This window comes from Rhinatrema bivittatum, chromosome 2 (genome assembly GCF_901001135.1).
Source record: "Rhinatrema bivittatum chromosome 2, aRhiBiv1.1, whole genome shotgun sequence".
In the NCBI taxonomy this organism is placed as follows: domain Eukaryota; kingdom Metazoa; phylum Chordata; class Amphibia; order Gymnophiona; family Rhinatrematidae; genus Rhinatrema; species Rhinatrema bivittatum.
This window is the reverse complement of record NC_042616.1, coordinates 228,991,916-229,064,004: the sequence shown is the minus strand read 5'-3', so window position 1 is coordinate 229,064,004 and position 72,089 is coordinate 228,991,916.

Here is a 72,089-nt window from a genome sequence, read left to right as displayed (position 1 = left end):
TATTGTTATTTTATGATGCATAGGGACCCTGTAGATCCCCACTCTTTTCCTTGTCTCTAGCTTAGGAGTTAGGTAGGAGTAGTTTGCAGACCTCCTGTGAGGCTGCCTGGATTGGTCAGCAGCCTGCATGAAAGAAGCAGGTAGCGCACGAGGAGCAGGGCAGCAATTTTTGCTGGAGTTTGGAGAAGCAGAAGAGTGGTGCACTGGTCCTCAATTAGGTCCAACAGTCTGATCCAGGAGAAGAGATATCTTCCTTTGCCATTACCTCCTAGGTCTAGAAGGGAATGTTTTATGTTGGAGTCAAGAAGAGCTTTTAATTTTTTAAGAATTTTCTTTTTTGAGGAGAGTTTTGAAGCCTGGTCCTAACCTAGAGGATTGTCACCCCTGCCTGTGGGAGGTCAGGGTAAAGTGCTGTGATTCTGTCCATCCAGCTATGGAGAGACAACAGTGACTTGACAGAGAAGAAGAGAGAATCAGTGTGGGAGTTTTGTTCCTGTTGTTTTGGGAGGGATCTTCTGCCACCAGTCTCTGCCTTCTGAGAAGAAGGGACGATTTTGGCTTTTGCAATTGTTTGGGGCTTTCTAGCACGAGAGAACCAGTGTTAACGTCATAGAGAGATAAAGAGATCCAAGATCCCGTCAGAAGCCTGCATGGGTTTGTGCCTAGTGCCTCCCATTTAAGGGACCCTGTCTCTCAGCTGTTAAAACTGAGGAAAGAGACACCTTTGCATTGTTTCATTTTTGTGAGAAGATCAACTGGAGAGAGTTTGTTGCTAATTGGACTTGAGATATTTTGTCCACCGTCTTTTGTAGGAGTCAGAGGTGTCCTAAGGCAAGGACAGTGAGTACAGCTGTGAGAGAAACAGCAGAGGGACTGAGATAATATAGGTTGATGCCTGTGCCTGTGAGCCTAGGGCCCCAGAGGTTGAATTGTCCTCCTCGTCAGAAAGAATCCTGGGGCAAATGGACTGTGTAGACTGGGAGAGAAAGACTGAATTGAGAGAAAATGGCTTCTGGGATAACAGTGGGACCCTGTGTTCTGGAAGGACCTAGAAATGGTGTGTTACAGATGTGTGTATATATATATATATATATATATATATATATATATATATATATATATATATGATGTATTGATTTTATTATTTTGATTGATTTGTTTCTTCCTTCCTGTAATAGTTTGCTCTGTAAGGTGTGTAATCAAATTTAGATAAATCAATAAGATAAAGACAGACTAACATTTGGACAATCCCTAGGATAAATACTTAGGGAGAAATTGTCAAGGCCATTTGTGCACATAAAACCCAGTTTGTGAGTCATCCCTGGAAGGGTATTCAGCTGCTTTGCTCCTAAATTCTGGAATGAGATACTGCTACTGGAAGATACTGCTTTTCGGAAGAAAGCACAGCCGCTCAATCAGGCCTTCCAAAATTCTTCAAATGAGAAGAAATAAGAAACAGTGTTTCCCAAGCTTTTCATGCCCAAGACACACCTACATTAATAAAAATGTTGTGGGACACATCAGCCTCTATGGAGCAGGCAGCACAGTCGGACAAGAAGAGGACTCATTCAACCAAAAGAAAAGCTAGGGAAGAACTTAAAGTCCCACTAGTCTCTTCCAAATTTTAAAACAAAGAAAGAGAAGAGGCAATGACACAAATGAATCTGCCACAATGCACCAGCTCCCACAAAAGAAGGGAAATTTTGGTTTGGTGTGGGCAATTGGCTCAGTTAGTTACCTTCACTGTCACATGTGGGTGCCAGAGCTCCCGCACTGCTGCTGATCCCAACACTGAAAGTGCGTCACATCCAGTGCTCAGTTAACCCCCTCCCTGCTTCACCCAGCCTGGGGATAAAACAGAAGCCTGAAGGACTCAAAGTAGGGAAGATCAGGAGGTGCTGCATACATTGGGTGTGCTGTACAAAATTGGTCCCAGCTACCTGTGCCTTGCATCTTGCCCATTAATTACCACACTCCAGGAATCATGTTATAGCTAGGAAGAAGAGGCAGGCATGATTACACATGTTCCCAGAAAGGAGTTTCAGTTTAGGAGCCATCGCTGGTGTCTCTTGTTGCTGTAAGATGTTGAGAGCAGAGCCCAGATGCTGGCCTGGATCTGAACATCATGAAGGGGTGACTTTTCTGTGGCACACCAGATCAAGTCTGAGGGAACTTTATCTCCAGACTCAAGGCCCTTTTGTGCTGTTTTCTCCCAAGCCTCTCATTCAGATCTCCCAACATAGGCAGCAGCAATATTCACATTGGAGACTGTGCAGGTTCCAACTCAATTTTACTGAAATGGTTGTAAAAGTGAACTGATGATTCTTAACAGCTCAAATTGAAAAAGTAATAGTCCAATTATCACAAGGTGAAATTTAATAAATTTGTGACATACTTTTTTTTTTAACAGCAGTTCTCCAATTACTTCAGTCAATTCTTTGTGTAATTTGACTCCTTACTTCTCTTTGCTTTGCAAGTTACTCTCCAGATCATCCCATAAATGTAAAAGTTTATCCCAGTTTATTTCCAGCATATAAGAAAATCCCATTTCTCATACCTTGCCTTTTTTATATACTATTCTCCACTGACCATTGTGTGGCACCTAATGGGCACCTTTTCACAACTCTCTTCTCTGATGTTTCTCCCTGAAGTCCATAAGAAACTCTTGCACTATATCTCAGACTTCTCCTGGAAATGGATACAAGTCCATCCCTCTTTGCAGGGACCATTTCTTCTTCCGTACCTTTTAGAAGAAAGGCACTGTTGACTCCGAAATAGCAGCATCTGAGCTCCTGGGCCCTAGGGTGCTCAGTAACACAAAAAGGAAAAACATCTTACTGAAAAAGGCAGCTAAAGAAGAGGCAGGAAGGCTGGAAAGAACTGTTTCTCTAGCAACTAAACCAGCCACCAAAACATGGACAAAAACTACAGGGATAAGGATATCTATCCCCTTACTTGCCCCAGTGTCTTAGCCCAGGAAAATAATGAATTAGGAACAAACTAGGACATGCTGCCCTTTTGGAAGGTTAATTCAGGAAATATAACTCAAAAATCCACGCTCTGAAATGGTAGCAGGGGTTTATAAAGGCTATGAGCACATCATCTGCTTCTCCTACATGGGAGAGCAAAACCAGACTTCTAGCTGACTAATCTCTCTGAATCTTCCCAGCATGTTGGTTCAATCCTTTTGGTGTGGAATCCTTGAGGTTCCTTACAGTCATAGATGCCCTTGTTCCTAGTAGTGACCCCTCTAGATTATTTGGTTTGACTCTCTATGGGGTGCATTCTGTATCTGGACTGTCTGCTGAGTACACTCTGTGCTTGATCCATTAGTTCAAGCACTGACACTTCTTTCCATTTTCTGTTCTATGCCTTCTTTTTTGCTTTTCAAATGATTCCTAGGGAAAATAAAAATAGTGGTTGTACCTAAGTTGATGGAGCTTTCTATTTGTTTGACAGCACATCTTTCAGTGTTAATGATGTACAGTTAATGTTTGTGACCTTTACTGCTATCAATTGCTTTCTAATTAAAGCAACTTAATTTGTATTTTCACATCTCATCTGTTTTTAAATTTTAGGGTTGCAGTGGGGGTTCCTTACATTACTACACATTCTTTCCAACAATAGTTAACATTTGTAACATTAGGCAAATCTACTGTTATGACTTAGTTTGTTAGCACCAAACTATGACTATAAAGAAAAACTGTTACAGCAAGCCAAAAGAAATCAACATTCACACTCAGTAATTCATCATGGAATAGCTGCTTCTGAAGGAGAGAAATAGACAGGAAACAAGCAGTGTTCTGTAAATAAAGAAGATACAATTTTAAAAACCTGTTCACACTTTTCTTCCTGGATTCTTTGTGTACAGATTCATGCAATTTGTGTTGTGACACTTGCAGAAGAAGTAATTCACAATCAGTTGTGCATGGATCCTGACTATTTCTAACTGTAATTCCCCTGAAGCCACAATAGGGGCACTGGGAACCTGGCTCAAGATTAGAATTAAAGTCAACTAGAACATGATACCTAACTGGAGAAGACAGCAGCCAAGCATTATGTAGTAGACCAAGGTCAAGTTAGGCCTTTCCTGCCCTTTCAAGAAGCTTCGTGTCTTGGACTTGGACCCTGTCTGGTACCTGCTCCTCGGGGGCCAGTGTACGCATTGGGGTCTTGCTCTCCTCGCCTACCCCACTCCTCGGGCTGACTCTGCGTCTCCTGGGTTCTACCTGCAAGGCCTCCCGTTCCTCGGGACTACCTCTGGGACACCTCAGCTATCCATGAGTTCTACAGTGGGACTCCCCTGCTCCTCGGGGTTGCACCCGCAGCTTGAACTAGACTGTCCGTGCCTCCCGCTCCTCGGGACCGCACTTCTATGTTACTTAGTGACTGCTGGAGCTTCCTCGCTCCTCGGGGTAGGGTATTCCGGCTTCTCTGGGACTATGTACACTTCCCCGCTCCTCGGGGTCGCATCTATGTACTATATCGAGACTGCCAGCACTTTCCCGCTCCTTGGGGCTGTGCTTCGTCATCGATGGAGGCTCAGCTCAAGCTTCACTGTCCTGTGGGTTGGCCTACGGCATTACCTCATCATCTCCTATGCCGTGCAGCTCCTCCCCTCGGGGTTGCCCTCCGAGTCCCTCCTGATTGGCCAGCCTCACACTCCTCGCTCTGCGGCCTGTCTGGCACTTCTCTCATCGGGGTCCCTGCCCAGGTATTTCCTCCAGCCCACTCTCTACGGGGGTTCCTCTCCTGGCTCCTCGGACCTCTCCACTTTCTCACCCAGAGCTCCCTGCTATCTCTGACCTCGCCTCCTGACGGTGCGGATCTGTAGGGCTCCTCCCCACAGGTATCAACAATTCTCATCTCGGGTCAAGGGCCTACATACCCACTAATCATAAAAGTTGGGGCCAGGCTAGTCCTGTTAAACCAACAAAACAGCAGCAGATTTAAATCTATCCTGGAGGCTTTTATTTTTTAGGCTGGCTTCTTGGTCTGCTTTCTGGACCTCAAGCAGCTTCTTCTGCCTGGTACCTCTAAGTGGGAAGGCAGCTCCCTAGAGGCCAAGTGCCAAGTGCCATGAAACCAAGAACCAGATCCGCTAGTTGGGAATATATGGTTCCTCACATTCTATTCTTTCCAAATCCATACATGATGACAGAGTGAGTAGATTTTTGTGTCTCATTATAATTCCCATCTGTTGGCATCCTGGGAAAGGTACAGGAGAGGGTAAACCGCACCTAACTGTGATGTTGCACAGGAGGTGGACACTTGGGCCAAGGTGGGGTTGATGCTACCTGCAGGGCATGCCCTACGGGTGAAAGGGTAACTGGAGCCGCTGCTATTAGTGTAGTCAATGCTCTTGAATAACTGCATCCGAAAACGATTGTGCATGGCATTCTGCATCCTCTCTCTCGGGCTAATCAGCTCCGAGTGGCGGCGTTGTTTTCAGCGTTTTGAAAGTGCTTTCAAAACGCTGAAAACAACGCCGCCACTCGGAGCTGATTAGCCCGAGAGAGAGGACGCAGAATGCCATGCAGCGTTCAGTAATTTGAATGGAGAAAGCCATGGATCGAAATCCAAATATTTGAAGAGAACAAGAGGAAGAACGGACATGCTCCCCTGACGAAGGAAGAACAGTTTTTCGAAACACGGCTGTGTCGGGAGATAAGTTTCAAATTATTTAATTTGGTAGTGGCATTTAAAGAACAAGACATTGGCGTTCATATGATCTTCTCCTCAATGGAGATTTAAAACAAATGGCGTTCACATGAAATTCTCCAGCATGGAGATTCAAAAGATAATTTTTCCCCAAGCATTAGGATAAAGAGTTTGTTTACTCAATATAAGTCTTTAAAGTTTTGGTGTAAAACATTGAATTATCCTATTAAGCATGGCGGAGAATATAAATGATTTTTAAAGAAAATTCATTTACAAAAATATTTCAAAAAATTTTTGTCTTACAAATAAAATAAATAAAAGGAGGAAGGAGGCAAGTTAATGATTATATTATAAGAAAGACGCAAGGGCATGGAGGCATGCATCCATAATATGAAACTTACCTCATCTCCTTTCAAATTATTTTTCCATAGTTTAAAATAAAGTAGTTAGTTCATAAGAACTTTATTGTAGGTGAGATCACAATTGTTTTGGGATATATTTATATTTCTCATCTCAAGCGGAGATAGACATTAGCAATTAGCTTGAATAACTGCAGACATGCCAGAAGTGTGGAAACAAAGTTGATCTTACTTTCATTTACAAGAAAAAAATGATTTACAAGTTGTTCCACATGAACAATTGAGTTTACACAGTTCATAGAAAGCTGTGCTGAGCTTTCACATTCAGATTCATAGACTCAACATGCAAAGTTCGGATTTCAGTCCTCTCCCAATTCAAGCTCATACTTTCATAATAAAGCTTAAGGATTTACAAGTGGTTTGCTTCCCCCTGATTTTATGAAGCTATTGATCTCACCAGTTCTTTCTCCTTTTAGGGGTTATCCCATTCTTGGCTTTTCTTGGAGCATTAGGATCTCAGATCTCAATCAAGTGGAAAAATCACTTGTTATCTTACTTCAGATTCAGATAAATTATTGTAAGGGAGCCCCAAATGTATCCCTCACTGTGTGCATCAGTGTCTTTACAGGCACTGGGTGATGAGGTAGTAGAGGGTGTCATGATTGCCAGACACTCTAATAGAAGATGTCTTGCAGGGAGAGCTGTTCTATAAAACTAAGGAGCCCATTTTAGCTTCCCGTTCTTCTCTTTCAGTCTTCTGTCAGAGGAAGGTAGCTGGGACTCAAGGATGGAGTTCCCAAGCCTCCAGAATTTGGGAGTCTTCTTGAATTCCAAGAGGATCCAAAAGGTGAATGAACAAGAAGGTGGTCTTGCATGAGAGGGGAATTAGCTCCATACTCCTCATCTGCACTAGGAGAATCCTTCAATTGATTGGAAGAGTGGATTTCAACTGCTGGAGTCAAAGGGAAGGTTGCCAGGAATCTGAAACTACTATAGAGTTTCAAAGATAGTTTGTAGGATCTTATCTATATCTTGTTTTGGAGAATTTTCCAGTTCCATGCATTGCACCCTGCCCCAAGCTTTGAAGGAAATAGGCTATAAAGCATTTAAATAAATAAATAACTAAATAAATAAATAAATAAATAAAGCACATATTGGTGTGGTTCTCTTCTTCCTCATGGCAAGAGGAAACCACTGTATCAAAAACAAAAAAGCTACCATGGGAATATTTATTACATATTTGATCATTTGCATAAAAATTAACACAAGTTGTGTCAGCTCATCCTAATATAGATCATGCATACTGATAATTCCTTAGTACCTGCTGAAAAACTAATATTGCCTATCAAGGCAACTTAATACATGATAAAGATGTTATTGCGGCTTGGTACATGCTTGTACCCCTAGATAGATGCCCAGGAAACATGTGTTACATGGCATGAGCAAAAATATTTTTCCTGGCAAATCTTTGTTGTGCTAGCTCCCGAGTAAATCGATTCCACAATGATCACGTGAGGAAGACCAGCAGACCTGTGAACACAAAGATGTTTTGGCCAGGCCATAATTCTGATATTTGTTTTCCACTTTAGTCTAATGCCGATATGTATACTCCTTCTTTATAATAAAAAAAAAGTCAGGGAGATTTAAAAAGAACTGCTCCCCTGGGAATAAAGCTTCTTGGCCCCCCTATCTGAGCATTTTATATATTTATTTCCCTTTTTTCCTTACAGTGTATGCTGCTTTCTGCACTGGATTTGCTGCACTATCATTTCCCTTAGCAAGATACAGTATTGCTATAGTGTGTGACTGGAGGATGAGCATCGCACAGGAAAAACAAACAGATAAAACAACGGGATACTGTGCCAAATAACCAAATACGTCAGCAACATTCAAGCACCGGATTACAGTGGGATCCTGTTAGAAATGGAACCTGCTAACGGCTCAGAGGTATTTTTAACCTCTCTGCGCTTCAACCCAGTAACCAGAAATTAAAATGACTAGCAGTGCAAGGAGGAGCCAGGAAATATATATATATATACCACCCTGATCCTAAGATGGGAGGGCGGGTACCTAAAACAGGACTCTGTCCGGTTCTTTGCCGTGCGCGATATGGAATGGTTGTGCCCTCTCCAGAGGGAGCCCCCTTCTTGGGGATCCCAGCAGCCTCTTCTCACCACATGTGGAAAGAAATCCTGCAGTCAGTTCTGGAGACAAATCTGGAACTTGTCGTACCTAATGACTTGTAACAACTAGGCAAGCACATAGATTCTTCGTCCATCCCTATTGGTGGGGGCGACGGGAGGTGGGGGCATGGTTCAGTCTTTTGGATTTTCTTTTTAAATCATTATTATTATTCTTTAGCTTAACACACTGCATCAAATCTACCAGCCAATATTGTTAAACTGCCAGAGGTCTCAGCTGTCTCTGAATATTATCAACACAAATATGTACCACTACGTTGCAAATAATATATATATAATTTAGTATTAATAGAGTTACAGTCCTGAAAATATACAGAAACTTTAGCTTGAGATGCTCATCTCCCTGCTTTTCGGAAATAAAAGGACAAAATTGGCCATTCAGGCTGATTTAATGCTTATGCTTGTGCAGGCACTAGGCTGGATCCCAAATCTGCTCAGCATTCAGAGGGAGAGAGGTTTAAAAATCCCTGTGAAAAGGCATATTTCCACATTAATGGCATTGCCCAAATGCCTTGGCTCCTTGCAGCTCACCAGGAAGGTTTATTATTTCCTGGTAAAAATGTTGCTTGAATGGGGAGTGGTAGTCGGTGATGCATCAGAGCTGCTCTTTGAAGACATTAAAAGCTGAATGCACAACAAAGAACAGATGTTCCAGCATGCTTTATTTATGCACCCATCAGCAATCTTCCAATGACCACAAAACACGCTCCCCCCCCCCAACCTCCACAATATTATTTGCTGATAATCTCACACTATATATATTTTTCTCCAGCTGAAAGCTTATAAGTTATTTTGTGTGTGTGTGTGTGTGTGTGTGTGTGCGTGCACATGCGGATGTGAGTGTGTGTCTGTTCCCTTTTTTTTGGTTATAAAATCTGCCTTCATCAAAAGCATGATTCTATTGAACCATAGAACAGGTGTGGATTCTGCAATTAGATCACATTTCAGAAAGAGACACGGAGGGTGGCAAGAATGGCAGTGAATTTTTCACAGTAGAATGTAGCAACACAGCAAGCAGGAACACAGAAAAATAAAAAGGTATTAGTATTAACGCGATTATTTTTAGTTGGTCTCACTTGATTGAATCCTGCCATAAGGCACTTTTACCCTGCACACACTGCTTGTCAGCTGTAAACAAAACTTGTTTTACTGGCACTTATCTGAAATTCTCATCTTAGCCACCCCCTCTATGCTCACAATTGGAATGAAAGCAGCGATTAGGTTGTGAGATATAATGCAGATTAAATGTAATGGGGGAACAAGATCCTGATAGGTTAGGTTATTTAAACTCATTTGCATTTTCAATTTTTTAAAGGCATAGCATTTCCAATTCACAACCTGATGAGCCTTTCCTTTGGATAAGAGAAGAGGGGAAGAAATTTTTGGTTTTCATAAGGAGATTGGTTTATAAATTCAGGGACAAAAGGGAAGCTCAAATACAGTGATAACTAGCAAAATATAAATATAGCAGTACATTAAGAGGGCAATAATGGAAACCCTTTCTGGAGGTAAAAATGCTGTCTTATCCACAGAAATGAACTTTTTGATTACTGCCCACCCTACATGGCAGGTAAAAATACCCAGATATGTCAGCAACATGGGCACCTTTATCTGGGTATCTTCAGAGGGGTTCCCAGGTTGGGGAGAGGCACTTATATAGATAGCTTGGAATAAATGGCCTTTAAAAAGTACCCACAAAACAAGCAGGCACAAACTTGTGTGGCTAGTTTCATGGCGTATTCATCAAAGCTAAACTTCCTGCATAGTTTTGCTTTGACTATTTCCGCAAACCCTTCAGGTAAAAACCACCTGTAAGGATGCTTCAGTGAGTGGTTCACTAATGCTTTTCTCCTGTTCTGTTTCCATGGGAAAAATTCTTAGTGAGCCTGGCCATCTTCATGCAGAAAGATATCTCAGGCACTAAATAAATAATTTCACTTTGGCTGTAGAAAGACATTTTGTCTATGCATCTCTACAGCAGTCTGCCAATATTGGTCTATAAAAAGGCAAGAACTCCTAATTACAGCTGGAAAATTTCATTGGGGCAAAATTATTTTATGACTCCCAGAATAAAGTGATCCTTAGCCTTCTGAGTCAAAGCTCTACTGACTTTGAGGTCAATTCATCCTTGGACATTTGGGCTTCTAGTTGGCATAAAGCGGCTGAATATTGGATTCTCCTGGTTTGGAAAAGTCAGGAAGTTATTTGGATGGGCAAAAAAAGAAAAGAAAAGATATTTGACGTGTACAAGAGGCAGAACCTGTCTAGACTTTTCATTACTGCAGGGCTTCCCAGTTGGGTTGTCAGGATATCCACAATGAGTATGCATGAGATAAATTTGCATGCTCTGGAAACCAAATGTATGCTAATTTATCTCATGCATATTTATTGTGGATGTCCTGACAACCCAACTAGTGGCTGGATTCCCAGGACAGGTTTGGGAATCCCTGCATCACTGGGCTTCACTCCATTTCTGGGTCTGTCCGCAAAAAGTTATTTGCCTACTTAGATAGGCAGCCTCTACCCCAAATAAATATACTCCTACTCAGAGGTCCAGGTAGCCCCCCAGGGGAAAGTCATGGGAATGAAACAGGGGAAAAAAATTGCCGAGAAAAAAAGTTTTGAAAATGTCCTGTTTCAGAGCTGCTCCTCGCCCCTTTTAAAGAGACAGTATTGCAGCTGTCACAGCACAGTCCATTTTTTGCAAGACTCTACCTATTGCACAAGAATCGCAACACATAATTCATTTATTCCTCTTTCACCCCCATCTAATTCATACTTTTTTCTCATAATCTTTTTCATAAATATGCAGGATCTAGAGTTATACTATATGCTTGCACTCACACCCATCATTTATACACTGGAACAACCACTAAAGACACCACATGTACAAAAAATTAAGAATTTTTTTTTTTACCGGTAGCAGAGTTTCAGAGACCTGTTGCCTATTGGGAGAGGATTAAGAGTCCTACCTCTGCCCCCATGGGTCCTGTTCCTCTTTCACCTGGGAGTAACCGAGTAGCTAGAGTAATGGACTGTGTGCACCAGGGTTCAAATCCCACTTCTCCTCCCACTGGCATGCCTTGTGACTTTAGGCAAGTTTCTTTATCTCCTGTTGCCTCAGGTTACCCACTTAAATTGTAAGCCCTTTGGGGGAAGAAATGTTATTGTAACATACCTCTAGGAACTAGGGCAGAGAAATGTTGAATCATCATTGTGACATGAAAAGACTGACAATAGAGTGCTGTCTCTTTAAGAGCTGGGGGGGGGGGAAGGAGATTCAAAATTGGATTGTCTGAGCATGTGCAAACAGATCACTGCTCAGCTTGAACAGAGTTCCTGCCCTGCTCTGAATTAATAAATATTATCTGTACTGATTAAGGTTCTCTTTTCTGGAACCCTGCTGTGGACGACTTGGGAGTAGTTGAACTGTGCCCTGTCAGGATTTGAAGCTCTTCTTTCGGATAGAGGCTGCTGTATTGTGGATTTGGCAGTTGAAGCAAAGAGCAGTACTGACGCCCTCTTCAGCTCTAAATTCAAATGGACACACAGTAGGATACAATCTGGGACTTTGCTTGTTCAGAGACTGCTTAAGGTCGGGTGCTATATCACATGCTGATTCTGGTTGAAATACTTAACATGAGTTTATGACAAAGTTGAGTTTTCTCTTGTACTATATACATGTGTTTATATGACAAATGCAGATGCTTAGGAAGTGAACAGATTTATTTCAGTCATTCATTCCAGTAAAGATAAAACTGTTACTCACTAAAGAGCGTGTGGATTCATTTCTGATACTGGGTTGGGAATCAAAGTGCAGGTTTCAGACACAAGGAGTCATAAAGAAAATTGAACTTCAAGGGTTACAACAAATTCTGGCGCATCAACGTGGGGCAGTGGTTTTTTTTTTTTCTTCTCTCTGTCTGACCTGCTACTGAGCGACCCAGCATCATTAGTGAAGTGAGCACAGTATTCTCTTTGTTTCTTTCTCATACAAAATGGAGTATTGCAAGTACTATGATTGTATTCCTGATAGATCTGTTATTCTGAGTTCTGTAAATCCTGAAATATCTTTAGCAAGTGTAGAAGATGCATTAAGCCCAGTGGGTGTAGTTACAAAATTGAAACGTTTAAGAACTGAGTCATCTGATCAAGTTTTGTGTGAGTTTGAAGAACCGCTTTCTATAATTATTTTAGAAAGAATGAGCTTAAAAGGGGAACTGGACAGTCAGTGGATAATTTTACCTGTCTTAGATGAGACAGTATCAGAACAGAATGTTGAGTCGATGTCCCCTGAAGCATGCACTGACCCACTAGTGAGTGACATACTTTTAGATATGACAGATCGACTTCAAGAAGAATTAGCATATATAGCTGACAGTCATAAAATCAATATTCAAGATCTGAGGAAAAGAACATCTGCTCTCATGATTGAGAGTTTGGGGTCACAAGAAAAAGAAACACGAGATATGGATCAATCACCCCAGAGTATATTGCAGACTCCAGTTAAAAGCCAAAAAAAAGTTCCCAAGTGGCAGGATGCTATGCTGACCCAACATTCTGTGGCAGTCAATTCTTCTCAATATTCCATTCCACCAATTTCTATTCCTGCGGATGTTTCAAAGGTTATAGTGGAGCATGTGATCAAAACTCCTAAGGAAAAGGGTGCAGAGTTGAATCATACGTACTACAAAATTAAAGTTTTCTCTGGAAATGTCCCTAAACCTAGTAATGAAGGAGACTATGAAACTTGGCATATTCAAATTAAGCAATTACTGCAGGATCCAGATCTCACCGCAGGTGCAAAAAAAAGGAAATTAATTGAAAGTCTCCTTCCTCCAGCTTTAAATATTGTCTCTTACATAGATAAAAGCGCCACAGCAGAGCAGTGTTTAGAGGAACTGGAGAAGGCGTATGGCAGTGTAACTAATGGAGAGGAATTATTTTTTCAATTTATTGAAACTTTCCAGAATGGCAAAGAAAAATCTTCAGACTATTTGAGAAGGCTTCAGGTCCTGTTACAGAAAGTCGTGGAGCGGGGAATTTTCTTTGGGCTCAGGCAGTTACTACAACAGTTTGTACGTGGGTGCTGGGAGGAGACCCTGATTACCCGACTGCAATTGAGGGACTTATTAGAGAGCCAGTCGAAGAAACTGCCACAGTACTCGGAGCTGCTATTTAAAATTAGAACGATTGAGGAAGAAAGAAACATGAAAGAATCTAGGAGGATACGTCAATTGGGAGTTACCCAGATTAAACCTGTAAGCAGGACTTACCTAGCAAATGACATAAGCATTGCTCAACATATGACACCAGAGGCAAGTGAGTTTAAGGTGGGATCTGAGTTGGGAACATTTTCAGGAGAAGATAATGTTTTGCTCGCCCCATTGATCACTCATTGTAGAGCTGCCAATTCAGAAATAGTAAATAGCCCTGCTGCAAACAGCATGATGCGAAGAAACTCTTGGGTAGAGAAGATGCCTCAAAAAGAGAGGCATCATCCCAAGATACTTTCATTTTGCTATAACTGTGGAGAGAATGGACACATGATGGGAGAATGCATCAATCCTGTAAATGCTGCTCTAGTCCAACAGAAATTGCGGGAAAAATTTGAAAAAAAAAAAATACCCAGCATTAGGCAGGTTTCAAATACTCCTTTAAACTAAAAAGGTGCTTTTGTGAGGGGCAGACAAAGGCACCAAATGCAATTCAGATAAGTCCCAAAAGAAAAATATCCAGTGATCATATCCCACCATGTCCTCTACCAGATGATGTTTTGAAACGCCTCGTGGGAAAGGTTTGTTCTGCAACCGCTTATTTGGATGGTGTGCAGTGCCCTTGCTTAGTGGACACTGGCTCTCAAGTGACGTGCATAACACAAACCTTCTATGAAGACTATTTATCACATCGGAAGCTATACCCGCTAGAAGACTTACTTTGTGTTACGGGTGCAGGAGGTCAACCTGTTCCTTATCTGGGGTATATTGAAGTTGAAGTACAGTTTCCCAAGGAGGCCTGTGGAAGTGGGAACAAATATTCTGTCCTTGCTCTAGTCTGTCCCAATCAAAAGAACAAACCCCTGCCTTTAATAGTGGGAACGAATATTCTCAGACATCTAATACATGACTGTAAAGAACTGGCTGGCCCAAATTACCTTAAGGAGTTAGCCATGGACAAAAATTGGGTAACTACATATCAGACCTATGTTTCTCATCAAAGTTCCAATCAAAGAGTTACTAGGCCAATGATGGCTAGATTGACCAGCACCAGACCAATAGTGTTCGAAAGGGATGAAGCGAAGGAAGTGGAATGCATTCTGAGAATGCCCAGACATGGTCAGAGTTTGTCCATATTGCTTGAGGCTTCAGAAAATTATCCTCTACCCGGAGGCTTACTAGTACAACCTCAACTCATCCGAACTGGCAGTAAGTCGCACACAAAGGCTAGGGTGCTAATGAAGAATATATCGGATTGTAGCATCAGTTTGCCTCCTAGAAGGACACTGGGTGTAGGTGAGCCAGTCGATATAGTGAGGACCATGAACGTTACAGGCTCGACCTATAAGGATGGTGCTAAACTAGAATCTATTGGAGAGGGTAACATGGAGTCTGAGAAGGTGTCGCTAGACTTCGGAGATTCTCCAATATCTGAAGAGTTTAAACAGCATATAGAAAAGAGAATTAATCAAGAGGCAAAAGGAGCATTTTCCTGTCATGACCTTGATATTGGATGTATTCCAGGAATAATGCATAAAATCACCCTGTTGGATCCAACTCCATTTAAAGAGCGCACACGTCATGTATCCCCAGCTGACTTTGAGGATCTCAGGCAGCACCTGAAGGAGCTATTAGCCACAGGAGTGATTGAGGAGTCTGATAGCCCTTATGCTTCACCTGTGGTATTGGTTAGAAAGAAGAATGGTACCTTGAGGATGGTTGTTGATTATCGTAAATTGAACAACATAACCAGAAAAGACTCCTATCCATTGCCTCGAATTGAGGAGACATTCACTCTCCTATCAGGTAGCAAGTGGTTCTCAGTACTAGATCTCAAGAGTGGGTACTATCAGATTGAGGTAGAAGAAATGGATAGGCCTAAAACTGCATTCACCACGCCCTTTGGAAACTGGCAATTTAAGAGAATGGCTCAAGGACTGACAAATGCTCCAGCAAGTTTTCAAAGAATGATAGAGAAAGTAATGACTGATATTAATCTACATGAAGTTGTGGCCTTCTTGGATGATCTTATAATATTCTCGGACACACTGGAAGAGCATGAGGACCGATTGATGAGGGTGTTACAACGACTGTTGAAATGCGGATTGAAGCTCTCTCCATCTAAATGTAAATTCTTTCAGAAGTCAGTGAAATATTTGGGTCATCATATCTCAGAGAAGGGGGTGCTCCCCGATGAAGAGAAAATTTCAGCCATTACTAAGTGGCCACAACCTAAAAACATTAGAGAGCTGCGATCTTTTCTAGGATTTGCGGGCTATTACCGAAGATTCGTGAATCAATACTCACGCTTGGTGAAGCCGCTCAGTAATCTGTTGGTGGGACTAACAAACAGTCAAAAGGATAGGAAAGAAGCCCGGATTCAAAGTCAGCAGCTATTGGGTACGCGGTGGACCTCAGAATGTCAGAAAGCATTCGAAATTATAAAGGAAAAACTCACGGTTGCCCCTGTGTTGGCTTTCGCAAATTGGAAGCTACCTTATGTATTACACACTGATGCCAGCACTACAGGGCTAGGCGCTGCACTTTACCAAATTCAAGAAGGAAAACTGCGAGTGATTTCATATGCCAGTCGTGGGCTCACTAAAAGTGAACGGAATTACCCTATCCACAAATTGGAATTTTTAGCCCTTAAATGGGCAGTTTGTGAAAAATTTCATGATTATCTATATGGTGCAGAGTTTAAAGTAGTGACAGATAATAACCCTCTGACGTACGTCCTGACGACTGCTAAACTGGACGCCACAGGTCATCGATGGTTAGCATCCCTCTCCCTGTACAACTTTGACATCGGATACAAATCTGGTAAAGCCAATATAGATGCTGACGGGTTGTCTAGGAGACCACATGATCCTGAAGAAGATGATGAAGAATTTTTGAAATATGAGGAGAGGGTTGCCAAGATGCTATCTCGTGTGAAGACAGATCAAGAAGGAATGGACACTCTATCTAAGGTAATATGTAAGGCGGCATTCCAGAAGCATGATGTCTCTATTTTGACACATATTTCAGAAGATTCGGGAGACTACGACACTCCCATTACACCTCATTCTACTTCCAAGTTTGAGTGCAGCCCTGGTGCCTTGGTGGAAATCTTACCTGCAGGAGGAGATGCTGTTCCAGATGATTTTGATGACCCGGACCTGTGGCCTGGACAACCCACCCTACCTGGGTTTACCTTGGGTGACTGGAGAGTGTTCCAGAGGGAAGACCCATGTTTATCCCAAGTCATAATGATGCTGGAGAGAGGTGAGAAATTTGAAGATCGAGACAGGAATCGGGAGCATCCAGAATTGCGATTATTCTTCAGAGAATGGCAAAAACTATGTCTTCAAGAGGGAGTACTTTTCAGAAAAGTGATGAGGAGTGGAGGACCACACCAACAACTTGTGATTCCAAGAAAATATCGTCAGAGAGCTCTGGAGGGGGTACATGATGAAACTGGCCATCTGGGTTGTGAACGGACCTTGGACTTAGCACGTGCACGTTTTTATTGGCCGAGAATGGCACATGGGGTAGAGCAATGGGTGAAGACATGCGAAAGATGTGTGCGGAGAAAAGCTAGAGCAGAAAAAGCAGCCCCCTTGGTAAATATAAAAGCTTACGCCCCCATGGAGCTAGTTTGCATTGACTTCCTTACCTTAGAGCCTGACGACAAGGATACACGAAATGTTTTGGTAGTCACGGATCACTTTACTAAGTATGCTCAGGCATATCCCACTAGAGATCAGACTGCAAGAACTGTTGCTGTTACCCTGTGGGAGAATTTCATCTGCCACTATGGATTTCCAAAACGAATCCATAGTGACCAAGGAGCCAATTTTGAATCTGAACTCATTTCAGAGCTATGTAGAATAGCAGGCACTAAATCCAGAACCACTCCATATCACCCTCGAGGAAATCCAGTAGAACGCTTCAATAGAACCTTAATAGAAATGTTGGGTACATTAGAGGATAAGCGTAAGGAACATTGGAGAAAATATGTTCGGCCACTAGTACATGCCTATAATTGTACTCGGAGTGACAGTACTGGAATTTCTCCGTTTTTTCTCATGTTTGGAAGAGAACCTCGACTTCCAATAGACTTATGCTTCGGCATCAGTCCAGTGGGTCATAACGCTAAAACTCATCACCAATATGTACGAGAGTTACGTCAGAGGTTGAAGTATGCATACGAGCTGGCTACTCAGGAAGCTGAGAAACATCAACTAGCCAACAAACGCAGATGGGATGCGAAAGTAATGCCATCCTCAGTGGAAGAGGGTGATAGAGTATTGGTCAAGAATGTGAAGTTGAGGGGCAAGCACAAATTGGCTGATCGGTGGGAGTCTTCAGTGTATATTGTGGTAAAACAAATTGAAGGTATACCAGTCTATGTGGTGAAGCCAGAAACAGGGGATGGACCCGAAAGGACGTTACACAGGGATCTACTGCGCCCCTGTGGATTTATTTCTGGAAGAGAAGAGGCTGATATTCACTGTGAACCATTCAATAGTACCAAGCAATTGAGGAAAAAGCAGAAGGAGGACGCTGAGGATAGTATGGATGGCTCTATTATGGAGAGCGGAAGTTCAGATCCAGCTGAACTGGAAGAGAGTCCAATTACTGGTGAAATTCAGTCAAATGGAACATTAAATCCTAATGCGGAGGAGTTTCATCCAGAGTCATGGGAAGAGGATCCTGTGGAAGTTAGTATACCAGTAAATCATAACAATTCATGCGATTTGAACAGCTCAGTCAATGAAGAACAGCGTGCATCCTCCTTGGGGAAGAAGAAAACTCTTGATGAATCAATGACCAAAATAGGACTTCTACCGTTACCTCAAAGATCGCAGAGACCAAGGAGACTGCCTAGTAGATTCGATGACTTTGAAGTGCAATTGCCCAAGGGGTTGCACAGCCACAACATATTGAGACAGTCATATTCAAGGAATCCATTAGAGGCGTGTATATCCATGCAGCAACTAAGTAGTATGATGCAAGAGATATTGAGCAAACAAACAGAGTTAATATATAAGCTGTGGACATAAATACCTGCCGGGGACGTCAGGTTTTAGGAGGGGACCATGTAACATACCTCTAGGAAATAGGGCAGAGAAATGTTGAATCATCATTGTGACATGAAAAGACTGACAATAGAGTGCTGTCTCTTTAAGAGCTGGGGGGGGGGGGGGGGGAAGGAGATTCAAAATTGGATTGTCTGAGCATGTGCAAACAGATCACTGCTCAGCTTGAACAGAGTTCCTGCCCTGCTCTGAATTAATAAATATTATCTGTACTGATTAAGGTTCTCTTTTCTGGAACCCTGCTGTGGACGACTTGGGAGTAGTTGAACTGTGCCCTGTCAGGATTTGAAGCTCTTCTTTCGGATAGAGGCTGCTGTATTGTGGATTTGGCAGTTGAAGCAAAGAGCAGTACTGATGCCCTCTTCAGCTCTAAATTCAAATGGACACACAGTAGGATACAATCTGGGACTTTGCTTGTTCAGAGACTGCTTAAGGTCGGGTGCTATATCACATGCTGATTCTGGTTGAAATACTTAACATGAGTTTATGACAAAGTTGAGTTTTCTCTTGTACTATATACATGTGTTTATATGACAAATGCAGATGCTTAGGAAGTGAACAGATTTATTTCAGTCATTCATTCCAGTAAAGATAAAACTGTTACTCACTAAAGAGCGTGTGGATTCATTTCTGATACTGGGTTGGGAATCAAAGTGCAGGTTTCAGACACAAGGAGTCATAAAGAAAATTGAACTTCAAGGGTTACATTATCATATCTGAATACTTATCACCATTGCTCAGCATTGTGTCTGCCCAGTAGCTCTGTAAAAATGCAAAGAATTGCTGCCACGTTACATTTTTTATCTTATTTTATCTTTTCATTTTCTTTTTTTGTTTATCTGTTTAAAATGAAACAACAAATGAAAAATAAAAACAAAGAGAAAAATGTTGAGTCCATCCCCCACCCACTTCCCCTCTGCTGTCTCCAACCCCTGCCACTGCTGCTAGCAGCACCCTCTGGACTTTTCCAGAACCCCCCTCAATCCCTTACCCCATCTGTGGGTCTAAGGAGCAGGAAGTAAGTGGCTAGGCAGGGCAATGGGGGAGGTTGCCATCTTTTGAAAACAAAACATGATACTTCATTTGAAATCTTTACTTTCATTTTAAATGAAAGCACACGACTAGTTATGACTTTTCCTGATAGAGAAGGAACATATCGGAGCAAAGCTGAAAGAAAGAAAAAAGGGCAGTCACTCAGGGTACAATAGCAGGTGAAAACAGAAAAGCAGTCAGCACATATAATTATTACACTTTCACTAGAGGCATCTCTTTCCCCCAGGGAATCTATGCACGCACTGGTGGCATGCCTGAGCTGTAAGACCCTGGGAGAGGCTGCTGAATGATCTGGGCAATCAGAAGAAAGAGCCAGGACCGTCTTTAGGCCAGTGGGAATGCTGCGACCACGGCAGGCCCTGCAGCTGGAGGGACCCTTGCAATGGTCGCACCCCTGCAGACCGATGGACTGGCCCTGGGAGCAGGGGCAGCTGGGTTTATTTTATTAGATTTATATAAACTGCCTTTCAAATGCGATCTCTCAAGGCGAAGGTGATGTGCAGCGTAAATAAAAAAGTACAGCAAAAAAATAAACATTCCATAATATACACAATAATTAAAATACAGAAATTAAACAACATCCATCTCCCACGCAGGCCATCAGTGGAAGGAGACACTGGGGCACAGCTGGTTCCTGAAAAGAGCCAGCAGGCAGGAGGAGGACACAAGGGTTCCCCCAAAGCACGCTTACACCTCTCATCAGGGAAAGCAGCAGGATCACAAAGCAACTGTGGGAGTTGAAGAAAAATGCACTTCTGAACTGCTGCTTTTCCCTCCCTCTTATGTCTGATTGGTTCATGCTCTTCATGTGAAGGTATCTACTGGAGGAGGTGGGAGAAGAAGCAACTTGCATGGCAGTCCCTCACCCCCTCGCCCATGGCTGCTTCAATGCTACTCAGAAAAGTAAGAACGGGGGGGGGGGGGGGGGGGGGAATGGGGGGAGTGTGAGAGTGGTGAGTGCATTGGACAAGTTAGAGTAGTGGTGAGGAGGGTCGTGAGACACATGAGAGCAAGGAAGAATGAAGAAGGTGAGAAAGATGATTGTGAAGGGGTGAGGCAAGTGAGAACAAAGAGAAAAGTGAGATAAGGAGGTGAGGGAGGTAACAGAATAGAGGGATGGGATGCGAGAGGTAAGAGTAAGGGTATATGAGAGGAGTGAGAGGCTGAGAGCAAAGGTGGGTGAGAGAGGTGACAAAAAAGGAGAGGCAAAATGAAACCAAGAAGATGAGATAGGTGAGACCAAGAGGTGTGTGAGAGAGAAGTGAGTGCAAAATGGGGGGATGGGGGGGGTTGGGGGGAGAGGAGAGAGGAAGGGTGTGTGTGAGAGGAATGAGGGAAAGAGGGCAGGGTGAGAAAGATTAAAGTATACCAAATGCAGTCATGAACCGCAGGGCCCCACATTTTATTATCTCACTAGTATACTCCAAGTTGACTCTGGAAAGAGAGTAAGTAAAAAGAAAATCAGTTACAGTTATAAATAGGACCCCTGGTTTCCCGCAATTCCTTAGTGCAACAATTGCCTCATAAATCGCCCTTTGGAAAACCAACTCTTTGCAGGGCCGGTGCAAGCACTAGATGAACTAGGCCTGGGCCTAGGGTGCCAACCATTAGGTGGCGCAACAGGGGGAATGGCACTCCTCTTTGCCGCTGTGGCGCCCCCATGGCCCGTGCCCCCTAATGGGGGTGGCAGCACGACCGGGGGAAGGTGGTGTGACCGGGTGGGGGTGGCATGATGGGGGGGGGGGGGGGGGGAGCAGGCCCAAGGCAGAAGGTGCCTAGGGTGCCTAATCCCCATGCACTAGCCCTGACTGGCTGGAGACTGCTGCCGCTTTTTTAAAACTAAGCTCCCCAAATGCTCACTTAGCCTATCCAGTTCTATTTTTTATTTCCCCTACACCTTACTTGCTGGGATATTGTTTTTCTTTTTTTTTTTTTAACCCCTTCCCTTCTTGATCCTGGCTATCATTTTTCTTCTCTTTTCCCTAGTTCTCAGGCAGCCTTTATCTCCCCCAAGTCAAGCACCCATCCCCAAGATGGACATCATTTTGTTGCTTCTATCTCTGCATCAACCACATGGAATTAACAGAAATTGCTCTTGTCAGCACCACATGATGCACAGGAAACCGAACCCTATAGTGAAGGGCAGGTAGTATCGGAGGAAGGAGTATGAGAGTTCATGGAATAGTTAAGGCAATGCTAGGGAAAGGACTGTACTGCAAGTAAACTGATATGCTCAGGTATGCAGTACCTGTAAGACATTTAATGCCAGTATGCCATACCTGAAAGACCCAGAGCCAGGCTGTCAGAGAATATCCCCACAGCAGTTGGGAAGCAAGGATGTTGCCCACTGGGCTAGTGCCCCCTACTCTATTAGCCAATGTCCAGAGTCTCAGGCAGCAGAAAACAGCCCTTTCCCTCCCAGGTAGCATTCAGGCAATTGGAGGGGAAAGGGTGTGACTAGAATGGACTGAGCACAGAGCAGAGTTAATATGAGCAACTCTGCTCCCTAATCCAGCGCCTCCCCTCCTATCATTTTCCCACTGTTTCAGGCCGATGCAATATCAGGCACTCCAGCCAACATGCCGCCATATGCGCATTGGATGCTCGTTTTGGACATACTAAATGTACGCCCAATGCAATATCGGGATTAGCACATCCAAAAAGCATGTGCAAACCAGCGCATAGCAAATAGCACTATTGCATTTAAATTGCATGTAAATGAGTCAATTAGCTATTACTCCCCATGCAGTAACATGCGCCCAAAACTAGTGCGTTCATAAAAAAAATATTTTATGAATAAAATTTAGCACCATCCCTATTCCTGGTGTAATTGTGGTGGCATTATTAGGGGCAGAGGGTTCATGAAAGGTTTCCGTGCAATTTCTATCATTTCAACAATGGATTATGTTAAGCTTCTTGTCCTGCTGACTTTTCTCTTGCGAGTGCAAGCGAGAATAAAGAAAGGAGCGATTATTCAGGTAAACAATCCAGAGAACGGAAGACCACAGGACCAGGTGGTAGCACAGGCACAGGTAAGCAAGTAGCTCTATTAAAACTCAGGACTGATGGATGTTGACGAATAGACGCCCAAGTCCTGGATGTCCGAGAAAGAACAGGACCTGGGTGCCCGTTACCAGCCTGTACCTGGCTGCCCAAGTCTTGGTTGTCCAGGAAATGAGTGCCTGTGGTTTGTACATAGGCACACAAATAATACATGTCCTTTGATTAAATGTTGGGTTTTCTGTTTATGCTATCCACATGTGGCCTATTCCTTTATCCTTCCATTCCCTCTGTGTGTTCTTATCTATTCATTTGTGCCAGGTTTGTAGGAGTCGTTTGTGGAAAGTTATATTTACATCAATTAGTGGACAGTTGCTATTCCTACATGTAATCTTGAATTGCAAACTACTTATGACTTGATTGGCCACTTTTGAACACTTGATGCTTGGCTTGATGAGCCCTTGGTCTGACCAAGAATGGTATGTCTTATGTTCCTTTTTGTTTGTAGGTACAGCCTGGAGCTATCTGTAGACCCTTCCGGCATCATGCATTTGGCCAAGGACAACCCTCCTTGGATTGCTCGGCTCAGCTGTCATGCAATTTTTACCCTTTATGAGGATTTGCACAGTGACCTTGACCCCACTGCCTATCACAACCATGCTGTGCCTGGATTGGTGAAACTTCTGTGCGCTTTGCAGTTTTTCACCATAGGAAGTTTACAAAATATTGTTGTTATCGCTTCTGGGATGGATCAGTCCTCAGTCTCCTGTCACTTAGGATAAGCATGAGGGCGATGAAAAAGCAGATGAAGCAGTACATCTACTATCTCGAGGACCCAGCACAACTTCAGGAGATCTGGCATAGTTTCTTCAAAATAGCTGGGATGCCCAATGTGTTGGGTGTGATAGACTGCACTAATTTCGCATTGAACCCAAAGTGGGAACAGGAGAGTTCATTCCACAACTGCAAGCAATTCCATTCCATGAATGTGCAGGTTGATTGAGGGTAAGTCAGTAAGTAAGTCACAAATCTCTCTACTAAGGTAATAAAACATATCTCTGTAATGTTGTCATATTCCATGGATGGCAGCACTTTAGAAGTGCTTATGTACATAAATAGTTATTTAAACTGTGCATGTGCAGGGGCTGTGTACACAAGGAAACTGGCTGCCGTGTTGACAGATTGTACGGTCGAAGAACAACTTGCTGTTGTCCGATTTTTATGGGCTAAGGGCTTAGTGGCAAAAGACATTCATAAAGAAATGTATCCAGTATATGGAGAGAAATGTCTCTCGCGTAAAGCAATTTATAACTGGACCGATAAATTTGCACAAGGATGTGCCAACGTGAACGACGAAACCAGACCTGGTCGACCTGTAGAGATTGCGACAGAGGCAACTGTGAAGCAGGTTGAAGAGATGGTTCGCGCTAACCGGAGGGTAACAATTGACGAAGTTGCCAAAGAAATTGGGTGTTCTCACGGATTAGCATATTACTTAGTGCATGATGCATTGAACTTTTGCAAAGTCTGTGCAAGATGGGTTCCCAAACAGCTGACCGAAGACAATAAGAACAACCGGATGGGTGTCTGTTTGGAAAATCTCTGCCGTTATGCAAACGAAGGTGAATCAATGATGGCACGTATTGTTACTGGTGACGAGTCGAGGGTGCACCACTATCAACCAGAAGCGAAACGCGATTCCATGCAGTGGAAGCATCCGCTATCACCGACACCGAGAAAGTTCAAGCTTGTGCTTTCTGCAGGAAAGGTGATGTTGACTGTGTTTTGGGACCGAGATGGGATACTCTTAACCAGTTTTCAGAAGCATGGTGAATCTGTTAATTTGGCTTCCTACTGTGCTACTCTATTAAAGCTTAAAAGAGCTATTCGTAGAAAACGCCCAGATCTGGAAAAAAGAGGAGTGCTGATTATTCACGATAATGCCAGACCACACACTTCGAATGAGACTCGTCAGACAATTGCGAACCTGCACTGGGAAGTTCTTGAACATCCACCATACAGTCCGGATTTGGCACCCAGCGATTTTCACTTGTTTGGCAAACTGAAAAGCCATCTCGGTGGTAAACATTTCACCAGCGATGAAGAAGTGGAACAAGAGGTGACGCGCTGGTTACGATGCCAGCCAAAAGACTTTTATGCAGAAGGTTTTGACGGACTTTTGAAACGCTGAGACAAATGTATACATGTTTGCGGCGTTTACGCTGAAAAGTAGTTGGTTTTTCCAGAAAAACTGTTTGTGACTATATTCTGTATATGTTACAGTAAATAATTCATCTTTTGCATTTAAATAAATTTCATTAATATTAATCCCATGTATGTTTGTGACTTACTTACTGACTTACCCTCGTATGTGATACACACCTTCGAATCCTGAATGTAGTTTCAAGATTTCCTGGGAGCTGCCATGATTCTTACATCCTTGCCCATTTGTCGCTTGGCACCCATTTCCCACAGGGAAGATACGGTGATGGCTGGCTGATTAGTAAATAACATTTGCTTTGGGCTGGGGTTATAGACAAACAAATGGGATGGAAGCATGCGGGGCCCAGCACATTGGCACATTATTAAAAAATATATGTCATTGTGTACTGCTTATTTATGAAAGTATTTCTGGACCACTGTATTGTTAGGGAGGAGGGGTAGGTGTAAAATGAGTATATGCTGTATGGATTCATGTCTGTGTTTGATGGTGTCTTTAGTATTTGTTGATGCAATATTTGTTTCCCCTTTTATAGGTGATGCGGCTATGGCTGTAAGCCGTGGTTGATAACTCCGCTCCTGTCCCTGCACACAGTGGCCGAAAGGCGTTATAACGAGGCACATATCAGCACAAGAAATGTCATTGAGCATACATTTGGCGTGCTGAAAAGCCACTTTAGATGTTTGGACCAGTCTGGTGGTACCCTGCAGTACAGTGTGGAAAAGGTTGCAAGCATTGTTATTAGGGATGTGCATCGTTTTTCTGATGGATGAAAATATCGTACCATATTTTCTAATCCGTCAAGTATCGGGGGTTCAGCCGAAAAAAAAAGCTGTCAGAAATCTTCGTTTCCCGTGGTTCTACAAACACGATACCGTAAATGATTCCGGAACCGATTCACATCTCTAATTGTTAAGACCTGCTGCAAGCTCCATAACATTGCTTTGTGCTTTGGGCTGGAAGCGGAAGTTGCAGAACATTTGCCGCTAGATCCACCAGTAGAACCGGCAGCTGAGATGGACAACACAGTGAGAGGCTCCGAAGTTCATCGAAGGATCTTCTCTAATAATTTCTCATGTAAGTTGTTAGCTATGATACCAATAACCCTTTTCCACTTTTGAATCTATTGATCCAGTAATAGCTGTAAAAAACATAGATCTAGTGAATTAATTGATCCAGTTTTAGTGGTAAATGAATTGAATACCTTTAATGAAGTCAGTCCTGTGGATTTATATATCTGTAATCCCTATGTCCTTAACATCCTCACAAGTGTGGGCATCCCTCATACAAGTTCCCACCAACTCCCATCACTGGCGTGCGTCCCTTGCCCTCTCACAAACTCACATCACTGGCATGCTTCCCCTCGGCCTGTTGCCAACTCACATCATGGAGTGTGTAATCTAATCCTGTTTTGTGCTGTATTTCAGGAGCTGTACTTGGAGACTGATGGATGGACCAGGAACCCAACATTTCTTTGATGCATTTTTGTCCATTTGTTTCTAATTGTACAAATAAATTCACTTGAATTTCTATAATGGACTGTTCTCAGGATTAATGCACATGTGATTCATATGTCCATTTTATTACCCTCTCTCAAGACCCCAGCATTGGCATCCCTCTCCTCGTAGCCTCTTACCATTCATGAGAACCTGTTGTGTGGTGGGACAGTTGATGAAACATGTTATCCATGCCTTGGTACCAAATAACAAAATTAAATTTAAAATTATCATCTTTATTACCCAAAAAACAACCTGGGATATAAATAATGCAATGTTAATTTAAAAAAAATAATAAAAAGGCGCACAAGTCCAGCGCCTTTCAAGGATGTACAAAATTTGGGCTTGCATGGATAAAGGCCCTTAATAGATGTCCAAGTCCTGGATGCCAGCAAGGTGCGGGGCTTGAGCATCCGTAAACAGCTCTCACAGCAACATCTAGGCCTTAGGGGTCGGTTTAGGGCTCTTATAATGGATGCTTAAGTCTTGAACATGATGCAGATAATGGACATCCAAGTGGGCGAGGTCTTTCCTGCACATGATCTAGGACATCCGTCCTCCATGGCCACACCCAGGTGTCCATTTTTTGCGGGCCATTGGAAAAATGCCACGGGGCAGATTAAGAACATAGGAAAATGCCATACTGGGTCAGACCAAGGGTCCATCAAGCCCAGCATCCTGTTTCCAACAGTGGCCAATCCAGGCCATAAGAACCTGGCAAGTACCCAAAAACTAAGTCTATTCCATGTAACCATTGCTAATGGCAGTGGCTATTCTCTAGGGGGCGGATTTTAAGAGCCCTGCTCGCCTAAATCCGCCCAAATCCGGGTGGATTTAGGCGAGCAGGGCCCTGCGCGCCGGTGAGCCTATTTTACATAGGCCTACCGGCGCGCGCAGAGCCCCGGGACACGCGTAAGTCCCGGGGTTTTCTGAGGGGGCGTGCCGGGGGCGTGTCGGGGGCGGGGCCGAACCGCGTGGCGTTTTCGGGGCGTGTCGGGGGCGTTCCGGGGGCGGGCCCGGGGGCATGGCTACGGCCCGGGGTGGTCCGGGGGCGTGGCCGCGCCCTCCGGACCCACCCCCAGGTCGCGTCCCGGCGCGCTAGCGGCCCGCTGGCGCGCGGGGATTTACGTCTCCCTCCGGGAGGCGTAAATCCCCCGACAAAGATAAGGGGGGGTTTAGACAGGGCCGGGCGGGTGGGTTAGGTAGGGGAAGGGAGGGGAAGGTGAGGGGAGGGCAAAAGAAAGTTCCCTTCGAGGCCGCTTCGATTTCGGAGCGGCCTCGGAGGGAACGGGGGTAGGCTGCGCGGTTCGGCGCGCGCCGGCTATACGTAATTGATAGCCTTGCGCGCGCCGATCCAGGATTTTAGCAGATACGCGCGGCTCCGCGCGTATCTACTAAAATCCCGTGTACTTTTTTGGCGCCTGGAGCGCCAACAAAAGTACGCCAACGCGCCTTGTTTGAAAATCTACGCCTAAGTGAACTTAATAGCAGGTAATGGACTTCTCCTCCAAGAACTTATCCAATCCTTTTTTAAACACAGCTATACTAACTGCACTAACCACATCCTCTGGCAACAAATTCCAGAGTTTAATTGTGCGTTGAGTAAAAAAGAACTTTCTCCGATTAGTTTTAAATGTGCCCCATGCTAACTTCATGGAGTGCCCCCTAGTCTTTCTACTATCCGAAAGAGTAAATAAATAACCGATTCACATCTACCCGTTCTAGACCTCTCATGATTTTAAACACCTCTATCATATCCCCCCTCAGTCGTCTCTTCTCCAAGCTGAAAAGTCCTAACCTCTTTAGTCTTTCCTCATAGGGGAGTTGTTCCATTCCCCTTATCATTTTGGTAGCCCTTCTCTGTACCTTCTCCATCGCAATTATATCTTTTTTTGAGATGCGGCGACCAGAATTGTACACAGTATTCAAGGTGCGGTCTCACCATGGAGCGATACAGAGGCTTTATGACATTTTCCGTTTTATTCACCATTCTCTTTCTAATAATTCCCATCATTCTGTTTGCTTTTTTGACTGCCGCAGCACACTGTACCGACGATTTCAATGTGTTATCCACTATGACACCTAGATCTCTTTCTTGGGTTGTAGCACCTAATATGGAACCCAACATTGTGTAATTATAGCATGGGTTATTTTTCCCTATATGCATCACCTTGCACTTATCCACATTAAATTTCATCTGCCATTTGGATGCCCAATTTTCCAGTCTCACAAGGTCTTCCTGCAATTTATCACAATCTGCTTGTGATTTAACTACTCTGAACAATTTTGTGTCATCTGCAAATTTGATTATCTCACTCGTCGTATTTCTTTCCAGATCATTTATAAATATATTGAAAAGTAAGGGTCCCAATACAGATCCCTGAGGCACTCCACTGTCCACTCCCTTCCACTGAGAAAATTGCCCATTTAATCCTACTCTCTGTTTCCTGTCTTTCAGCCAGTTTGCAATCCACGAAAGGACATCGCCACCTATCCCATGACTTTTTACTTTTCCTAGAAGCCTCTCATGAGGAACTTTGTCAAACGCCTTCTGAAAATCCAAGTATACTATATCTACCGGTTCACCTTTATCCACATGTTTATTAACTCCTCCAAAAAAGTGAAGCAGATTTGTGAGGCAAGACTTGCCCTGGGTAAAGCCATGCTGACTTTGTTCCATTAAACCATGCCTTTCTATATGTTCTGTGATTTTGATGTTTAGAACACTTTCCACTATTTTTCCTGGCACTGAAGTCAGGCTAACCGGTCTGTAGTTTCCCGGATCGCCCCTGGAGCCCTTTTTAAATATCGGGGTTATATTTGCTATCCTCCAGTCTTCAGGTACAATGGATGATTTTAATGATAAGTTACAAATTTTTACTAATAGGTCTGAAATTTCATTTTTTAGTTCCTTCAGAACTCTGGGGTGTATACCATCCAGTCCAGGTGATTTACTACTCTTCAGTTTGTCAATCAGGCCTACCACATCTTCTAGGTTCACCGTGATTTGATTCAGTCCATCTGAATCATTACCCATGAAAACCTTCTCCATTACGGGTACCTCCCCAACATCCTCTTCAGTAAACACCGAAGCAAAGAAATCATTTAATCTTTCCGCGATGGCCTTATCTTCTCTAAGTGCCCAGTTTCGCAGAGGGTGATGTCTGTCTGCTGGCCGATCTTATTGTCAATGATGAGTGGCATCTTTATTTTCACCCTGGATGCCGGCAGGACCAGAAGCAGACCGATGAGGCCTGGCTGGTGCTCAGGGCAAGATTTAATGCTCAGGCCTCCTTGCCAAGGGAGGTAAGTTGGGAAGGGGGTTGTATTATTATAGGGTCCATTCCCTTTCAGTTTTTTCTGATGTTTCATGCATGAACCCTCAGATAAGTTACTGTGAGAGAGGCAGGCAGATTTTTAGATCTTAGTCTGGGGTTCTTTGTGACATGGATGATTTTCTGATTAGCTCTTGGGATGATCTTGATAGGATGACCGCTCCAGGGCAGTCATTGTTATATTTACATTTTTCAAATTGTGGAGTATCTCACAGTGCAATGGACAGGACCTGAAAGGCCTATAAATTGTTTTGTAACCATGCCCAGGAAGATGAGCTGATGTGACCTATGTAAGGAACAGGAGGGAAAGGGTGAGCCTGGAGTGGACAGTAGGGAAGATAAGAGCTATTCTACTTCCTAATCTAGTCTCTGGTGATGAAAGTAAATGCTTGGACGGGTTGATTGAAAGGGGGTGAATGTTGGAGGAGAGGTAAGATAAGTGTTGAGAACTGAAGTGGGCTCTGAGGCGGGCTCAAGGAGAGGGTAATGCCATCTCCTTCCTCATCTCCCAGAAGCTAAGAATACAAACATGGACTGTTTAGCAGAGGGAGAGGGAGGGGTTAGAGACAGGAATGTATGCATACACAAGCATACACACACACCCACACACACACAAATATACACATTTAAATAATGAATTTATATTTTTTTGCAGTCTGAAACAATATATATAAAACTATGATACCCAATTATGTGTTTTTACAGGCTCATTCTAGGAAGGGTAGTGGTTGAGTTTACGATTGTTATATTTTATTATCAAAATCTCAGTGGTGGCCTATGGGCCTGAAAGTTAATGGGGGAGGGGGGGGGGGGGAAGTGGAGGAATCAATGCAAAGCCAAAAGTTTGCCTGGGGTGCCTAATATTCTTGCACTGACTCTATAAACAGCTACCAAAATTAGAGAGGCTGTGTTGCCTTGGCATCTGGTGTTCTAGGTCCCATGGACATATTGAACAATATGAAGGCATGGCAGGTTGAGACATGCGAATCAACATAATCAGGCCTACTCAGCCTGTTTTAAAAGTATATTCGATTTGTGAAGGTGATGTCATACATTTGAAAGTTATTAAATTCACTAATTGAATTCACTATTTGAATAACTAACAATTGATATATCTACTATTGTAGTTAGTTAGCTACTGAGACCCTAAGGGGCGGATTTTAAGAGCCCTGCTCGCCTAAATCCACCCAAATCCGGGCGGATTTAGGCGAGCAGGGCCCTGCACGCCGGTGAGCCTATTTTACATAGGCCTACCGGCGCACGCAGAGCCCCGGGACTCGCGTAAGTCCCGGGGTTTTCGGAGGGGGGCGTGTCGGGGGCGTGTCGGGGGCGGGGGCCGAAGCGCGCGGCGTTTTCGGGGCGTGTCGGGAGCGTTCCGGGGGCGGGCACGGGGGCGTGGCTACGGCTACGGCCCGCTAGCGGCCCGCTGGTGCGCGGGGATTTACGCCTCCCTCCGGGAGGCGTAAATCCCCCGACAAAGGTAAGGATGGTGTTTAGACAGGGCCGGGTGGGTGGGTTAGGTAGGGGAAGGGAGGGGAAGGTGAGGGGAGGGCAAAAGAAAGTTCCCTCCGAGGCCGCTCCGATTTCGGAGCGGCCTCGGAGGGAACGGAGGTAGGCTGCACGGCTCGGCGCGCGCCGGCTATACAGAATCCATAGCCTTGCGCGCGCCGATCCCGGATTTTAGCGGATACGCGCGGCTCCGCGCGTATCTACTAAAATCCAGCGTACTTTTGCTTGCGCCTGATGCGCCAGCAAAAGTAGGCCAAATTGCACGGTTTGAAAATCTACCCCAACGGTTTTTATGTTAAAGGTCATAGAACATTTTTGTGAGGAGGTAGAGATGGAGGTGGAATAAATATAGTACAAGTAAGCATTAGAATCTACATACACCCCTGGGGAAAGAGTTGGATAATGGGAGAACAGACAGTGTTGGGGGATGAAGTTTGAAAATTGGGGCCAGACAGTGTCGAGAGATGGGGCAGGGTCATACTGCATCAGCGAACGGAGAGTGTGGAAGATGGGAAGGGAGGGTGAGTGTAAAAGGCAAGAGAGGGAGTTTGTGAAAAGGATGCTGAGGGGAGATGAGAGGAGAAACGTAAAGGAGGGTCTATAGAGAGATGGGAAGAAGAAGGAGTGAGATTAGAGAGGAACAATGGGTAAAAAAGATGTGAGTGGTGGCACATAGATCATAAGAACATAAGATATGCCATACTGGGTCAGACCAAGGGTCCATCAAGCCCAGCATCCTGTTTCCAACAGTGGCCAATCTAAGTCACAAGTACCTGGCAAGTACCCAAACATTAGATAGATCACAATCTACTGTTGCTTAATAATTACCATCATAGCAGTTTATGGATTTATACTCTAGGAACTTATCCAAACCTTTTATAAACCCAGTTACACTAACTGCTGTAACCACATTCTCTAGCAAAGAATTCCAGAGCTTACCTATATGCTGAGTGAAAAAGAATTTTCTTCGATTTCTTTTAAATGAGCTAGTGGCTAACTTCATGGAGTGCCCCCTGGTCCTTCTGTTATCTGAGAGAGTAAATAACTGATTTACATTAACTTGTTCAAGTCCTTTCATGATTTTGTAGACCTCTATCTTATCCCCCCTCAGTCGTCTCTTCTCCAGACTGAACAGCCCTAACTTCTTTAGCCTTTCCTCATAGGGGAACCGTTCCATGCCTCTTATCATTTTGGTCGCCCTTCTCTGCATTTTCTCCAGTGCAGCTGTTGTGGGAGTCTCGGTTTAGTGGACCCTTGGGCCGACCTGCTGGAGACTGGGAATAGATGGTCAATGTCTCTAATGAATGGCAGGCCGGGAGGCAGATGTTCAGGTGGGACGAGATGCTCTTCACCCTGGAAGCTGGTACTCCCCTGGGAGGAACCCAACCGCTGGGACTTAGGTGGCTTCACCCTTGGAAGCAGAAGCCCCCCCGGGAGGAGCCCGTAGGGGCCCGGCCGCTGGGACTTAGGCGGGTTATGGATCAGGACAGGTAACTGGAACCAGACTAGGACAGTAGCAATATTGTAACTGGGTACGGTTCTGGAACCAGGCAGGAACTGTAGCAAGAGTCAGGTACTGGAACCAGGCAGGAACTGTAGCAGGTAAACAGGAACCAAGCAGGAATAGTAGCAGGCAGGCAGGAACAAGCAGGTACCGTAGCAAGCAGACAGGAACCGAGCAGGTACTGTAGCAGGCAGGCAGGAACCAAGCAGGTACTGTAACAAGCAGACAGGAACCGAGCAGGTACTGTAGCAAGCAGACAGGAACCAAGCAGGTACTGTAGCAGGCAGGCAGGAACCAAGCAGGTACTGTAGCAGGAACGGAGCGACGAAGCCAAGTGAGTCACTCCGGGGCAAAGCGCAATAGGAAACTGGGAAGCTAACACGTTGCAAGGCGAGGACTGGATGACCACGGCCGGCTTATCAAGGCTGCGGCGTCTGACATCAGGAACTGGGCGGAGTCACTACTGGAGGGAAAAGGGCTAGAAAGGCTCCCAAGTGGCGCGCGCGTGCACCTAGGAGCAGGGCGTCCTCAGGCACATTTGCGGCGGCGCAGCCCCAGCGGAAACGCCGCCAAACAGGCCGCAAGCCGGGGCTCCAGAGGCGGGAGAAGGTCCGGGAGCAAGGAGGTAAGGGCCTGGCCGCGGTGCTCGCGGCCAGGACCGCAACAGTACCTTCCCTCTTACGCCCCCTCTTAGTTGCTCCAGGTTTACTTGGGTGATCCAGATGGAACTGCCATAATAAGTCCTTATCGAGGATATTGTGGGCCGATTCCCAAGAGTTATCCTCAGGCCCACAACCCTCCCAGGCAAGCAAGTATTCCCATCGGCGTTGGTGGAACCGGACATCCAAAACTTCACGCACTTGATACATAACCTCATCCAGTACTGAAGGGTCCGAGGGATCAGGAGCCCGGGAGTGGTATCTGGACAACACAAGAGGCTTCAGCAATGACACGTGGAATACATCATGTATGCACATGGAGGAGGGTAGGCGTAGATGGTATGAGACTGCTCCCACTCGTTCGGAGACTCGAAAGGGCCCACAGAATTTTGGAGCCAATCTTCGAGACGGAACACATAGCTGTAGATTTCTGGTGCTAAGCCAGCCACGGTCTCCTGGGAGGAAGATAGGTGCTGGCTGACGATACCTATCTGTCCACTCCTTGGTGGACCGGGCGGCTTTACGGATCTTTTCCTGGGTAGAGATCCACAAGGACTGAAGCTGGCGGACCGAGAGTTGCACTGCCGGGAGTGCACTAGGTTCAGGCGAAGGTAGGGGCGGTCGAAGTTGCTTCCCATAAACCATGAGGAACGGCGAACTTCCAGTAGCAGCATGCGTGTGATTATTATATGAGAACTCCGCCCACGGGAGTAGATTGGACCAATTATCTTGTCGTTCGTTCACAAAGGCATGGAGGAAAGTCTTCAGGGTTCGATTGGTTCGTTCCGTTTGCCCATTACTCTGAGGATGGAACGCAGATGAAAGACTAAGTTGCACATTGAAACGCTTGCATAGGGATTTCCAATAGCGAGCTGTAAACTGTGGTCCTCGATTGGAGACTATATCCTGCGGGAGACTGTGAATTCTAAAGATATGCTGAGCGAATAGGCTAGCCAGGTCAGGGGCAGAAGGTAGTTTTGGCAAGGGAACAAAGTGCGCCATCTTGGAAAATCGGTCTACGGTTACCCAGATGACAGAATTACCCTCGGAGGCAGGAAGATCCACGACAAAATCAGTGGAGATGTGAGTCCAAGGCTCCACCGGGATGGGCAATGGTTGCAACAAGCCCCTGGGCTTCCCGATGAGCGGCTTTTGAACAGCACAAGTAGGGCATGAGCCCACGAAAGCTTGGACGTCCTGTCTCACCGTTGGCCACCAGTAGAAACGGTTTAACAAGTCTAAAGTCTCTTTCCAACCAGCATGACCCCCAGTGAGGGAGTCATGGGCCCAAGCGAGAACTGCTCTCTGGGAGCGACGCGGAGCGACGGTCTTCCTATGGGAGGACACCAAGGTTGCAGCAAGACTTACTTTCACGGGGTCCAAGATATACTGAGGTGTGTCAGGAGTCTCTTCGACCTCAGAAGAGCGTGAAAGCGCATCAGCTTGAACGTTCTTAGAGCCGGGTCGGTAGCGTAAGGTAAAGTCAAACCAATCAAAAAACAGTGACCACCGGGCTTGTCTTGGATTCAGATGTTGGGCTTGCTTCAAGAATGCTAGGTTTTTGTGATCGGTGTAAATCGTAACCGGGTGGTTGGCTCCCTCCAACCACTGTCTCCATTCCTCCAGGGCAAGTTTCACGGCTAGCAACTCTTTGTCACCAACACAGTAGTTGCTCTCTGCCAGAGAGAATATCCTTGAGAAATATGAACAGAGCAACAGCTGTCCAGAATCAGAGTACTGGCTCAGTACGGCCCCTACAGCCACATTGGAGGCATCAACCTCCACCACAAAGGGCCGGCTGGGATCCGGATGATGAAGGCAGGTATCTAATAAGAAGGCTTCTTTGAGGGCTTCAAAAGCTTGACAGGCAGAAGTTGGCCAATACACCGCGTAAGCCCCCTTTCGGGTGAGGGCAGTTAACAGAGCCACAATACGAGAGTAATTGGGAATAAAGTGACGGTAGAAATTGGAAAAGCCGAGGAAGCGTTGCAATGCTTTAAGACTCCTCGGCCGGGGCCAATTCTTAATAGCCGCCACTTTCTCAGGATCCATTTGGAAGCCTGCTGCAGAGACTATGTAGCCTAAGAATGGCAGGGAGGTCGTCTCAAAACTGCACTTTTCTAGTTTCACGTACAGACCATGCTCCCTAAGTATCTGGAGCACTTAACGGACATGTTGACGATGTGACAGCAGGTCCTGGGAGTAGACTAACACGTCGTCGAGGTAAACAATTACACAGGTGTTCAGAAGGTCCTGTAACACCTCATTCATCAGGTGCTGGAACACCGCCAGGGCATTATATAAGCCGAAAGGCATCACGAGGTACTCGTAATGCCCACCTCGGGTATTAAACGCGGTCTTCCACGCATCTCCGGGACGGATTCTGACCAAATTGTACGCTCCTCGTAAGTCCAACTTTGTGAAAATCTTCGCTCCTTGAAGCCGATTAAGGAGCTCCAGGATTAATGGGAGCGGGTAGCGGTCTCGCTTGGTAATCGAATTTAGGCCTCGATAGTCTATACACGGCCTCAGAGAGCCGTCTTTCTTGCTGACAAAAAAGAAGCCTGCCCCTGTAGGCGACTTAGATGGACGGATAAACCCCTTGGCCAAATTCTCTGCAATGTACTCAGACATGGCCCGGGTCTCAGGTATAGATAAGGGATAAACCCTTCCTCGAGGGGGCATTATACCATGTAGCAAGTCAATAGCACAGTCATACGGACGATTCTGCGGAAGGATCTCCGCCTTGGTCTTGGAGAATACATCCGTGAAGTCCTCATAAGGTGCAGGAGGACCCACGGCAGAGTGCATCAACGGAAGTGCGGGAGTCTTAGGCACTTTCATACAATTAGCTAGGCAGAAGGGACTCCATTTAACAATCTGTAGCATATCCCACTGAATCGTGGGCGAGTGTTTCTGTAACCACGGCAACCCTAGCACCACAGGGTGGACAGCCTTATCCAATACTAGGAAGGCTATCTCCCCCGAATGGATCACCCCGGTGCGGACCGTAATGGGTGCCGTGGACATCTGGATGGGACCAGGAAGGAGCGTCCCCTGGATAGTGGTAATTCGTAATGGGACCTCCCGTCTATGCATTGGAATCTGCAACTGGGAGACTAGGTCGTGCAGGATGAAATTATCTCCGGCTCCAGAATCCAGGAATGCCATCGTCTCAAAGGATCCTCCTGGGTATTCCAGAGTAACAGGGACTGTACATTGAGGAGCTGTAGCACAGCCTAGGAGGAGCTCCTCCTGACCTCCTAGGCTTTGGCATTTTCCGCATGCTCCTGGCAGCGTGCCAAAAAGTGGCCCTTCTGGCCACAATATAAACACAACTTCAATGAACGGCGACGTCTTTCTTCAGCAGAAAGCGGGGCCCGTCCCAGCTGCATAGGTTCGCAGGTGGGAGCGTCTGGATGAGAACTCTTAGGAGAGGGCGCAGGTCTCGGCCCACGAGCCAGACTGTGGCGAGAGGAGCGCTGCTCCTTGGCCCATTGCTGTTGGTGGCGGTCAATGCGAGCAGCCATCTCAATCAAGGCGTTGAGGTCCTCCGGCAGATCTCGAGCCGCAATCTCCTCCTTAATGCGCCCGGAGAGGCCTTCCTGGAAGATGGCCTTAAGACTACCATCTTGCCAACCTATTCCTGGGCTAAAGTCCGAAACTCCATTGCGTAATTTGCCAAGGAGTGAGCCCCCTGACGAAGTTGCAGCAGATCAAACGTAGCCGTGGCTATTCGGGCGGGCTCATCAAAGGCCTGGCAAAAGTTCGTGAACAGTTGTAAATCCGTTAGCGAAGAATCATTGTTTTCCCAAAGGGGAGAAGCCCATATCAAGGCTTTCCCATTGAGCAAGGACAGGATATATGCCACTTTCACCGCATCCGAGGGAAACTTCCGAGGCAACAGGGAGAACCGAACAAAACATTGGTTCAGGAAGCCGCGGCAGGTCCTTAAATCACCAGCGTAGCGGGAGGGTGCCGGTAACTGAGTCACTGAAAAGCCGTGACCCTCGGGGGCCCTGCCAGCAGGAGGCAAGGAGTCCAGGCGCAAGGATAGCTGTTCCACCGTGGCTGCCAAAGTATCAATGTAGCTCTGGTGCTGTAGCATCTGCCGGGCCATCCCGGGCAGATCCGAGGGAGCGGATGCATCCACCAAGTCCATGGTCTTGCAATCTGTTGTGGGAGTCTCAGTTTAGTGGACCCTTGGGCCGACCTGCTGGAGACTGGGAATAGATGGTCAATGTCTCTAATGAATGGCAGGCCGGGAGGCAGATGTTCAGGTGGGACGAGATGCTCTTCACCCTGGAAGCTGGTACTCCCCCGGGAGGAGCCCCTAGGAGCCCAACCGCTGGGACTTAGGTGGCTTCACCCTTGGAAGCCGAAGCCCCCCCGGGAGGAGCCCGTAGGGTCCCGGCCGCTGGGACTTAGGTGGGTTGTGGATCAGGATAGGTAACTGAAACCAGACTAGGACAGTGGCAATACTGGGACTGGGTACGGTTCTGGAACCAGGCAGGAACTGTAGCAAGAGTCGGGTACTGGAACCAGGCAGGAACTGTAGCAGAATTCGGGTACTGGAACCAGGCAGGAACTGTAGCAGGTAAACAGGAACCAAGCAGGTACCGTAGCAAGCAGACAGGAACCAAGCAGGTACTGTAGCAGGCAGGCAGGAACCAAGCAGGTACTGTAGCAGGAATGGAGCGATGAAGCCAAGCGAGTCACTCCGGGGCACAGTGCAACAGGCAACCAGGAAGCTTACCCGTTGCAAGGCGAGGACTGGATGACCGCGGCTGGCTTATCAAGGTCGAGGTGTCTGATGTCAGGAACTGGGCAGAGTCACCACTGGCGGGGAAACAGGCTAGAAAGGCGGCCAAGTGGCGCTCGCACGCGCCTAGGAGCAGGGCGTCCTCAGACACGTTCGCGGCGGCGCAGCCCCAGCGGGGATGCCACCAAACAGGCCGCAAGCTGGGGCTCCGGAGGCGGGAGCAGGTCCGGGAACAAGGAGGTAAGGGCCTGGCCGCGGTGCTCGCGGCCAGGACCGCAACAGCAGCTATATCCTTTTTGAGATGCTGTGACCAGAACTCAACAGTGTTCAAGATGTGGTCTCATCATGGAGCGATATAGAGGCATTATGACATCCTCCATTTTATTTTCCATTCCCTTCTTAATAATTCCTAACTTTCTGTTTGCTTTTTTGATCACCACAGCACACTGGGCCAACTATTTCAATGTATTATCTACTATGATGCCTAGATCTCTTTCCTGGTTGGTAACTCCTAAGATAGACCCTAATGTTGTGTAACTACAGTAAGGATTATTTTTCCCTGTATGCATCACTTTGTACTAGTCCACATTAAATTTCTTCTGCTATTTGGAAGCAGAATCTTCCAGTCTCGCAAGGTCCTCTTGCAATTTATCACAATCCGCTTGAGATTTAACGACTCTGCATAATTTTATATCAACCGCAATTTTGATCACCTCACTCATCATACCCCTTTCCAGATCATTTATAAATATATTTAAAAAACCGGTCCAAGTACAGATCCCTGAGGCACTCCAATGTCTACCTTTTTCCATTATGAAAACTTACCATTTAATCCTACTTTCTGTTTCCTGTCTTTTAACCAACTTGCAATCCACAAAAGGACATCGCCTCTATCCCATGACTTTTTAGTTTTCATAGAAGCCTCTCATGCGGGACTTTGTCTAACGCTTTATGAAAATCCAAATACACCATATCTACCAGTTCACCTTTGTCCACATGTTTATTCACCCCTTCAAAAAAAATGTAGGAGATTGGTGAGGCAAGACTTCCCTTGGGTAAATCCATGCCTGTTGTGTCCCATCAAACAATGTCTATCTAAATGTTTTGTTATTTTATTCTTTATAACATTTTCTATGATTTTTCCCAGCACTGAAATCAGGCTCACTGGTCAATAGTTTCCCGGATCACCCCAGGATCCCTTTTTAAATATAGGGGTTACATTGGCCATCTTCCAATCTTCAGGTATATTGGATGAATTTAATGATAGGTTACAAATTTTTACTAATAGGTCTGAAATTTCATTTTTTAATTCTTTCAGAACCCTGGGGTATATACCATCCGGTCCAGGTGATTTACTGCTCTTCAGTTTGTCAATCAGGCCTACCACATCTTCCAGGTTCACTGTAATTTGATTCAATTGATCTGAATCATCACCCATGAAAACCTTCTCCAGAATGGGTATCTCTCCAATATCCTCTGCAGTAAACCCCAAAGCAAAGAAATTGTTTAATCTTTCCATGATAGCCTTATCTTCTCTAAGTGCCCCTTTAACCTCTTGATCATCCAATGATCCAACCGACTCCCTTGCAGGCTTTCTGCTTCAGACATATTTTTAAAAGTTTTTAATGTGAGTTTTTGCCTTTATGCCAAATTATTTTAAAATTTTCTCTTATGCTGTCCTATCAATGTCTTACATTTAACTTGCCAGTGCTTATTCTTTTTCCTATTTTCTTCTGATGGATCCTTCTTCCAATTTTTGAATGAAGATCTTTTGGATAAAATAGCCTCTTTCACCTCATCTTTTAACCATGCCAGTAATCATCTTGCCTTCCTTCCACCTTTCTTAATGCATAGAATACATCTGGCCTGTGCTTCTAGGATGGTATTTTTTTTAACAATGTCCATGCCTGTTACACACTTTTTACCTTTGTAGCTGCACCTTTCAGTTTTTTTCCAACTATTTTTCTCATTTTATCAAAATTTCCCTTTTGAAAGTTTAGCGCCAGAGCCATGGATTTACATATTGTTCCCCTTCTAGTCAATTAAAATTTGATCATGCTATGATTACCATTGCCAAGCAGCCCCTCACCGTTACCTCTCTCACCAAATCCTGCACTCCACTGAGAATTAGATCTAAAATTGCTCCCTCTCTCGTTGGCTTCTGAACCAATTTCTCCATAAAATTGTCTTTTATTCCATCCAGGAACTTTATCTCTCTAGTATGCCATGATGTTTCACTTACCCAGTCAAATTGGAGTAATTGAAATCTCCCATTATTACTGCACTACCAGTTTGGTTATCTTCCCTAATTTCTCTTAGCATTTCAGTTTCTGTCTCACCATTTTGGCTAGGTGGACGGTAGTATACTCTAGAGATGTGAATCAGAACCGGAATCTGATCGGTTCTGGTTCCGATCCAAATCTTAAAATTTTTATTGCCCAGCCCGATTTGAGTTCTGATTATCGGCTGCGCCCGATCCGATAATCAAAAAACCCTCCCCCACCCTCCCGAACCCCCAAAAAAGGTTTTAAAATTACCTGGTGGTCCAGCGGGAGTGCGAGGAGCGATCTCCCGCTCTCAGGCCATCGGCTGCATTAATAAAAATGGCGCCGATGGCCCTTTGTCCTTACCATGTGACAGGGCAAAGGTAGCGCCGGGGACATTTTGAATACTGGCAATACGTCACGAGTGCAGGAGGTCGCTCCTGGACCCCCACTGGACTTTTGGCAAGTCTTGTGGGGGTCAGGAGGCCCCCCCCCCAAGCTGGCCAAAAGTCCCTGGGGGTCCAGCGGGGATCCGGGAGCGATCTCCTGCACTCAGGCCGTATTGCCAATATTCAAAATGGCGCCGGCGCTACCTTTTCCCTGTCACATGGTAAGGGGAAAGGGCCATCAGCGCCATTTTTATTAATGCAGCCGATGGCCTGAGAGCGGGAGATTGCTCCTCGCACTCCTGCTGGACCACCAGGTAATTTTAAAAGGTTTTGGAGGGGTCGGGAGGGTGGGGGAGGCTAAAGGGGTCATTTTAAAGGGTCGGGTGGGGTTTTTTTTATCGGGCCATCGGCGCCATTTATATTAGTGGCAGCCAAAATGGCGCCAATGGCCCGAGAGTGGGAGATCGCACCGGGACCCCCCCCCCCCCCCCACTTGACCACCAGGTAATTTAAAACATTTTGGGGGGGTTTGTGAGGCTGGGGGATTTGTTTTAAAGGGTCGGGGTGGATTTAGGGGTTGTTTTGGTGTGCCTGTTTTCCCACCCTCCCCGATTTACGATTTTTCACGATAAATCGGGGAGATTTCTATTGTATCGCGACTCTAACGATTTTTGACGATTTAAAAAATATCTGACGATTTTTTTAAATCGTCAAAAAACGATTCACATCCCTAGTATACTCCTATCACTATTCTCTTCCCCAACACACAAGTGATTTCTACCCATAAAGATTCGATTGTACATTTAGTCTCATGCAGGATCTTTATTCTTTTGGACTCTATGCCATCCTGGACATAAAGTGCCACCCCGCCACCAAAATGCTGCTGTCTGTCATTGCGATATAATTTGTACCCCTGTATAGAACTGTCCCATTGGTTGTCCTCCTTCCACCATGTTTCTGAGATACCAATTAAATCTTATCATTAGCAGGTCCCATATTATGGAACTCCATGCCCTTGGAGTTAAGATTACAAAGAGAAAACAAAACATTTAGGGAAAACCTAAAAACCTGGCTCTTTAAACAAGCATTTCAAAAAGAGAAGGGAGAATGAAACCAGGGAAGTGCATGGTACGAACAAGAAACACCCAACCACACAACAATAATCACTAAGGGGCGGATTTTAAAACGCCCGCGCGCACCGGCGCACCTATTTTGTATAGGCCGCCGGCGCGCTAAAGCCCCGGGACACGCGTAAGTCCCGGGGCTTTCGAAAAGGGGCGGGAGGGGGCGTGTCTGGGGGCGTTCCCGAAACAACACTGCGTTTCAGGGGCATGCCCCGGCATTTCGGGGGCGGGCCCGGGGGCGTGGCGCCAGCCCGGGGGCGTGGTCGAGGCCTCCGGACCAGCTCCTGGACCGGAGGACGGAGCGGGGCTGCCAGCCGACGCGCGCAATGTTAAGGGGGGGTTTAGATAGTAGGGGTGTGCATTCGGATTGACCGCATTAGTAAAACGCAACTCATATTTTTTTTTTACTTAAAAAATTGATTCGACATAAACGATCGGATTTCCCACATATCGAACATAGATATGTTCGATATGTTGGAAATCGCGATTGTTGAGCCAAAATAAAAATATAAACCCCCTCACCCTCCTTAATCCCCCCCCCGACTTACCACAACTCCCTGGTGATGGAGCGAGGAGTGAGGACGCCATTTCTGCAATCCTTGGCGAGAAGCATGTGACATCGGCGGCACGTCGAGTGACGCCGGCGTCACGTGATTCCCGGCTCGTTCGCGCCGGACGGCTCGTTCGGCCCAAAAAGAACTTTTGGCCAGCTTGGGGGGGCCTCCTGACCCCAAGCTGGCCAAAAGTTCTTTTTGGGCCGAACGAGCCGTCCGGCGCGAACGAGCCGGGAATCACGTGACGCCGCGTCACTCGACGTGCCACCGACGTCACATGCTTCTCGCCAAGGATTGCAGAAATTACGTCCTCACTCCTCGCTCGATCACCAGGGAGTTGTGGTAAGTCTGGGGGGGGGATTAAGGAGGGTGAGGGGGTTTAAATTTTTTTTTTTGCAAATATGTACATATACCCAACTCATTGGATTTTTTTTATGTCCATATTGGCCGCAAGTGGGACCCCCTTTCGGACATAAAAAATATGAACATAAAATTTTGCTCTGCACATCCCTATTAGATAGGGCCGGGGAGGTGGGTTAGGTAAGGGAAGGGAAGGGAGGGGAAGGTGGGGGGAGGTCGAAGGAAAGTTCCCTCTGAGTCCGCTCCAAAATCAGAGCGGCCTCGGAGGGAACAGGCAGCTCGCGCTGGGCTCGGCGCGCACCGGTTGCACAAATGTGCACCCCCCTTGCGCGCGCCGACCCCGGATTTTATAAGATACGCGCGTAGCCGCGCGTATCTTATAAAATCCAGCGTACTTTTGTTCGCGCCTGGTGCGCGAACAAAAGTACGCACTCGCGTATTTTTTTAAAATCTGCCCCTAAGTGTGTAGTTTTTAAGTGAACTCTGCAGTAAAGGATAAAGCTACAATTAGAGAATGAGTCCTGTACTCAAACTGCTATAGAATTGAACTAGACATGTTTTTTCAACCTCATTTAATAATTAATCTTGCTTAAAAACTGTTACCGAACCGTATGGCACCCATGTAAAATGTAAGATTACAATAGCATTACTTTATGTGCCTTTATGTAAACCGTTGTGACGGTACCCACCTTAACAACGGTATAAAAAAAGATTTAAATAAATAAATAAATAAATGTCATCATTCACTGCTGTATACACTCTAATTCTCCCATCTTACTTCTTAGACTTCTGGCATTAGCATACAAATATTTCAAAGTGGGTTTTTTGTTTGTATTTACATTCTGCTTTTCAGTTAATAGGGATAGATTGGAATCTTTTAGCTCTGGTGAGTTTGTAATTATAGGCACTTGGACTACTTTTCTTATTATTGGAACCTCTCTGTAGGGATGCCCTAACTCTAATACTTCAATAGTATCCTTTGAAAATACCTTCCTCTGAACCATGCGCTGCTGAGAAACTGTCGGTTTTCAGTTTAAAAGCTGCTCTATTTCCTTTTTAAAGGTTAGTGCCAGCAGCCTGGTTCCACCCTGGTTAAAGTGGAGCCCATCCTTTCGGAAAAGACTCCCCCTTCCCCCAAAAGTTCCCCAGTTCCTTATAAAACTGAATCCCTCTTCCCTGGACCATCGTCTCATCCACGCATTGAGACTCTGGAGCTCTGCCTGCCCTTGGGGTCCTGTACTTGGAACAGGGAGCATTTCAGAGAATGCTACCCTGGAGGTTCTGGATTTCAGCTTTCTACCTAAGAGCCTAAATTTGGCTTCCAGAACCTCCCTCCTACATTTTCCTATGTTGTTGGTGCCCACATGTATCACATGTAGCTCCTCCTCAGCAGTGTCTAAAATCCTATCTAGGTGACGTGTGAGGTCTGCCACCTTCGCACCAGGTAGGCATGCGGTGATGAGACCCCATTCCGCCTGTTTTGTCTTATATCAAAATTAGTGCGGCCTGTGGATTGCTTCCCCCATTGACTTCAAAGTAAAATAAATGAAACAAACAAGCAAAATGTACTTTTTGTTTGAGACAAACCTGATGAATAACTGTGACCTATGAAACAAATGAATTGAAACAATTGAGTCAATTGAGAGGAAAAGAGGCATTTTGAAAAGGGGAGAAAGACTATAGTGAGAGAAGTAAAAGGAAAGAAGACAGGAAGTGAAGCGGGAGAAAATAAATGTAAAGACAAAAACAGAAAAAGGAAGGAACATATTATTGACTTATTGGAGAATTCTATTTTAAAGAAAAGTTTAAAAAGCTACCTTCAATAAAATATTGCTCATTTGCATAAAAAGTATATGGAAATTTATATGAATGTACCAGTTGCCACAGAATCTAAAAAATTGTGTCATAGAAACTTGTCTCTGATTTGCCACAGTAGACCAAGGGCTGTGTTCATAACCATGAGAAAAAAAATTATGTTTTAGGTGGCTCCTCCAGCTGTCTTTATGCTACTTTGTGCCCTGTTGTCGTGTTAATCTTGTCTTCACACACTTTTTTATTTACAGGGATTATTCCTGAATCTTGACCGAATGCCTCAGACTAAATAACCCCAAGTGTCTTTTCATATGTTGACACCTCACCAGTGCACATTTGAAAGGCACTTCATTCACATTCATGTATGTAGATTAGGGATGTGCATCAGGTGCCCGATTGTTTGCGCTTTCGGGTTCATGCGGCCACTGGAAAATCTCGTTTTCCTGCGGATCGGCATTTTCTTTTTTAGTAAAAAATCATTTTTCGGCTTAGTGCGCGCTAATGGGATATAGCGCGCACTAACTAAAATAACAAAAAGTAACAAAAAATAACAAAAGTAAATGTTTTTTTGTTAGTGCGCACTAACCTGAAAAATGATTTTCACGAAAATTCGGGGGGGGGGGGGGGTGGAAGTGTTCATTTCTCGTTTTACCAGATATATAACAAATTAAGAAATATCATTCGATATTTCTATTTGTTATAAAAATGATTCACATCCCTAATTAGATTCCTATTTTTTGTTTTTTCCATTTCCCCTTTCCCCTTTTCCCTTTTCCCTTTTCCTTCCTTCCTCCTCCCCTCCTCTTCTCCCCCCCTTTCTCCTCTTATTACTGTATTAATACTTCTGAGTTTCAAGTATTTCTTGACGCTCACTTTTCTTCACTCTATGTCTCCTTAATCCTCTCTTTATAGGAGATGCAGTGGTTTTGATCAATCTGCTTCTTACTGCCATTGTTTTCTACGATTTAACATCCTTCTTCACACACATTAGAACGGTGCTCCTCCAATTGTAAGTTCTCTACTGGTTTCCATTTGAGCCTTTGTTCACCTGTAATTGGTCCTTTGAAAGTTGTTTTAACTTGAGTGATGTGTTATTTCAGGTAATTGGTTCAACCCCCCAAAGTATCCTCTGGAAATTCCCCTTGATGTATCTAATGGGTTATGTATTTCCTTGTAAAAATATTATGTTTGCCATTTTAGTCCACTTAATTGTAAACTTGTCCCTAGATTCATCAAAATGTTGTAATATTGCAGGCCTAATGCCCTCAATAAGAAAAAAGGGTGTGTTTAGGGTAATTTTAGAGTTACCGCACCATGTGGTAACATAGTGCTTTGCATAGGTAGTATTGCATGGTGTGGTAAACTTTTCCTGTGATACAAGAGAGAGAGTGAGAGAGAGCGGGAGAGAAAAAGAGACTATCTATAAGGCCCTCATAGTAGTCAAATATTTGTATCTCTATAGGAGGGGCAGCTAATAACTTGAGATGAGGTATTGGTGGTGGTTTAGGGTTTAGGGTTTAGGAGTGAGTTTTTCATGCATAGTGAGATGTACGAACAGCACAGTACACTTCGGTGAAGATGTGATATCATTTGGAGTGAGGAAAGTCTCACAAAGATGACATTTCTAATATGTTCTCTCACTCTAGCTCGATGGACTATATAACAGGATACCATCGAGCTAGGGCAAGATAACATAGTACAAAATTTCATCTTTGTGAGACTTTCCTCACTCCTAATGATGTCAAATCTTCACCAAGGTGTACTGTGCTATTTGTACATCTCACTATGCATGAAAAACTGGCCCCTAAACCCTAAACCACCACCAACACCTCACCTCGAGCTATTAGCTGCCCCTCCTATAGGCATATACAATGTTGCATACTGTGAAGGCCTCCCCAGAGTCTCTCTCTCTCTCAAACCCAGAAATGGATGAAATGCAATTCGAAAAATTTATCGCAAATTGCCTTACTGCCATTTCGGTCATACAGCACAGCTTATTGCCAGGAAAATGGTGTAGTTATTTCCAGCATTAAAACCGTGCAATAGCATGCATTATGCTATCACACGGTGCAATATTGCCCCTCATTTTCATAAATTCCATCCAGACTCCTCCCTAATCCCATCCCTTCCCAAAATTTGCATTCGCACTGAGCGATACTGCTATTATTGCATGCGTTATCGTGTTAACGCATTCGTTAACACGTTATTGCATGTGTTAATGTCATAACGCATTTTGATGAATGCCCCTATTGAATTGTAGGTGATCTCTTTTTATTAGACTGACAATATATTTTTGACTAGCTTTCAAGAACTATACTCCCCTTATCACATCAAAGTAAAATAAGCAGATTAACATAATGAGTGATATATTGACAAACAATATTAGTAAATCACAGGTCACATTACAAGGATGGACATGCAGTCAAAGGATGGGGGGGTTAGAATTGGGTCTGATGTAGTGGCAAAGTGGTGAGAAGATTGAAAAAGGGACACAAGATTATGTCTGGTAATACATAATCTGCCTCTGTATCGGTCTTCTCACCACTCTGCTAACACATCGGCCACATAGTTCAGCCTTTCCCCTTTCCTCCCTTTCACTTAATGCCACTGTTGCAATTTAACCTGTGATTTGCTTGCATATTCGAACAACATCATCTATTGTATTAACCTGCCCATTTTGCTTTGATTAAGGAAGGATAGCTCTCTAAAACAAGCTAGTAATGTATTTAATCTAATTTAAAAAAATGTCACCTATACTATTTTTCTTCTAGGAAGAAAGGTGCCGGTATTCACATGCAGGGCCATCCTTGGGGGGGGGGGGGGGGGTGGATGAGAAGAAACAGCTACCCTGGGCCCCACAACTGGCCACAGAGCCTATGAAATGACAGCAGTGCAAATATTATGCCAGATCCTAGAACAACAATACACGTTCTATTGGGAAAACAGAACAAGCTGGAATGCAACAGATTAATTACTACACAGAAATTGCACATTAGCAGACTACCTCACCTTGAGCAGTCAGACAGAACATGGATAGACCCTCAATAATAATTAGATGGAATAAGTGGAATAAGTATCTCTCACCAAGTCTTCCTGAATAAATTCAAATGGTGACCCTGTCGCAAAATATCTAGACTAAATCCTAGGCACTAGGCGACTACTACTATAGAAGTATGATAAGAAGCAAAAAAGAAAAATTCATACTGTTCGCATGTCACCTAGGATTAAAAAGGTGCCCACTCTTAGTCTAAGGCGCTAATGAAGGTGGTAGCAATAGTGCTGAATCTTCAGGTAAAGATAAAGTCATTTTTGCTATAGGCAATGGTGAAGTTTTTCATGGATCCATTGCAGACCACAAGCTAATGAAAAAATTAAGAGAATTATCTATTAGGTTGGCCCCTGAAGATAAAAAGGAAATGATGTACTGCTATTATATGCCAGAAACCAAAAGTTTATACCTTTGGGGTACACCAAGAAAGCCTGTCTAAAAATGGAAGAAAGATTAATAATATCAAAAGAAAAGTTGCGAAAGGCAATTGATAAAAATTAGTGATGTGCAGAGTCCAAACATTTGTTTCAATTCATTTATTTCATAGGTCACAGTTATTCATCAGGTTTGTCTCAAACAAAAAATACATTTTGCTTGTTTGTTTCATTTATTTTACTTTGAAGTCAATGGGGGAAGCAATCCATAGGCCACACTAATTTTGATGTAAGAAAAAATGGACTGGGATGGGGATCTCATCACCGCTAGACCCAGGCCCAAAGTCAAGGCTCAGCTCAAGATCAGGTCCTGTTGCTGAGGCCTGGGTCTAGGCCCAGGCCAAACTCTGGTGCCTATCCCAATGCAAAGAACGGGTCCCAGTGCCAAGGCCAGGTCCCATCACCAAAGCCCAGACCAGATGCCAGGGCCCAATTTGAGGCTGGGTCCCATCACCTAGGCCTTAGCCTAGGCCTAGGCTTGATGTCAAGGCCCAGTCTGAGACTGAGCCCCATTGCTAAATCTCAGGCCTAGGTTTAATGCCAGGACCTAGGCCAGATGCCATGGTCCAATGCAAAGCTGAGTCTCATCACTGAGACCCAGGCCTGAGACTGGGGTCCAGGCCCAAGGCTAGGTCCTGTTGCTATTGCCTAGGCCTAGGCATAGGCCTGACACCAAGGTCCAGCATGAGGACAGGTCTCGTCATCAAGGCCCGACACCAGGTACTGTCACTGAGGACCAGGCCTGACGCCAGAGCCTGGGACAAAGCAGGATCCCATTGTTGAGGTCCTGGCCTGGGCCAATATTGGAGCCTGGGCCAAAGTCGTTTCCTGTCACACAGGCCCAGACCTAGGTCCGACACTGGGTTCTGGCCCAAGGCCAGGTCCCTTCACTGAGGCCCATGCCTGTTGCAGGGGCCCAGCCTGAAGACATTTCCCATCATTGAGGCCTGAGTCTAGGCCCAGGCCCAATGCTAGGGCCCTGCCTGATGCTGGGTCCCTTCTCTGAGCCCCTGGACAAGGGCTTCCATCCTCTTCTTTCTTCTTCCATCTAATAAAAATGACACTGTCCACCCAAAGGAAATCCTGCAGTGATGCACAAATGGTGCCATGTTGATGTATATACCTGGGAACTCTCAGGATTTCACCCTGAGACTCAGGGAATTTGCATCAATTGCAGGGTCTCAGGGGAAACACTAGAAATATCAGAGCCTTTCTGTATACAACTCAGCTACTCCCCTTCCTCAATAAACCTGCAGAGAACAGAGAAGTGGGGCAAACCTGGAGTAGGCACTGCAAGCAGCATGTGGAGAGAAACTGGAGAATGGCTGCAACCTGTGGCGTAGCCACGGGTGGGCTTGGGTGGGCAGCTGCCCACCCAATTTGGACCCAGGCCCACCCAACTGGAACTGGAAGTAGAGCACCGGACCTGCAAGGCCGTCACGGGATCCCATCTCCGTGTGGCGAAGAGAAGGACCCAGGGCCAGCGCGCCATTCCATGCATTTGCACAGCACACAAGGGGAAGCAATCCTGCAGCCATATGGCCCACTGATCTTCCTATTTTGGGAGAGGGAGGAAGCAGAAGCGCCGCACACAGCTTCCGCTTCCTCCCCCTCTCCCCCCCAAACAGCAAGAATAGTGTGCCGTATGGCCCAAAGATAGCAGGAAGCCGATGGCAGCAGGAGAGGCCAACTGATCTTCCTGCTTGGGAGGGGGAGGAAGCAGAAGCTGTGTGTGGGCTTGAATGTGTATGCATGGGTGAGAATAGAAGCCTGGGTTTGTGTGTGGGTGAGAATGGAAGCTTGAATATGTGGGTAAGAATGGGTGCTTGAATGTGTGTATATGTGGGTGAGAATGGTACCTTAAATGTGTGTATGTGTAGGTGAGAATAGGATTCTGGGTTAGTGAGTGGGTGAGAATGGGAGCTTGAATATGTGTGTGAGAGGGTGAGAATGGGAGTATGGGTAAGAATGGGAGTCTGGGTGTGTGGGTGTGGGTGAAAATGGGTGCTTGAATGTATGTATGTGTGGGTGTGAATGGGAACTTGAATATGTGTATGTGTGGGTGAGAATAGGAGCATCGGTTTGTGGGTGAGAATGAGAGTCTGGGTTTGAGTGTGTGGGTGAGAATGGGTGCCTGGATACAGTGTGTGCATAAGAATGTAAGCCTGGGGAGGGGTGAGAAAGTGAGAGCTTGTATGTGTGTTTGCAGAGAATATGAGCTTGTGTGTGGGGTGGGGGAGAGCATATGAGAGTGAGAACGTGAGTGTGTGAGGGAGTCTGTGAGGGAAAGCATGTATGTGTGTGTGTGGAAGGGAAGAAGACAGTAGTAGAAGAAAGACACTGAAAAGGAATTAGGAAATGAGCGACATGGGAAAAAATAGGAAAAAGAGACCAGGACCAACTGATTAGAAAAATACAAAGATCAGACAACAAAGGTAAAAAAAAAAAATTATTTTGAGATGTTAGATATGCCATCTTTGGGAATGTGCATTTCTTATATTTTTGTATTTTGCTCTTTCTTCAGTATTCCACTGTTCACAGACTTTAAAGTTTCTCAGGCTTTCTATTTTGGTTTTATCTGCATGTTTCTATTTCTAATTTGTGGTCTCTTATTTCTATATTAGGTAAAGATCGGTCTCTGTTTTGCCTGTGTGTGACAGAAATGCAGCATTTCTGCTAGTGTGTAGTTTCTCTGTAGTAGTAGTCCAGCTTGCTCTGTTATTCCCGAAGGTGATGTATTAATGTTCTAGGGCCTGGTGTAGTATTTGCATTGCTGCTTTTTCATAAGGTTTTTGTTATTTGAATCCTGAGAGTCAGTGCTGTGACTGTATGGCAAGGTTCTAGATGCCTCTTTCTTTGCAAGAGTTTGTGTTACTTCACAAAATAGCAGTGGAGGGTTATTTTTTGCTAAGGTGATACCAGAACTTGAAATTTTTTTTCATGTTAGTTATAATGTGAATTGCCCTAGCTCTGCACTGCACCTGTTCTGATGATTAATTATATTTTATTGTATTTATCAAAATTTCTGTTTTTCTGCAAAGATGGTTCATGAAAGAATACATTAATTTTTGTTTTATTACATGATTGGATCTGATTGTTTTCTATACTTGTGCATTTATAAACTGCAATAAATATAAAATAAATTCTGATTAATAAGGAATTGTTAATGTTGGTAAGTGCTTGAAATAATTGAGGTAAAATGTTTTAAAGTTTCATGCATGATGCATAATGGCTGTTGCAAATTACTTAGAAAGCCATTCTAGGGTGCAGTATTTGGCATTATTTATCAATAAGAAAACAACTAATAGGTCTCAGACCTACATGCCAACTGTCCACCCATATTAACCTTGTGCCCACCCAAAAAATCAATTCTGGCTATGCCACTGGCTGCAACACACACAAAACTCAGTCTGCAGTTGTGATTCTAGGATTGAAAATCACTCAGCTAAGGGTAGAGTAAGGATGCATAAGTCTTGGAGCTGAGACATATAAGGGGAGGGAGCAGAGAATGCAGGGATAAGGGAGAGATGAAGTGGAAGTATGCTGGGTCATCTCAGAAAGGGAACAGCTGATGGTAATGGGTCGGAGAAAAGCAAAGTGTGGATTAGTAGGGTGGGGAGACAGTGGAAGAGAGAAAGCTGATACATATCCAGTCCTTCCCCTCCCCACCCTTTGCTAATCAACAGCAATCTCAGAATGACCACAACTCAAACGTTCCCAGTTATGTTGATGTATAGCCCTGTATAGACTCTCTCTTTGAAAATTAGCTTTTTAGCCCAAGGAGATAATGTCTTCATGGGCCTGGCAGCCCCTCAGCCAGTCTCAGTGTTACCCCCTAAAAGGCTTCAGTCGAGGCACTGTATATTAGCAGGGGAAATTGATATCCATTTATTGCAACATATAACAGATTCTTAAAACTTATGATTAGTTTCTGGCATCCTCTAATGTGGTTTTTGGGTTCTATCGATTCACCTTATTTACTAAGCATTTTTCCCATAGATTACAGAAAGGGAGAAAAGCTTTATTAAGTTAAGCCCAGTGTTTGCAGAATGCTCTTACCTAAAGTAGCTCAATCGCTGGAGTATTGTAAATTATCTTTTTTATAAAATGAAAAACAATTTAAGTTTTTTTTGAAAAGTTATTTATGAAAAAATTTTGATGACACCTACTCTGTGTGGATAATATTTAAATATTGCTTTTGGTTTAAATATGATGTATTTATAATATGAAGGAATTGGAGGAAAGTTTCATATAAATTCGTAGGTGTCTCCGCACTTTCCTCCAATTCCTTCATATTATAAATACATCATATTTAAACCAAAAGCAATATTTAAATATTATCCACACAGAGTAGGTGTCATCAAAATTTTTTCATAAATAACTTTTCAAAAAAAACTTAAATTGTTTTTCATTTTATAAAAAAGATAATTTACAATACTCCAGCGATTGAGCTAGCGCTCTTGAATTTTGGTATTATATTCATTATCGCTGTAGCAGTGGCATATTGATTTTTTTTGGCTTACCTAAAGTAGGCCATAATTAAAAAAAATATGGGAAAATGACTTTGGACCTGATATTCTAAAGGGTTTCTCCCATTGTATGTCTATAGGAAAAATGTTTCCTACATAGGGCCCTTGAAAGCTTAAATGGAAACTACAAAACAAGGTATTTTTGGATCAAGTTTTGGCTGAATAATGAATATACAATGGAGAAGGAATAATGAATATACTATGGAGAAGGATATAATGAATATACTATGTAATTATTTTGAAATTGTTTGCAATTACTGAAGATATTTCTTCCTATGATAAGAAATTGACAGATATTTTAATATGTTTGATTTTAAAACTCATTCTCAATGTAACCTCCACTCAGGGTATAACTTTAAACTAATCCCCAAGGCAAGAGTGCCCAATAGAGATGTGAATCGTGTGATCGATCATCTTAACGATCGATTTCGGCTGGGGGGGGAGGGAATCTTATCGTCGCGGTTTTGTTTTTTAAAATATCGTGTAAATCGTAAATCGGGGGAGGGCGGGAAAACCGGCACACTAAAACATCCCTAAAACCCACCCGACCCTTTAAAATAAATCCCCCACCCTCCCGAACCCCCCCCAAATGCCTTAAATTACCTGGGGTCCAGAGGGAGGGTCCCGGTGTGATCTTTTACTCTCGGACCTCCGGTGCGTTGTAGAAATGGCGCCGGCGCTACCTTTGCCCTTTCATATGACAGCAGGGCAAAGGTAGCGCCGGAGCCATTTTGTTTTTTTGTCCCCCGACATCAGGAGCGTAGGAGATCGCTCCCGGACCCCCGCTGGACCCCCAGGGACTTTTGGCCAGCTTGGGGGGGCCTCCTGACCCCCACAAGACTTGCCAAAAGTCCAGCGGGGGTCCGGGAACGACCTCCTAAACTCGAATTGTTTTGCCGTACAGCAAAATGGCGCCGACCGTACGGCATGGTCGGCGCCATTTTGCTGTACGGCAAAACGATTCGAGTTTAGGAGGTCGTTCCCGGACCCCCGCTGGACTTTTGGCAAGTCTTGTGGGGGTCAGGAGGCCCCCCCAAGCTGGCCAAAAGTCCCTGGGGTCCAGCGGGGTTCCGGGAGCAATCTCCTGGACGCGTGACGTCGGGAGCTAGGAATCAAAATGGCGCCGGCGCTACCTTTGCCCTGTCACATGATAAGGGCAAAGGGCCACCGGCGCCATTTCTCTTCACAGCAGCCGTGGGCAGAGAGCGGGACATCACGCCGGGATCATCGCGCCGGGACCCCAGGTCATTTAAAACATTTTGGGAGGGTTCGGGAGGGTGGGGGTTTGTTTTAAAGGTTCGGGGTGGGTGTTAGGGTTTTTTTGGTGTGCTGGTTTTCCCACCCCCTATTTAACGATACAATACAAATGCCCCTGACGATAAATCGTGGGCATTTGTATTGTATCATGCACTCTAACGATTTTGGACGATTTTAAAATTAACTGACGATAATTTTAATCGTTCAAAAACGATTCACATCCCTAGAAATACACTGGCAAGGCAAGTCAGATGGGTTCCATAGCAGTAGGGCATTTTCTGCCTACTATGGACACATTCCCCTTGGGTTGAGCCCTAGCGTGCTGATGGCCGGCAGGGTTTAGGTAGTAAGCCTGAACCAGGACTAAGCAGGAACCCCATAAGTGGAAACAGGACTCCAATGAGGGAGTTGTAGAATGAGGACCAAGCTCTGGCAATCTGCTGACTGGAAGCCTGGAAATCATATATGTTCAAACAGGAAACAAGATGGCCACCAGCAGGGAATATGGGCCAAGGACCTGGAAGGACTAGCCAGATAGTCCCCAAAACCCGCAGAGACCTCTGCTGGTGGGAGGTGAGAATTGCCTATTTGGATCACACAGGGGCATGCTCAACACCAGGGCTAAGTTCTAATTCAGGCCTACAAATCTGGCATGGATTCTCTGAAAGGGGATCAAGATGGCCAAAGGCATTTAGATGGTGAGACACAAAGAAGATAAGTTTGGTATTGCAAAATGAAATCTTTATTAAGAACATTTCAAAAGTGGAAGACGGCAGTTTGGCATGGAAAATCCAATCACAGGTACAGAAATATATCAAGGGTGTTACTAGACTTTGCTTTTACATCCTCTTGGGATCCTCTCTCTCCTGTGCTTGATGTTTAGGGATCCTGTGGATGGATGATGGGCTCTCTGATCCCATGGATGCTTGTTGGTACTTGGTTCCCCCCTCTCCCCCCCAGTGCTTGAATTTCTCCTTCGCATAATTCTCCTTTACCCCTCCTGGACTCCACTGGACTCATGGATCACTGGATGCAGAGCAACGGATGGGCAGTTCTCCCCTTCTTTCCTACTTCCACATGTCCTGGCTCCCTCAGGATAGGCACTTGACACTCACTTCTCACTGGTCCTGTGGAGATATTCGTTAGCCATGAGCTCAGATCAGGGTCTTCTTCCCCCTCCCCCACTCTCCCCAACTTACAGGAAGACAGGCCCAGGGTGAGAGGTTTACTCCCTCAGATGGGGATACTCTCTATTCTCCTGCTGAAAACAACAGGAGCAGAGCAGTTACTTCTAGCTAAGTCTCAGAAGCACCACCTCAGGAAACTATGTCTATCTGACTTTCCTTGCTTACTAAACCACTTTAAAGCCACTGGGACAAAGGCAGATTTTACCCCTTCCCAAATTGCAGACCATCATGGGTTCATGAAAGACTGGACTTTGCTCTCCCTCTGCTCCTACTCTTCTGAGTAGAAAGTTCTAGGACCGCTGTGACCCATCCCAGCTCCTGGGATACACAATGATCTACAAGTTTCCAAATATTTCAGGACATCTGGAAACTTGTAGATCATTGTGTATCCCAGGAGCTGTAATTGAAGGCTTTTTGGTGGTATGATTAAAAAAAAACCATGTTGTAAAATATAGCACTAGTGTCCTTCCGGGCACTAACTGAGACTGAAGCTAAAAATTCTTGTGAATTCAATAAAAATATAGGAAGACAAAAAATAAAAATAAAAGAAGGCACTCGACTGAGCCTCACAAATGCAAAGCAAAGGATTAGCCTAGAAAAAAGATTCATATACAATCTATCAGGACACATTAGACCCTTCTCACACAGAATAATAGGAGACAAGGCATAGAAGGACCCACTAGAGGTAATCCTTTTCAAACTGTGTTAGATCCCTGTCCATTATCATTAATAAAAAGGAAGGATATCACTCATAACCTAATGCAACAGATAGTAATTAAATCTTTGTTGGAAGGCTGTGCGCCAGAAATGTTGAAGCTGGCAACTTTTAGACCACAAGAACCTGACCCTTTTTTCACTTGAAGAGCTGACAAACCTACGGCCTATATTCAATTTACTATCATTAGCTAGTCTTAGAAAAGTGTGTATTGGCACAGTTATGGCACTTTTCTAGAAGAGCAAAAAGTGCTTGATGAACACCAATTTGGATTCAGAAAGGCTCAAAGCACTGAGGCCCTGTTATTGTCCCTTTTGGACTTTTTATTTGTGCTGTGGAGAAGGATGAGTCAGGTATTCTAGTACAATTAGGCATCACAGCCGCCTTTGATAATGTGAGTCGTGAACTATTGCTGGCACATTTATAGGACATGGACATTGGTGGAGTGGTAATGTCATAGTTTTGATCATTTTTGTATAACCGAAGTTAGGTGAAGACTTTTCAACATGGAGTCAACTGGGCTCTGGAGTACCCCAAGGACTCAGCACTATCCTCGATTCTGTTTAACATTTATCTGTCCCCTCTGGGTGCCATTCTGCGGTCGCTTGGGGTGACCTGTTTCATCTACACAGACAATATCCAGTTTTATGTACCGTATTCTACTCAGGATGGCACTTTTAAGACATTTTTTCAAAACTGTCTTCAGGTCATAAATGTTTGGCTGTGTAATAACAGGCTACTACTTAATCTTTAACAAAACAACATTACTTTGGATTAGAAGGATTCCACCTTATGAAGTTTTGACAAATCTTAAATATAAAGGGATATCAATGCCAATAGTCACTGAGGCAAGAAACTTGGGAGTGTACTTAGATTCTAGCTTGTCTTTTAAAGCACATATAAAACGCGTTGCTAAAGTAGATTCTACAAACTCAAAATACTGAAACTGTTGACATTTTTTTCTTTCCCATAACTTACTTAGGGCAGTTGTACAAGTAGTGACCTTTGGTCACCTTGACCATGGTAACAGTCTTTATGTTGGGCTGCATGTTTTGTAACTGGTTCAACACGCAGCAGCAAGGCTCATCTTGGGAGGGGGGGGGGGGGAACGAAATGAGCACATTACACCTGTGCACCTGTGTTAACCCAGCTGCACACGTTGCCCATTAAGTGGAGGTCCCAGTTGAAGCTTATATTGCTTGTTGATAAGCTTTGACCTGTGCCCACTAGTAAATAAACTTAAGTTTGATGCTCTAGCACATTCTTTGCGGTCCTCAAATTATAATTGTTTAGTTGTTCCACCAATTAGAGATTACAGATCTCAACGGAGGGACATTTCTTATGCCAGCGCAGAATTGTGGAATACATTGCCAGTTAGTCTGAAGGAAGAGCAAGACCTGAAAATTTTCAGAAAGAATTGAAAACATTGTATTTTAAGGAAGCTTATTTATAATTTTATAGATTGAAGATTTCATGTATATGCTGTTTTGTTTTTGAATTAATTGTGAATGTTGTAGGTTTTCTTTATGTTGTGTGCTTTTAATTGTGAATGTTGCTAACATAAATCATTTTGAACAACATGTTGTGATGAAGGTTGAATATAAGCAATTTTAATTAAATAATAAATAAACCAGGTATTAGTCCTGCAAAAACCAGCTACAGAAATACAGATGGGCAGTGGCTGGGGGTGGCAGAGGGCCTAACTTTGGCATTCAATGCTGGCTTGCAGTCAAGCAATGAGCATGAATATGTGATGCCTGCATTTTTATATTCTGTCTTGTGACCCTGTTAGTGTAGCATATTACTAGCATTTAAGGATCCAGGTTTGTTTGTGTTGCCTAGCCTCAACTGCCATTCTATTAACTCTTGTGATTTCAAACAACAGATTTTATTAAAGGGGCAAGAAGTAATAGTCAGTTTCTAGTCTCCAAATTCAGAGTTGTCCATTTTGGTTGTAAAAACCCAAGGGAGCAATACAGTATGGGGGGTAAATTTCTACTGTGCAAAAATAGGAGTGAGATGATATCTGGGGGGTGAAAACCACCCAGGACTCTTATCTTAAGGTGGCCAGACAGATAAGAAAACATTAAAAGCCAGAAGGATACTTGGATTCCTAGGGAGAGGAATAGCCAGCAGGAAAAAGAAGGTGATAGTGCCACTATATAAGTCTATGGTGAGACCTCATTTAGAGTACTCTGTATGAGTCTGCAGACCACACCTTCAAAAGGATATAAACTGGATGGAGTCATTCCAGAGGGCAGCTGCTTCATCATAAAGTGTATGGGGACAAACTAAAAGATCTAAACATGTTTATGCAGCCAGTCCCACATTTGTGCTGTGAACCTAATCCAGGGATGCGACGGTTTCCAAAGTTCAAGTCCGATGGGAGGAATGTTATCTTCCTGGAGCCCTGGCGTGTTCCCTGTCTCGTGAGCACCCAAGCTCAGACTCCAGCTGGAAGATGCCCACCAAGTGCACAAGGGTTTCGAAAGGGAGCAAGGATATACAAATTAACAAAAGGGTTAAGAAGCAATTGAGCCAACGTCTATCCATACAATGGAGCACTAGAAAAAATAACTAAGAGTCCTGGGTGGTATTCAAAATAGTTTATTTAACTTAAAAATGAGTATCCAGGCCAGAACTGGAAAAAAAAATCAAGAATAGCATAAAAAATATTAAAGTGATGAAAATCAGTTTCCTTGTCCATTCTAGATCTCTTTACTAGTTTCCTTTCTCCTGCACCACCAGTTATGTTAAGGAACCCCTCCCCTTGAAAGGTAGGGTAACTGGAGTGTAGATTCAGAATGCACTGATCAAAAGATGGAAAAATATCCCCATGCTCAAAAATCTTAACAAAGTTCAGCAAATCCAAACAATTCTCAAACTGTAATCCTCTTCAAAACTTCCGGGTCTTTTCACTTCTCTGGCCAAGAGTCCCAAATTCTTCTCACCTTTGCTTCTCTATTCACACAGGCAAAGAGATCTTTGATTCCAACTTTCAGAATCCTGGGCAAATGCCCTTCCCTCCAGACTGATCAACCTTCTTCCAAAAATCTCTCTACTCCAAAAATTTCAACTGTTGATTGTTAGGATTTTAAGCTTGTGGACCCTTTGACCGAGGCAAGAGGTGGAACCACCCAGAGGAGGAGCCCCATTGAGCCTCACCGTCGGGAGGCGGAGTCTCAGCAGTGGGATGAGATACAGCAGCAGGTAGAATGAGAGAGAGACAGTGACCCCTGGAGGCGGGCCACAGAGTGACAGCGCAGCTGCTGATGTCAGACTCAGCTCGGGAACTAGAGTATACAAATAGTTGCGGCACTACCCAAGGAGCGGGGGTGTCGGTAAAAGTACAGTCATTAAAGTACACTGGGTCCGTAGAGATGGTATACAAGAGGATTCCTTGGTAGGAGGTCACAGTAGTGGTCTGCAGAATGGAGTACACTGGCGAGGGTTCCTCTTCAGATGTCACGGCAATGGTCCGCAGAGCGGGGTACACCGGAGAGAGTTCCCACGTAGAGAATAGAACAGGAACCGCAGCATAGTACTCACAGTGACTGAAGGCAGTAGCAGGTCCGGAGAAGCCTCGGAGAGCGAGGCAGGCAAGAATCCGTGTGAAGGCCCTTCGAGGAGCGGATAGCCAAGAGACGAGATAGGGCCTCCGAGGAGCGGGTACCCGATAGTCTCCAACACGGAAGTAGGAACCGGAACAGTGTTGCTGAGAGAGTAGATAGTTGCAGCAAGTGAACTCATTGCCAAGTCACTGTCTGGGCTGGTGAGCTTAAGTATCTGGGTTGAGTGATGTCATCTGGTGGGGACGCCCCGAGGTTCCCGCCATGACGAGGTTAAAGCAGGTCGGGGAGCACGTGCGCACGCCTAGGGAACCCTGCGGGTAAGATGGCGGTTGGCGGCGTCCATGCTGCTCGAGGAAGCCCGAGAATGGAGGGTGGAAGGCCAGTGGTAGCTGGCAGAGGTTGCGAGTTCCCCTAACGGAGCTAAGGCAGCAAACAAAAAGGTGTGCAACAGTGGCCGCAGCCGCCTGCGGCCGCGGAGCATAACATTGATCAAGACCCCTAGGAATGAGGAACAGATCCAACAGTCAAGCTCCTACTGAGGGGCAGTTCTATAATGAGGCAGGGTGGAGCGGCTGGGGCATCCATCTCACATTGCCTTCCCCTATTGCAGTTGCTGATCCAGGCCTGCGGCAGCAGAAGAGAGGAGGGACACTGCCAAGGGCTGCCACCGGTGCAGCAGCTGCCAGAATCTAGGCAGGCGGTGGCTGAAGGGAGGAGGATCACTGCCACGGGCCGCCACTGCCGGAGGCCAGGTCGGCATTGACTGAAGGGAGGAGGGATGCCGCCACCGGAGGCTACGACAGCGGTGGCTGAAGAAGGACAAACGCTGTCATGCACCGCCGCCGGAGGCCAGGCCAGTGGTGGCTAAAGGGAGGAGGGTCGGGAGCAGGACGAGAGGGGGGTGGGGGGAGCAAGAGGGGGAGCAAGAGGGGGGTGAGGTTATGGCAAGGGGAGGAATCCCAAATTTCAAAAAACTCTGCCCACTGACAATTGCTGGAAAATTACTTGGGAGCAAATGTTAGTGATTAGCAAAACTCCTTCAAATATACTTTGCAGGAAAAGAGGGAGAAGGAGAGATATGATAGAGACATTTAAATATCTCCAAGGAATAAATACACAGAGGTGGGGCCTCTTTTAATGGAAAGGAGATTCTAAAATGCAGAGTCATGTGATGAGGATGAATAAGACTGAGGAGAAATCTAAGGAAATATTTCTTTTCAGAAAGAGTGGTGGATGCATGGAACAGGTGGTAGAGAAAAGGACAGTATCAGAATTCAAAAGAGTATGAGACAAGCACAGAGGATCTTTGAGGAAGAGGACAGGACTTTCAATTGGAGCAGGAGATGTGTTTGGGCAAACTGGATGGGCCGTATGGTCTTTATCTGCCATCATGTTTTTATGACTCTATAAGTTCACTTCATTTAATAAACAAAAACCTACTTAATGAAATTGTCCACCAAATTAACACATTGACTTTTTTTTTTTTTTTTAGCAATTCATACTTCTTGCTGGGAAAGATAGTCTAGCCAGTTGTAAAAATTCAACAGGCATACATAGTGTCATGTTACCATGACATGCACCTGCAGCTGTTGTCAAAACAAGATGACAATGCACATGTTCATTGGATTCTTACAGTGATGGAGATTTTTGGGACAATTTTGCCATCCATTTTTATGACTGAATTCTTTGCCATGTCAAGATGATAGGACATTGCACATGAATGCTGGACTCCGGTAATGGAGATTTAGGGATGAGATCAACATTTTGATGACTATTTTTTTTTTCTTTTCAGGCCCCAAACAGAGGAAATACATGTAGTTGTCATGGTGACATGATACTGTTTATACAGGGTGACCTGTAATAGTGGTATGAGCTACTGCAGTCATAGCTACTATAGCCACACACGTGATCTTAGAACCGTCATCCAATCCACCCTATCATCCAAGCTGGATTACAGCAATTCCTTGTACCTTGGCCTTCCCTACTCCACCATCAAACCCCTCCAAATACTACAGAATGCCACTGCAAGGATAATCATGAACGCACGCAAATCAGACCACATAACCCCCATCCTCAAAAACCTCCACTGGCTCCCCATCCCATCACGCATCCTATTCAAAGCTCTCACTATCATACACAAATTCATCCACATAAATAATTCCTCTTGGCTCAGCGAACCGCTCCGATCCACACAATCCACCCGCCCCACTAGAGCGAATCTCAAAGGCACCCTACAAGTCCCACCCCTCAAGAAGGCCCAACTCACAGCAACAAGGGACCGTGCTCTCTCAATTGCTGGCCCAAGTCACTGGAATGCCCTACCCACAAACCTCCGCCTGGAGTCTTGCCATACTAAATTCAGGAAAATGCTAAAGACTTGGCTCTTCCACCAGGCATTTCCAGACTAACTCCACTCTCTCACCCTCTTCTCCTGCTTCTCGCTCCAAGTAATTTGCATCATGTAAATATGTAAATATGTTACCTCTCGAGTTATTTTTACTTCTCTAGTTCAATTTTCAGGCTCCCCCTAGAGCCTCCTGCCCTCGAGTTTATACTGTTGTCCCTCTCCCACCCCTGTTCATTGTATTTTCTAGAGATGTGAATCGTGTCCTCGATCGTCTTAACGATCGATTTCAGCTGGGAGGGGGAGGGAATCGTATCGTCGCCATTTGGGTGTTTAGAGTATCGTGAAAATCGTTAAAATCGTGAACCGGCACACTAAAACCCCCTAAAACCCACCCCCGACCCTTTAAATTAAATCCCCCACCCTCCCAAACCCCCCCCCCCAAATGCCTTAAATTACCTGGGGGTCCAGCGGCGGTCCGTAGCTAAATCGGGGGAAGGGGGAGGGCAGGAAAACCGGCACACTAAAACACCCTAAAACCCACCCCCGACCCTTTAAATTAAATCCCCCACCCTCCCAAAACCCCCCCCCCAAATGCCTTAAATTACCTGGGGGTCCAGCGGCGGTACGTAGCTAAATCGGGGGAAGGGGGAGGGCAGGAAAACCGGCACACTAAAACACCCTAAAACCCACCCCCGACCCTTTAAATTAAATCCCCCACCCTCCCGAACCCCCCCCCCAAATGCCTTAAATTACCTGGGGGTCCAGCGGTGGTCCGGAACGGCCTCCTGCAATTGAATCGTGTTGTCTTCAGCCGGCGCCATTCTGCGCCGCCATTTTGCAAAATGGCGGCGCAAAATGGCGGCGGCCATAGACCGCCGCCATTTTGTCATCTCTCCTCTACCCGCGACCGTGCTATCTCTATTGCCGGTCCGGCTCTATGGAACTCCCTACCTGACCACATGCGCATTGAACCGTGTGCATTTAAATTCAAAAAGAAACTAAAAACACTTCTGTTCAACCATGCTTACCCAGAATAACTCTTCCATCTCCCCTCGTAGTCCCCCCCCTCCAGGGGACTGCCCTCTCCTTATATTAAGGAGACTACCATTGTAAATTATAAATTGTACTCTCTGGTTATGACTTTCTTGTTTTATCTATCCTTCCTACTGCCTATTTATTTTACCCCCCCCGCCCAGTTACATTCTCCTTGTTGAAATGTATTTTCCAAGCTTTAAGTTATTATGTGAACCGGTATGATGTACCCACTAATGCCGGTATATAAAAGTTTCTAAATAAATAAATAAATATATCGGACGATATTTTAAATCGTCAAAAAACGATTCACATCCCTAGTATTTTCCACCTACTGTTGAGATGTAAACCAATATGATGTGCATTCTAATGTCAGTATAGAAAAGCTGTTAAATAAAATAAATAAAAATAAATATAGTCACTTTGCTGCAGCACATCACATATTTGGTTGGTTAATACTGATGTAACTGGGAAGCTTCTCTAAGAAGCTTATTGCATCCATTCTTAATAATTAGTGAACTAAATGTACTAATAAGCATTCTTACATTTGATTACTGACTCTTGTACACAGCAGCGTTAACGTGATGATGTCACTGTGTTGTTAATTTTGATGGGATTTTGCCTGGAAATGGTGATGGTATGCATTTTTTTCTGAAAGTCTGAGGGAGACCCTGTTTAGGGATCAAAATGGTGGCTTTTTTTATTCAATAACAAATCACTTCTTTCTCATTAACTAACTGCCATGAGGGAGACCTAGGTTTAATTCCTCCTGGACCCAGCTTCTCCCACTCAATCTGTCATGGATTGGGGGTCACTGTGAAGGCAACCAAGAGGAAGGAAGGCCTAGCCATCATTCAGCGGTATGAATCGTTAAAATATTTGAAGACACAAAAGAAAAAGCAACAGTGACGTTCCCTGGTTGGCTCAGAACCAGACCTCTTCCAGGTTCAAGTAGGAGCCATGATCTATGTCTGTCTTCCACAGGGCTATCATTTGCAGTGTCTGGGCTAGGAAGGAGGAAGAGAGGGATTAAAAAAAAAGAGTTTCTATTTACAGTTAAAAGCAACTGCCTTCCAAGAAATGTTCTTTTATTTTCTTTTTAGATTTAGTTCATGCATTTTCATTGGAAGCTCAAAACAGGTTACATTCAAGTACAGTAGAAGGTTCCCTATCCCTAGAGGGCTTACAATTTAAAGGGGTAATTTAGTGAGCTGCATTAAGGCTTCACTGTGCAATAATTGGCCTAATACGGAGTTCATGCAGTATTTGAAATACTGTGCATTATCACCCCATAAAAAAACTGATGCAACTCAGGAATTTAAGAGCTCATTTGCATTCAAATGTATGCAGTTCAGCTCATTAATAGTTGATTCCATGTTAATCAAATAATGTGACTTGCCTCAAATTTTGCAAGTCTCATTATTTGAGAAAAAGTTAGCTACACTACAAGAGGTGTAACTAGCTTTGCCTGGGAGTGTTGGGAAGGTAACTTGCATCCTGAATCACCTGGAGCTGTCATTTAAAGGGCCCTAGTGGCCTGCAGAATAACCCCTCGAACAGATACCTTCTGTCCTACTCCAGGCTATGCCTTGAGGTAGCCAAAATAAACAAATAAAAAACAGTTTTAAAAGTTAGGTTTGCCAGGGTGCAAGCCCCTCTCTCTCTCTCTTTGAAACTGACCCTGTACCTTAAACCCCTCCCGGAACCCTTATCTAGCAAGCCCAGCTGGTCCAGAGGGGACTGGAGTGCTCTCTAGGGCTCTAGGCCCCGCACTGCCATTTTCAAAATGGTGTGAGCCAACCCATATCATACCTCTGCCCCATCACCTACACAAACCTAACTTTTAAACTTTTTTTTTTTTTTTTACTTTTGCCATTTGAAAGGGTGGTGGATCCATGGGAAAAGGTATCTCTCAAGCCACATGCTGGATTTGGAATAGTTGGTGAATATTCTTCGGGCCTTTTAAATGACGGTAAGCCCTGGCTGTGGAGCTGCCATCACTCGCAGTGCATTCAGGACTACTGGAGCCGTAGCATTTTTCCTCACTGGCTTTTACTGCTGGGGAAAATACCACTGGATTCACTAAGCTTCAGGGCTCAGTATCACAGCTGAGGGAATCCCATTATATTATCCCCTCTGGGAATAATACTACAGCTTAGTAAAATAAACCCCTACATTTGTACCCGTAGCAATGGAGAGTAAAGTGACTTATCCAAGGTTGCAAGGAGCATCAATAGGATTTGAACAAAGAGTGTCAGTGGGATTTAAACCCTGGGCTTTCCTGGTTCTTAGCTTGCTGCTCTAACCAATAGGCTAGGCTGCTCCTCCGCTCTACTGCAGGCCACTTTTCTTTATTTTATTTAACAGGGTTTTTTTTATTTGTTTTGCAGCATTGGATATGTGATGGGGGGTTTGCCCTTTTTTTAACTTTTGGGAGATATATGCACTTTTGTTGCTTCTCCATCTTTCAGTCATCCCCTTTTTGGGACGGGACTGAGTCTCTTCATATAAGAGGGAGACCATCTTGCCTGGGGTGTTGGAGTTTTGGAGCTGAAAAAGGTGTTTGGAGGAGGTGATTCTGGATATGCCGCACGGCTCACCAAGAGGAGAGTTTGGTCTTTCAGAATTGTTGGGGAACTTTTGTAATCTTGACCAGTTACTAACGGGAGAACTTTCTCCCTTTTACTGGATTTTCCATTCATCTTGCCCTTGCGACAAGTTGACAGCGGGGATAAAGCAACTGGATTGGAATACATTTTCTAACCAGCTTTGTAGGAAGAGGGTTTTGTTCCATTTTCACCCCCCTGCCTATGATTGTGGATGAGGAGAATTTCTCTCACCCCCCTTCAAGGGAAGGGAATATATTAGACATTGATTCAGGTCAGAGGAGGAAAGCTAAGAGTAAGGGCACCATGGATAAAGAAACTGCAGCCCTTGGAATTGTTATTCTGTTTTTTATATTTATCATTTTTTCCATTCTGGCATGGACATTCTTTTTTTAAGTTGAAATAAATCTGCTTTTGTTGAACACCAACTCCCATCTGCTGGCTGTGTATCCTGTTACTAAGATTTTCTTACGTGAGTATCCACCGAATTGTTGTTATGAGGGTGTTTGAGAGTGATCAACCATGTCCTGAACCGCCTCCCCCACCCCACACAAAGGGCCTGGAGGTCTATACCTCCTCCCTGCCAGTGGAACCCCAGTATCCCAGTGGCTACCTTTGCTGTGAGATGGCAATGAAAATTAGAGGTTTGCTATGTTAATGAAATAGCCCTGGGAACTGTGTGGCCTCTTTATTCAGTATATGAAGAGGGGCTTATATCTCACAGTACCATGGTAAATTATTCAGTTTCAACAGATGACAACAAATCATCCTTTTGCTTGTCTATGCTAGCCAGTACCATTTTTTCAAGAAGAGATATCCTGTCAAGCATTCCAACAGAATTAGTTAAGTTACATGTTAAATATAGAAACTTAACGGTAGAAAAAGATCATATGGCCTGTGTAGTCTGCTCATCCACACCAGCTACTCAGCTCTACAATCCTACCACTCCCTCAGAGATCCCCTGTGCTTTTCTCATGTTTTCTTGAACTCAAGAACTGTCTTGACTCCACCACCTCACTGGAAGGCATTTCTATGCATCCACTACTCTCTTTTTAAAGAAATATTTCCTTAGAAAACATCTGAGTCTATCCCCTTTCATTCTCATTCCATGACCCCTCATTTTCATTGAAAGAAGTCTGCCTCCTGCATATTGAAACCTTGCACAGTTCCCAAAGAGAACTCTTGGATGCGCCATTGGTCCGGTATGCTTAGCTTGCCAACTCATGGGCAGGGCTTTCTCTGTTGTTGCCCCTATTTTATGGAACTCTATTCCACAGAAATTACATCTATCAACCTGTACCAAATCCTTTAAAATATTATGAAAGATGTATCTGTTTAAGCTGGCTCATGATTAGAATACTTTCCCTGGTTGGAATTTCTGTTCATGATTTTGATTGACAGGACTAATTGTATTGTTTATGTCATATTTCTGTTTAAGTTATGTTTATTAATATTTGTTCTGTGTGTTTTTATTGTTCACAACCCAGAGCCTAGGCATTGGCAGTACATACGTGAATAAAATAAATAATGAAATAAACGAATGAATCTCATATTCAGATAGACACAAGGTATGAGTGTGAAGGCCATGGCATGGCCTCCCACAGTTTAGGTCCTTGATCACAGATCCTTTAAATAAAAACAAATATTACAAGGTGCACAGCACATGTAATATATTTGACTATGTTCATCCTCTATACTATGCAGAAAATGCCATTCATTTTCATCATCTCAAAATATCACATCAACTCTACAGGGGATAGTGTCCCTTTAATAATTTATATATTTTTTATTGTTCCGTTTCATCAATTTATTTTTATAGGTCATTTTTAGCAACTTAGAATGTAAAACAGTGTTTGCAATTCCATACTGCATAAAGATTAAATGATAAACTGCTCCATGTTAATGCAATGCTTAACAGTATTTTTATATATTGTATCTCCGAAGATTTTGCTGGTAAATATTGGTAGCACGTACTATATTACTATGCATTTTTTTAACCTCTTCTCTTAAACACATGTTACTCCAATAGAAGTCATATACAGAACAAAAATGTATACTAGTTTGAGTCCAGGAAGAAACACTAATATAGAGGACAGGGACTGGCTGAATGATGTCATGAAATCACTAAAAACAAGCATCAGTGGTTTACTAATGTTGTCACCAACATGTCAGAATTCCTCAAGCTATATAAAATGAATGAGGTTTTTTTTTCACACAGCCACAAACAGTGAAAGAGGGTAACACTTAGCCTTAATAATGTGATATGTGTGAAAAGCATAGCACAAATGCAAGCCAATCATGTGATCAGCAGTTCAAACAAATAAAAAAATACAAAGAAGAAACTGCTGGTAAATGATCCTTGGCTGTATATCATAGAAATATTGTGAAAAGCACTTTTCTTCAGGTCAGCAGACAAAATTTGAAGATATTTCTCCTTTTCTTTCTCAAACTCACCATTCACCAGGAACTACACCAGGAATTATACCAGGGGCTATAGTCATAGCCACATAAAATGCTTATTCTGTATTTACTCTTACTTCCTTTCCTCTCTGCTATCTGGAATAATTGAAAGATCATAGAGTGAGATGCTGCATCACAGTCATGGGCCACCCCAACTAAGAGTGAAAAGAGGAAGGGAAAAATACGTTCAGTTTTGTTCATGGATTTTTGCTTGAAATGGCAATTTCATGATCTCTCTAAAATGTCATTCGGGTTATTATGAAACTCAGTAGAGTCCTTGTTTACATAATCTTCCCTTTCACCATTTCTTGATAGTGAATACCTTCCCCCCCCCTCCCCCACACTACCCTGGTGTTTTGCTGTTTCCTCATCTCCTGTCTTTTATCTTCCTTGATCTTATCTGATTAGGAAAAAAACTGAAAGGTGCAACTGCAAAAGTTAAAAGTTTAGATCAGATATGGACGTTGTTTAAAAATACCATCTGGGAAGCCCAGATAAGATGTATTCCATACATTAGAAAAGGTGGAAGGAAGGCTAAATGACTATTGACATGGGTAAAAAGTGAGGTGAGAAAGGCTATCATATCTAAAAGAATTTCTTTCAAGAAATGGAAAAGGGATCCGAATGAAGAAAACAGGAAACAGCATAAGCACTGGCAAGTTGTATACAAAGCATTGATAAAGAAGGCAAAGAGAAAATGTGAAAAGAAGCTTGCCATAGAAGCAAAACCTCATAACAAAGACTTTTACAGGTACATTTGGGGTAAAAAGTCTACAAGGGAGTCAGTTGGGCCTTTAGATGATCAAGGGGTAAAAGGGGCACTTAGGGATGACAAAACTGTAGCAGAGACTAAATGAATTCTTTGCTTCAGTCTTCACTAAAGAAGATGTAAGAGAGATACCCAGACCAGAAAAGATATTCAAAGGTGATGATTCAGAGGAACTGAAACAAATCTCAGTGAACCTGGAAGATTTACTATGGCAAACTAACAAATTAAAGAGTAGAAAATCAACTGGACCCGATGGTATACATCCCAGAGTGCTGAAAAACCTGAAAAATGAAATTGCAGATCTACTATTGGAAATATGTAAACTATCATTAAATCATCTATGGCACCTGAAGACTGGAGGGTTGCCAATTTAATGCCAGTTTTTAAAAAGGCATCATGGGGAGATACAGGAATCTACAGATCAGTGAGTCTGACATCTGTGCCAGGTAGAATGGTAGAAACTATCATAAAGAACAAAATTGCTGAACATATACATAGGCATAATTTAATGGGACAAAGCCAAGGAAGACTTGCTCACCAATCTGTTACATTTTTTTAAGGGCATAAATAAATATGCGGATACAGGTGATCCTGTTGATATTGTGCATCTGGATTTCCAGAAAGCATTTGACAAAGTCCCTAATGAGAGACTTCTTAGGAAATAAAAATGTCATGGGATGGGGGCAGTGTCCTATTGTGGATTGAGAACTGGTTAAAAGACAGAAAACAGAAAGTAGGGCTAAATGGTAAATTTTCCTAAAGGAGAAAGGGGAATAGTGGACTATACCAGGGATCTATTCTGGGACCATTGCTTTTTAATATTGGCCGGATTTTAAATGCCCTGCGCCGGCGACCGCAGAGCCCCGGGACGTGCGTAAGTCCCGGGGCTTCGTAAAAGGGGCGTGTCGGGGCGTGACGCGGCATTTTGGGGGCGGGCCCGGGGGCGTGGTGCTGGCCAGGGGGCGTGGTCGAGGCCTCCAGACCAGCCCCCGGGTCGGGTGATGGCGCGCAGATTTTCAGCAGGCGTAAATCTGCCAACAAAGGTAAGGGAGGGTTTAGATAGGGCCGGGGGGGTGGGTTAGGTAGGGAAAGGGAGGGGAAGGTGGGGGGAGGGCGAAGGAAAGGTGGGGGGAGGGCGAAGGAAAGTTCCCTCCGAGGCCGCTCCGAAATCGGAGCGGCCTCGGAGGGAACAGGCAAAAAGCAATGACCAATAATTATCAAATATGCTTGAAGAAAATTAAGTGGTATGAGGACAGATCTGTAACCAATAACCATGGAAAATTTTGCAAAATTAAAAATATCTTGAGTGTTGTTAGGTAGCCCACATTTTGGTCAGCTCTGGGGCATGGGGGGAACATGGGGATGGCCATGGATCACTCAAGGCCCCATGACCTGCTAGGGTTCCTACACAGGCAGGCAAAAGAAAGTCTTTTCAAGGCCTTAGGGTTTTGTTCTCTCTCTAGGGCTCTTCTGCACACCAGTCCAGTCACACAAAGGATCACTCTTCATTCAAAAGCTGTTCAGAGTAAAGCACTTACTACGAACTGGCGGCAGGCAAACAAAACAAAGTTGAACAACACACTAGAGCAGTGGTGCCCAAACCTGTCCTGGAGGACCCCCAGCCAGTCAGGTTTTCAGGATAGCCACAATGAATCTATATGAGATAGTATTGCTTATAATGGAGGCAGTGCATGCAAATCTCCCTCATGCATATTCATTATGGATATCCCGAAAACCTGGCTAGCTGGGGGTCCTCCAGGATAGGTTTGAGGACAATGCACCACATTGTACACAAAGCCCAAAAATACAGAACCATAAATCTCAGGCTCTTTCACACACTTCTTCCCACAAATGTAAAGTCTTCTGGACAGGTACCGTTCCACCCTGGGCAGTCCCAATGTATTTTCGGTATTGCAGATCTTCTTAATTTCTTTATCTTTCCTCTTTGGTCAGCTTCTGGCTGATTTTCTCAATCTGTGGATTCTCCCAGGCAGACTGTTCTCCCTTAGGGCTTTCCCTTCTTTCTTGGGTCTAGTCAGAATCAGATACTTTCTCAGGAACAACTCTTCCAAGCTCTCTCAGGACTTTAGGAATTCCTCTTCCAGGGACCCTGAACCTCTTTTTTGGGCTCTGTCTTTGAGTCCTCTGCAAGGAGAGATACCTGCTCCCTCAGCCTTGTGCTAAGACTGATTCTTGACACCCCCTATGTTATATCAGAATAGGAGTTTTCTTAACACATATACCCCTCTCAATGGGGAGTGCTACACTATACAAACATACCTACAGTACACTGATTTCACAAATAGTGGCAGGGTCTGCATAATAGGAATGTGTAATTCCAAACATTTTGGTTTCTTTTTATCATTTAGGTTTTTTTTTTATTTGATTTAATGATTTTTTACAGTTCACTTCATTTGCCAAACCCAAAAAACATTAAACAAGAAAACAGAATGATGGAAAAAAAAATAAAAAGCATTTAGCAGCTCTAGTTGGACCTTCTGGAGTCAAAACACTTCCTGGACCTGGAGCTGAGGCCTAGACCACACACCAGGCCTAAACCTCACACCAGGCCTAAACCTGAGCACCGTGCCTAGGCCTTAGCACCAGTCCAAGCCCAGATCTAGGCCTTTTTGCTGGGCCATGACCTGGGGTTAGTCCTTGGTACTGGGAAGGCCCAGCCAGGGCCACTTGGAGGCCCATTTTTAAAAAATGCCACAAATACAAAAATACTCAACATTTTGTTTTAGATTTTCATAGGAGATTATTTTCGGTTAGTTCCTTTCAGAACAAACCAAAAATGACCTCATTTGTTCTATTTTTAGCATTCATTAAACACAAATGCATATCCTTACTGGATGGAAACCTTTGATTCACAATGCTTGTGGGATGACCTGTTAAGGCCACATTTGCCATGCCAACCAATGGCAAATACTGCTAGTAAGGGGAAGATTTTGGTGTCCCCTTCTACCTATATTCATGTGAAAGATGACATACCCCATGGAAAAACAGAGGTTGGGTGATGTCTTTTCCCAGACTAAGATATAAGGTTAAATGTATCTGTGGCAGGACCATCCAGTCTGTCACTATATGCCCTTAGTTCCATTCCAATTAGATAGTAAACACTTTGGAGCGTCCATTCCCCCTCGCCCTCCTCCCATCTAGGAGAGCTAGGACTGGTTGCTTTTTGCTTTATAACCTGGCCATTTTGCAGTTTAAGGTGTAGCTAGAATATAAGTTCACGACAGACACAGAGCAGTAACAACGTCTATTTTTCCCTCCCTGGTGAGGCCTCCCTGCCTCTTCAGGCTTTGCTTTTCGAGGGGAGTCTCCTCCGTGCACATCCTGCCAGAAGGCCTCTTGGAGTTTAGCTATAGTAAGGACCTCTTTGTGCTGCAACCCCTGCAGGACTCTCACTCCAGGACTAAAGACCAGCGAGCCCCATTCACTCCCTGAACGTGGCAGGCACCTGTGACAGGCTTGGCTGTGTGAGGCATTTGAAGGCTAGAAGAATCCTATTTTTGGAAGGGACTGTGTTTAACCCTGCTCCTTTGAAGAAAGTCATCCTCGCT